The following is a 71047-nucleotide window of genomic DNA, read 5'->3' on the forward strand; positions in this document are numbered from 1 at the left end:
CGCCTCGGCAACGAGCACCACCACCGCAACCGTTGAGCCTATCTCGACGAGAGGGTACGCCGAGGCTACCACCCAGGCGTGGGGGACGCTACGACAGCGGGGAGGATCGGAGTCCCTCGCCCGAACCACCCGGTCCGCAGGATTTCAGCCAGGCCATACGACGGGCGTCGTTCCCGACCCGGTTCAGAACCCCGACTACCATCACAAAGTACTCGAGGGAGACGAGGCCGGAACTGTGACTCGTGGACTACCGGCGGGCCTGCCGGCTGGGTGGAACGGACGATGACAACCTCATCAGCCGCAACCTCCCCCTGTTCCTCTCCGACACCGCTCGAGCCTGGCTGGAGCATCTGCCTCTAGGGCAGATCTCCAACTGGGACGACCTGGTCCAAGCCTTCGCCGTCAACTTTCAGGGCACGTACGTGCGCCCTGGGAACTCCTGGGATCTCCGAAGCTGCCGCTAGCAGCCGAGAGAGTCTCTCCGGGACTACATCGGGCGATTCTCAAAGTAGCGCACCGCGCTACCCAACGTCACCGACTCGGATGTCATCGGCGCGTTCCTCGCCGGCACCACCTGCCGCGACCTGGTGAGCAAGCTGGGTCGCAAGACCCCCACCAGGGCGAGCGAGCTGATGGACATCGCCACCAAGTTCGCCTCTAGCCAGGAGGCGGTTGAGGCCATCTTCCGGAAGGACAAGCAGCCCCAGGGCCGCCAGCTAGAAGATGTCCCCGAGGCGTCCACTCAGCGTGGCGCCAGGAAGAAGGGCAAGAAGAAGTCACAAGCGAAACGCGACACCGCCGACGCGAACCTTGTCGCCGCCGCTGAGTACAAGAACCCTCGGAAACCTCCCGGAGGAGCCAATCCCTTCGACAAGATGCTCAAGGAGTCGTGCCCCTATCATCAGGGGCCCGTCAAGCACACCCTTGAGGAGTGCGTCATGCTTCGACGCCACTTTCACAAGGCCGGGCCACCTGCGGAAGGTGGCAGGGCCCACAACAATGACAAGGAGAATCACAAGGCAGAGGAGTTCCCCGAGGTCCACGACTGCTTCATGATTTACGGTGGGCCAGTGGCGAACGCCTCGGCTCGGCACCGCAAGCAAGAGCGTCGGGAGGTCTGCTCGGTAAGGTGGCGGCGCCAGTCTACCTAGACTGGTCCGACAAGCCCATCACCTTCGACCAGGGCGACCACCCCGACCGCGTGTCGAGCCCGGGGAAGTATCTGCTCGTTGTCGACCCCATCATTGGCAACGTCAGGCTCACCAAGGTCCTCATGGACGGAGGCAGCAGCCTCAACATCATCTATGCCGAGACCCTCGGGCTCCTGCGGATCGATCTGTCCTTGATCCGGGCAGGCGCGGCGCCTTTTCACGGGATCGTCCCCGGAAAACGCGTACAACCCCTCGGACAACTCGATCTTCCCGTCTGCTTCGGGACTCCCTCCAACTTCCGAAGGGAAACCCTCACGTTCGAGGTGGTCGGGTTCCGAGGAACCTACCACACAGTACTAGGGAGGCCATGCTACGCCAAGTTCATGGCCGTCCCCAACTACACCTACCTCAAGCTCAAGATGTCGGGCCCCAACGGGGTCATCACCGTCGGCCCCACGTACCGACACACGTATGAATGCGACGTGGAGTGCGTGGAGTACGCCGAGGCCCTCGCTGAATCCGAGGCCCTCATTGCCGACCTGGAGAGCCTCTCCAAGGAGGCGCCAGACGTGAAGCACCATGCCGACAACTTCGAGCCAGCAGAGACGGTTAAGTCCGTCCCTCTCGACCCTAGCAATGACGCCTCCAAGCATATACAGATCGGCTCCGAGCTCGACCCCAAATAGGAAGCAGTGCTCGTCGACTTTCTCCACGCGAACGCCGAAGTCTTTGCGTGGAGTCCCTCGGACATGCCTGGCATACCGAGGGATGTCGCCGAGCACTCGCTGGATATCCGAGCTGGAGCCCGACCCGTGAAGCAGCCTCTGCGCCGATTCGATGAAGAAAAGCACAGAGCCATAGGTGAGGAGATCCACAAGCTGATGGCCACAGGGTTTATCAAAGAGGTATTCCATCCCGAATGTCTTGCCAACCCTGTGCTTGTGAGAAAGAAAGGAGGGAAATGGCGGATGTGTGTAGACTACACTGGTCTAAACAAAGCATGTCCAAAGGTTCCCTACCCTTTGCCTCGCATCGATCAAATCGTGGATTCCACTGCTGGGTGCGAAACCCTGTCTTTCCTCGATGCCTACTCAGGGTATCACCAAATCAGGATGAAAGAGTTCGACCAGCTCGCGACTTCTTTCATCACACCTTTTGGCATGTACTGCTACGTTGCTATGCCATTTGGTTTGAGGAATGCGGGTGCGACATACCAAAGGTGCATGAACCACGTGTTCGGAGAGCACGTTGGTTGAACGGTCGAGGCTTACGTCGATGACATCGTAGTCAAGACGAGGAAAGCCTCCGACCTCCTCTCCAACCTTGAAACGGCATTCCAGTGTCTCAAGGCGAAAGGCGTAAAACTCAATCCCGAGAAGTGCGTCTTCGGAGTCCCCCGAGGCATGCTCTTAGGGTTCATCGTCTCCGAGCGGGGCATCGAGGCCAACCCGGAGAAAATTGCGGCCATCACCAACATGGGGCCCATCAAGGACCTGAAAGGCGTACAGAGGGTCATGGGATGCCTTGCGGCTCTGAGCCGTTTCATCTCGCGCCTCGGCAAAAGAGGCCTACCTCTGTACCGCCTCTTAAGAAAGATCGAGCACTTCACTTGGACCCCCGAGGCCGAGGAAGCCCTCGGCAACCTGAAGGCGCTCCTTACGAACGCACCCATCCTGGTGCCCTCCGCTGCCGGAGAAGCCCTCTTGATCTACGTCGCCGCTACCACACAGGTGGTCAGTGTCGCGATCGTGGTTGAGAGACGAGAAGAAGGGCATGCATTGCCCGTCCAGAGGCCGGTCTACTTCATCAGTGAGGTACTGTCCGAGACCAAGATCCGCTACCCACAAATTCAGAAGCTGCTGTACGCAGTGATTCTGACGCGGCGGAAGTTGCGACACTACTTCGAGTCGCATCCGGTGACTGTGGTGTCATCCTCCCCCCTGGGGGAGATCATCCAGTGCCGAGAAGCCTCGGGTAGGATTGCAAAGTGGGCGGTGGAAATCATGGGCGAGACGATCTCGTTCGCCCCTCGGAAGGCCATCAAGTCCCAAGTCTTGGCAGACTTTTGTGGCTGAATGGGTCGACACCCAGCTCCCAACGGCTTCGATCCAACCGGAACTCTGGACCATGTTTTTCGACGGGTCGCTGATGAAAATAGGGGCAGGCGCGGGCCTGCTCTTCATCTCGCCCCTCGGGAAGCACCTTCGCTACGTGCTGCGCCTCCATTTCCCGGCATCCAACAACGTGGCTGAGTACGAGGCTCTGATCAACGGGTTGCACATCGCCATCGAGCTAGGGGTCCGACGCCTCGACGCTCGCGGTGACTCGTAGCTTGTCATCGACCAAGTCATGAAGAACTCCCACTGCCGCGACCCGAAGATGGAAGCCTACTGCGACGAGGTTCGGCGCCTGGAAGACAAGTTCTACGGGCTCGAGGTCAACCACGTCGCCCAGCGATACAACGAGACTGCGGACGAGCTGGCTAAGATAGCCTCGGGGCAGACAACGGTTCCCCCGGACGTCTTCTCCCGAGACCTACATCAACCCTCAGTCAAGATCGACGACACACCCGAGCCCGAGAAGGCCTCGGCCTAGCCCGAGGCACCCTCGGCCCCCGAGGGTGAGGCACTGCGCATTGAGGAAGAGCAGAATGGGGTCACGCCTAATCGAAACTGGCAGGCCCCGTACCTGCAATATCTCCACCGAGGAGAGCTACCCCTCGACAGAGCCGAAGCTCGGCGACTGGCGTGGCACGCCAAGTCATTCGTCTTGCTGGGTGACCGGAAGGAGCTCTACCACCGTAGCCCCTCCGGCATCCTCCAGCGATGCATATCCATCGCCGAAGGCTAGGAGCTCTTACAAGAAATACACTCGGGGGCTTGTGGTCATCACGCAGCGCCTCGAGCCCTTGTTGGAAACGCTTTCCGACAAGGTTTCTACTGGCCGACCGCGATGGCCGACACCACTAGAATTGTCCGCACCTGCCAAGGGTGCCAATTCTACGCAAGGCAGACCCACCTGCTCGCTCAGGCTCTGCAAACAATACCCATCACCTGGTCGTTTGCTGTGTGGGGTCTGGACCTCGTCGGTCCCTTGCAGAAGGCACCCGGGGGCTACACGCACCTGCTGGTCGCCATCGACAAATTCTCCAATTCGATCGAGGTCCAACCCCTAAACAGCATCAGGTCCGAACAGGCGGTGGCGTTCTTCACCAACATCATCCACCGCTTCGGGGTCCCGAACTCCATCATCACCAACAACGGCACCCAGTTCACTGGCAGAAAGTTCCTGGACTTCTGCGAGGATCACCACATCCGGGTGGATTGGGCCGTCGTGGCTCACCCCATGACGAATGGGCAGGTAAAACGTGCCAACGGCATGATTCTGCAAGGACTCAAGCCGAGGATCTACAATGACCTCCACAAGTTCGACAGGCGATGGATGAAGGAACTCCCCTCAGTGGTCTGGAGTCTGAGAACAATGTCGAGCCGAGCCACGGGCTTCGCACCGTTCTTTCTAGTCTATGGGGCCAAGGCCATCTTGCCCACAGACTTAGAATACGGTTCCCCGAGGACGAGGGCGTACGACGACCAAAGCAATCGAACAAACCGAGAAGACTCACTGGACCAGCTGGAAGAGGCTCGGAACATGGCCTTACTACACTCGGCGCGGTAACAGCAGTCCCTGCAACGCTACCACGCCCGAGGGGTTCGGTCCCGAGACCTCCAGGTGGGCGACTTGGTGCTTCGGCTGCGTCAAGATGCCTGAGGGCGGCACAAGCTCATGCCTCCCTGGGAAGGGTCGTTCGTCATCGCCAAGGTTTTGAAGCCCGGGACGTACAAGCTGGCCAACAGTCAAGGCGAGGTCTACAGCAACGCTTGGAACATCCGACAGCTACGTCGCTTCTACCCTTAAGATGTTTTCAAGCCGTTCATACACCTCGTTTACATATGAAGTCTAACCATCAAGGAAGGGTTAGCCTTGCCTCGGCAAAGCCCGACCCTCCCTCGGGGGCTAGAAAGGGGGAACCCCCACTGCGTCAAAATTTTCCTCGGAAAAGGTCTTTCTGCCAGAACGTCTTTCGTGCTTTTCGACTACTTCGAAAGTGGGATCCTGAAAACGACGGAGTACACGAAAGCAGCCAAGGCCGATCGAGCCGAGGGACTCCTACGCCTCTAGGATACGGATACCTCACTCATCACCTTCTGCGATAAGTAACTCACACTCGGATAAGCGATTCCGCTGACCGAACAAGTCTTAATGCTCGGAAGCTTTTCTGCCAAAACGATTTTTTGTTCCTTCTCGACTATATCGATAGCAGAATCCTACGGACGAGTAAGAGTACACGTAAGCGGCAAGGCCGACCGAGCCGAGGGACTCCTACGCCTCCGGGATACGGATACCTCACTCATCACCTTCCGTGAAAAGCAACTCTCGTTTGGACAAACAATTCTGTTACCGACAAATAAGTCCAGATACTCGAAACAAGAGGAAAAGAAAAAGCAGCTTTACAACGCGACGACAGTATGTTTGGGCCTCGGCGGCCGCAAAAAACATATGCATACTACAGGCGAACCGATCCTGCAGACTTAGACGTCGATGGAGGGGGAGCAGCAGCACCCTCGGCGTCGACTCCACCTTCGGCGAAGTCCGACCGAGCCTCGGACAGCAACACGGGCGAAGGATCTCCGCTCCGAAGGACGACGTCAGCACCACGCCCGGGCCATCGCCGCCAGGGTCTCTTCCAGGAACCTGGCCCGAGCAGACGGCTCGGCCGGCCGCCCCGAAGCCTCAGCCAGCTGTCCCCCGAGGACACCAGCCCGGCTCGTGGCCTCGGCAACTCGACTCTGGCGCTGGTCCCGCCAGTGAACGGCCTGGCCAGGCTCCGGCCGACGAAGTATTCTTTTCAAGCCAACTCTGCCTCTATCCACGCTGACACCGCTGCCCTCGGCCCCGGCTCACCGCAGAGCGGCTGAGGGTTCCTTTAACTAAGCAAGAGAAGCCTCGGGCGACAAGGCCGACCGAGCCGAGGGACTTCTACGCCTCCGGGATACGGATACCTCACTCGTCACCTTCGCACGAGGCAACTCGCACTTGGTTAAGCGGTTCAGTTAGCCGATAGGCGAGTCCTAGTGCTCGAAATGAGGAAAAAACAAGGCTTCATGCCAAAAATACATACATGTTCAGGCCCCGACAGCCACAATGAACAGACACCGGCATTCAAGGTGCCATTACAAACGGAACTCCGGTTCCGCCCCCGTGGGTATGAACAACCTCCACACCGGAGAGCCTGTGGGGCGACGAAACCCCAGGTGGCTCGCCAGCGACCTCTGCAGCAACGGTCCCAGGACGGACGCTTCCGCCAGAAGGATCTCGTTCGCGTCCCCACTCAAGGGGCGCAAACCAGACATTAAAGCCAAAAAGCCGGAGGTCGGTCCGCGGGTAGCGCTGACGGGCTTGTCGACGGAGAAGCTTTCTCCAGCTGCCACTACGTCAGCACCAACGGCGGCGTCCACCAACACCGCACCAGCGAGCGTCGGCCGCCCCAAAGCGCACCGGCAGGTCCTCACTCCCGTCCTCATCACGAAAGCGAGGACAGAGGACGGAATGTTGCATCCTAGCTGGGCAGCAACAGTCCGCCTTCCCCGGCATGGCTGGGGGACGCCTCCTCCGCAGAGCTAGAGGATGGTTTCCACCCCTAGAAGCTGGAAGAGGCGGGACGCCAGCCCACGCGAAGGCAGGCCCCGGCTCGCCTCGCTCTCCGCCCCAGCAAGGATGATGAAGATCCTTGAAGCTGAGGGCGGGACTGAGGTCGCAGCCCGGCTCGCTTCCCCCACCATCAAACTGGTGGTCACCGTCTTGGGTGACCACCGGCGAGGGGATGCGGCCGGGCTGCCTGATGAAAATCCTTGAAGCCGAGCGATGGCTGAAAGGTACCAACTTCCGCGAAGCTGCGTTCCTCCAACGACGGTAATACGAAATCGACGCGAGGGCTCCCCATCCGGGGGCTCGGAAGGTGGAAGGGCGCGATACAGGAGGGGAGTGCGAAGACATGGTTGCCATCCAAGGGGGTCACCCTCCTTTTAAAGGCAACTCTCCCCACTTGCGTCCTCAGCCGTCGCGGACTGAGTCTTCTTCAACACGCTCCAAGGTCCTCCCCCTATGACACGGGGGCTGGGTCCCACGCGTCATGCAAGCTGGCCCAGGACGAAAGGAGCCAAAACCGTCGCGCGCGCGGGGCGCACAACTGCCCAGCGGTTACAAGCATTCCTCCACTATCGCCCGGACCAGCGGGTGAAAGGGCGGACCGCCATGTAGGCGGCATGCAACCGCACCAAGGGGGCGCACCCTTTCGACTTCGACGCGTCCAGCATGGAGGCCTAGGCCCACACATCATGTAACCGGCGCGCCGGTTACTACGTGCAAGAAACTGCACCGCCACTCGCGCCAGTACCGTGCCTTCTCGACTGCGTAACCGGTGCCGTGACTCGAGGTGACCCTGCGCATGACCCGACAGTGCCAACTGAGCACATCGGTCACGGGTCAGTCAGCCGCGGGAGAAGGCGCGACGATCGATACGGCCAGAAATGGGCCGGCAGTAATGGCGGTGGCAGGCGGGCGGAAGCAGCGGTCAAGTCGCCTGCAGACTCACGTCCCCTCCTGGGACAGCGAGAGAGCCCTCTCCCACGGAGTGAAGACGACGCGCCCGTGTTCTGTTCCTCAAACGACTCGCGCACGCACAACGGCTGCCCCCGCGAACCACTCGTCCCGTCGCATTAACTCTGCGGCAGGACAGGCGGCACCTCTGGCAGGCGAAGCAGGCGACGCTTCACCTCCGCCATAATGACCGCGTCAAAAAAGGTGCGCCACGTCATTCGATTTCGTATCCTTTCCCACTTCCTCTTTCTCTCTCTTGCCACAGGGACTGGGAAAGGGGATACTCTGAAAGGGATCCTTCTCCGCGAAGGAAGCGGGCCCCAAGCCCCCTACTGATCAGAGGTTCGAAGGCTGGCCCCTCGGAAGGGTTCAACAGCCGCCTCAGAGCACTCGGGCTCCGCGCCCACTACTGGTCAGAGGTTCGAAGGCTGACCCCTCGGAAGGGTTCAACAGCCGCCTCAGGCCACTCAGGCTCCGCGCCCACTACTGATCAGGGGTTCGTAGGCTGGCCCCCGAAGGGTTCTGACAGCCGCCTCAGAGCACGCAGAGCGAGGGATGACCCTGGGTACGTTCGATACATAACCAAGGCTCGAGCTACGCTCCCGAGGTACCCTAGGACATTTCCGAGACCCACGGGAACGAATTTGTAACAGAATCCCACCAGAGGGAGGCATCGAGCCCTCGGACCCCGTCAAAAGGGGGACCGGGTCTGGCGAATCACCCGCAGGTACTTTTGGAGCGCGCCTCCGGGCCACTAGCCAACCCCTAACGAATGGGGCACGGGCCTCCACTCAGATCACCCGTTAGCAACTCACTGGAGACACCATGTTTGACGCCCTCCGAGGGCAACATGGCGCTTTCCCCCCTTCCTCCTTGTGGAAAGGCGACACAGGGGCGTATGAAAAAAGCCGAGTCTGTCCTTGACCGTCCTCTCGCTCTGTGCGGAGGCTCGGGGGCTGCTCTCGCAAACCCGGCTCCGGCCAAACCGTTGACAGCGTCAACATACCAGCCCGAGAACTTGGGACTCGACTATGCACCCAGGCTACGGGCAGTTCGCATGAGGGAACAACCAGACCGGCCGAAGCATCACGAAACGCGCTAAGACCACGAAGGAGTCAAACCACTCCTCCGAGGCCTCGGGGGCTACACCCGGCGGGTGCGCTCGCGCGCACCCACCGGAACGAAACGCGACCGAGGAAGGCCGGTCCCCTTGCAAAAAAGTGCGACAAAAGCCTCCAAGCGAGTATCAACACTCCCTTCGAGGCTCGGGGGCTACTGTCGGGGACCATAATTAGGGGTACCCCCAAGACTCCTAATCTCAGCTGGTAACCCCCATCAGCACAAAGCTGCAAAGGCCTGATGGGCCCGATTAAGGTCAAGGCTCAGTCCTCTCAAGGGACACGATCTCGCCTCGCCCAAGCCCAGCCTCGGGCAAAGGCAGCCGACCCCGGAGGATTCACGTCTCGCCCGAGGGCCCCTTCAAGCAACGGACACACCTTCGGCTCGCCCGAGGCCCAGTCTTCGCAGAGAAGCAACCTTGGCCAGATCGCCACGCCAACCGACCGTATCGCAGGAGCATTTAATGCAAGGATCGCCTGACACCTTATCCTGACGCGTGCTCTTCAGTCGACAGAGCCGAAGTGACCGCAGTCACTTCGCCGGTCCACTGACCGACCTGACAAGAAAACAGCGTCGCCTGCGTCGCTCCGACTGCTGTGCCACTCAACAGAGTGAGGTTGACAACAACTATGTCCAGCCTCGGGCGCCATAGGAAGCTCCGCCTCGCCCGACCCCAGGGCTCGGCCCCCGTCTTGGCCTCGGAAGATGGACTTCGCCTCGCCCGACCCCAGGGCTCGGACTCAACCACAACTCAGAAGACGACGGACTCCGCCTCGCCCGACCCCAGGGCTCGGACACAGCCTCGGCCTCGGAAGACGGTCTCCGCCTCGCCCGACCCCAGGGCTCGGGCTCAACCTCGACGCTGGACGACGAACTCCGCCTCGCCCGACCCCAGGGCTCGGACACAGCCCCGGCCTCGGAAGACGGTCTCTGCCTCGCCCGACCCCAGGGCTCGGGCTCAACCTTGACGCTGGACGACGAACTCCGCCTCGCCCGACCCCAGGGCTCGGACATAGCCTCGGCCTCGGAAGACGGTCTCCGCCTCGCCCGACCCGGGGCTCGGACTCGACCTCGACCTCGGAAGACGGACTCGACCTCGACCTCGGAGGAGCCTCCGCCTCGCCCGACCTAGGGCTCGGACCGACCACGTCACAGGGGGACCATCATTACCCTACCCCTAGCTAGCTCAGGCTACGGGGAACAAGACCGGCGTCCCATCTGGCTCGCCCCGGTAAACAAATAATGATGGTGCCCCGCGTGCTCCATGACGACGGCGGCTCTCAGCCCCTTACGGAAGCAAGGAGACGTCAGCAAGGATTTGACAGCCCCGACAGCTGTCCTTCCGCAGGGCTCCAGCTCTCCTCCGACGGCCACGACATCACATGAACAGGGTGCCAAAACCTCTCCGACTGTCACGACGGCATGTACTTAGGGCTCTAGCTCCTCTCTGCTAGACACGTTAGCACATTGCTACACCCCTATTGTATACCTGGACCCTCTCCTTACGCCTATAAAAGGAAGGTCCAGGGCTCTCGTACGAGAAGGTTGGCCGCGCGGGGGAACGGGCCGGCGCATAAGGCTCTCTCCCACGCGGACGCTTGTAACCCCCTACTGCAAGCGCACCCGACCTGGGCGCAGGGCAACACGAAGACTGCGGGTTTCCCCTTTTGCATGTTTCTTCCCCCCTTCGTGCTCCGTCTCGCGCCGACCCATCTGGGCTGGGACACGCAGCAACAATTCACTCGTCGGTCCAGGGACCCCGGGGTCGAAACGCCGACAAAAACGAAACGATTTAGACCTCTTTTAACCATTTTCGAAATTACCTTATTTATTTAGTATTTTATAACAAATTCGTTAATTTTCCAGGAAAATATTAAATCTGAATGGATCTTTATAAATTTATATTAAATTCACTTTAACTTAGAAAAATATGAAACTAATTTTATTGTTTTTCTAAAATCAAGATGTATATAATGGTATAGTTTAGAGTTGTTTGGAACTTTTATAGATCAAACTTATTTATAGTTCCTCTCCCATTACTACTCTTGGTACCGATTATGTTGACTTTCTAACTATATGCATGTGTGCACAGTGTTTGCCATTTATATTTGTAAGATATTTCTTTAATGCTTTATGAGATATGCTTTAATCCTTCAAAAATTTATGAATATTTATATTATTAATAATTTTTATGTAGATGTATGACTCGTGAGAATTTTTAATGTAAATTGTGGGTACATGTTATGATTGTTACCGGTGTATTTTAGTTTTCGACCGTAAGCGGTGTGTTTTCCGTGTCAAATTTTCGTTCTCGATGTTTTTAAATTAGCGATGTCGTTTTCGTTTTAAAAAATAAAAATAAAAGTAGTTTTAGTGCTTAAGGACCGTTTTCACCCCCGGCCTAGATTCACGGCCAAGGCTACGCTGATGTCAGATCGAGATGATCTGAAACGAAAAGGGGTACGTCCCGGCCGAACTGTGACGTGATCAACTAACTTTTCGCGCGGGACGAACGCTTTCCACGGTCAAGCTTTCCAGCGTTAACGATCGATCTGGCTTTTTTCTTGGGCATCAGAAAACAGCCACACAGCGGCCACGGCAAGTCGGAGGAATTGCCTCAAAAGCCTTATAGAATTCCAGAAGCACATGTTTTGAATTCCAGAAGGCACGTAGCTAACTGATGACCCAGAACAACTTTTTGATTATTGGACGGAAGAATCAGTTACGTACCGACCGTGACAGAATGGAGGGAAGCATGCATGCGGCGCGGTGAGTGAGGTGCGTACGTAGCTTTCATCAGTGGAAACGTGATAGTGGCATAGTGCTGACTACCTGATGGAAAACCACGAATCAACAGCTAGCTCAGGAAAGAAAAAAAAAAACAGGTGGAAATGTCAGAAAAACCAGGCTGCTGATGCAAATTACCTGGCTTGCTTAAATAACCAACAAAGGTCTACCTAAAGCCATTCTAGAAGGTCAAAAGGGAAGATATATAGCTGACGCCGTGTTATGTTTATACTAGGCGCGCGCTCGTATGCATGTGGGATCAGGATCACGGGGAGTGTGGAGTCATATATGCTCATGCCATTATATCAAATGTTCAGGGTCATGATCGGAAGGGGGAGGTGAAAAGCGTGATATTCTTGGTTAGGTCAATTGTGGACCTAACATGGGTAGTGGTATTTTTAGTCAGCCTCACAGAGAAACTATTCATTCGTTAGACCACACGGGTGCGTTAAAGTTGTCATAAGTAAACTATGTACTACCATGTGATTCAAACATGGCCTCACTTTTTTTTAAGGCTCTCCTACTATTTGTGGGTATGACGTTTTTTATCTATTCCATCAGGAGACATCAAATCAAGACCCTGAAACTCATTCTAGTCGACACTGACATATAAGATCTCTAGTCTTCATTCATCCACATCCATCATCAGGATGGGCGGGTTGACAGGGAGGGAGATGGTAGGGTTGGGGGTTTATGTCGCAGGAGCCATACCCAGGGAGAGAGAATAAGGCTGGCTCAACGCCTCCCCTTCCCCGTTTGGCCGGTGTACTTCTGCTCCCTAGAACGATCCAACGATTCCCTACCCCCTCACATAGGTGAGAGAAAATTTTCCCTCCTCTATGGAGAGGGGAGCTCTAATATCCCCCTCTCCACTAATCAGTGATAATAATTACGAAATTAATTATTTTTGAGTTCAATTAGCAGATAACAATATTGTATTACTACTATAAATACGGTAATGTTTTTTAAAATTCGAAAACTGATGTATAAAAGTCAAACAACCCAGTTAAAAGGGTAAAGAGGAGTTCAATAGGAGTAATGGTTGGAGAGGAGGAGAAATATGGGAAGAATGGTTAAGGAGGAGGTATTTAAATATAAATAGAAAATGCAAATTGGGGATTTGGGAGAGGGAATATAGTTGGAAATAGCCTAAGTTGGTCACAAGAAAAGAGAGCAAGAGTGAGTCAATGTGTCAGGGTTCTGAGAAATAGAGAGCTTCCGATCCCCTTGATATAATGTAGTAATTTGAGTTGAGGTCCTGTTTAGGTTTTTGTACTCTAACACTAAGTAGTGAGTCTCTAAAATATGTTCTTAGAAGAAACAACCTCGACAACTACAATATATAGATATTGTGTTGCGTCATATATTGTATAAAAGTTATCAAATAGCTAATTATTTTATATGTTATGTCTATACACAGTGCCGGTCCTAGGATGGAACAAAGGGCGGCCATGCCCTAAGGCTATTCGCAACGGTGTCCTCTAAAATTCCCCCTATATGCTAGGCATATATATATATATATTGTAAGTATTTAGAAGACATTTAAATAAGTCATTTTATTTATTATTTAAATCAATTTTTAAACTATTTAAGTTAATATTATAAATTACAGCTCCACACTGACTGGAGTTGGAACCTAGAGCCTTCCCAAACACCCTTTACTTAGGTAGGTAGTTGGGTATTGTGTAGTTTATTAATTAGACAAATTTTAGTTACTAATTTGGTAGTATTTAATTTACATTTAATAATCTATATCTAAATTTGTTTCAAGGTACTAAGTTTCTATATGAAATAGATGGAAAATTTAATAACTTTATGCCTTGAAGGGTAGTGTGGGCAGAGATGATTATGGAAAGGATTCTTTATCGAAATGCAAAGCGAGTCTGTGAGATATAATGATAGATCGTCATTTAGTGAGTTGATTGCTATAACTAGGGAGGATCTCCGTTGTCATGAAAATGACGACGGTATCTCAATCGAGGAGATACTCCATATGAGTTCAAAAAATTCAATTATAATTATAAGGCAGATAATCTCAATTTATTTTGAGGATCAGTGACAAAATTATATGAGATCGATGCTCAGTTATAATGTTTGGACCTAGTTGTGTGTAAGGTGTCCATTGATCTAACCCATCATGGGTATTCCCTAGAAGGTACTTGGTCTTAGTGGTCGTTCAGTCACCAACCAGTGCGTCTCTGGAGAATAGAGTGGAAGAGTGGATGCCTTCCTCAAGATATATATTCCTCTAGGGTCTACGCACATGGAAGCCACATCTCTATGGTTCCACTCATCTTGCTTAATCACACCTTTGTTGGATTATGCAGGCGACAAATAATTATCTTTTGCCACATGGCTTGGATCTTGCACTTGTTTGGCTATGTACTCTTTCCTGATGCCACAAAATATATCATGTTATGGATGTACCTCATGCCTTACTGACTACAATTGGATTTAGAGAGTAGCAACACACTCAGAGCTAGTTTGGGAAACCCACTTCCAAAGGGAAACCTAACCTTTTTCCCGTGGAAGAATCCCTTGTGGACATCAGCCCCAGGGAAGTTTCCCGGTCCATTTGGAAGGCACTCTCCCAAGCCAGCTCTCCCCGAACCACCCAATTACCCGGGGAATCTCTCTCCGGACACCCGAGGTCGGGCGACTTTCCCCGTGGTCGAGGGGGAGGTGACGCGAGTGACATCGACGCGGTGACGCGAGGAAGGCCAACTTCCTCCACCGCCACCATCCACTATGCCACTGTAGTCGTCTCCAGTAGGGATGAAAACGGTCGGGAACGGTCGGGAAAATACCTCTACCGTTTTCATTTTCATATCTACCTTGCGGGACGAAAACGAAAACGGGATATATCGGTAACGAAAACGAACGGGATAAATACGGGAATCGAAAAACGATACGATCCGGTCGGGTTAAAGCCGAAATCAGACGGGAACCGGTATTTTTGTTCGGTAAATCAACACCATGAAACCATATATTCAAAACTTAACGGCAAATAAAAAATTGTAAACACAAGTCTTAATTAAACACAAATAAAACTATAAAAGCCATGTAAATCCGGAGCACACAAAGTTTAATGTAGCACATAAGTCTTGGGCTCTTGGCTAACATAAGAAGTCATATAAGTCTACTAGCACACATGACACAATACAAAGTTTAAAACACATATTCATAATCACTTGCTCATTAGATCACTTAGCACGCATAGACTATTACAACCAAGACTTATTTGCTCACATCTCTCAACAAACATAAGACATATTGCTCATGGAGAGGAGCCACTTGCTATATCTTCATTCCGCGGACAGCAGGTGGTCTGTGGTCAGCAGTGGAGAGCAGAGCCGTGGACAGCAGAGCTGTAGCCGTGGCCAGCAATGGAGACTGGAGAGCAGAGGGAGCAAGCTTTTCTCGGCAAGCTTCTTCTCGGACGGCGGCGTGGTCAGCAGTGTTCAACGCAGCAAGCTTCTTCTCGGGCTGGTCTCGGACGGCGGCGTGTGGAGGCTGGCCGTCTGGGAGGGAGCCGCCGAGCCGTGGCCTCTGGACTCTGGAGGCTGGACCGGCACCGCTGCCCGCTGGAGAGAGCAGTTGAGCAGAGAGTAGGAGAGGACGGCGGCGTTTGCTACGGCTCACGGCTGGGAGACCAGAGAGCAGGAGGACGGCGGCGTTTGCTACTTTGCTACGGCTCACGCGCGGCTGAGAGAGAGCAGGAGAATGGCGCAGGCGCCCAGCTGCCCGCTGGTCGCTGGAGCAGACGAGCAGTGAAGCTGTGGAGGGCGGACGACGGCGTTTGCTACGGCTGGGAGAGAGCAGAGAGAGGAGCGGACGGCGCTAGGTAACCTAGGTTAGGTTTTTGCTTAGATGGGCTGGGCCTCAGAGTGATATCTGGATTGGAGCAGGCCGTATTGAAGTGATCCCGAATTACAAAATACGGTAACAAAACGGGATCATCCCGATTAAAAACGGGATCCCGGTTAAACGGTCGGGAAAACAACTCTAACGTTTCTGTTTACCGTTTTGTATATCCCGTTCTCGTTCCGTTTTCGTTTTTTACATCGGGTTCGAAATCGATCGGGACAAAACTAACCAAATCGGTTATACGATAACGGTCGGTTCGGGATTTTTCCATCCTACTTTCATCCCTAGTCTCCAGTCCACAATGCGGTCGCGCCCACGCCCTCCTAGTCCTCCACCAACGACGTGGGTCTAGGGTTTGAGCACTCCCCATTTCATTGCCATCTCCTCTCCTCTGCATTCTTCCTCTACTCACACATGCGTTTGTTTGGTCTTTCATGTCGTCGTGTTGTTTCTAATCATCTCTCTCTATCGATTTCTTTACTTGCAGAAAGCGTGCATCCAGATCTAGTGTCCCCGTTCTGTTGTCCCCATCCCCGTTCTTCTTTGTTTCTTTATCTCCACGATCTAGTAGGTCATCTATCCTCCAAGATCCGCTCCAGTGTTAGCAGTGAGGTATGCTTCCTCCAAGATTTATATTTTGTTCAAGAGAACAGTCTCGCTGGAGAAGAGTCTTTGCATTTTTATGTAATGTGTAAATAATATTTTTGTTATTCTAGATATATTTTACATAAAAGAAGAGGAATATCCCTTCCCCATTGAACAAGATTTGTTTGACATGCTAATTTATCACGCATGACAATCATAGCCATTGAGTTTTTCTGCTAGTGCACATGAGACATGACACTGCTGCTAATTTATCAGGTTAAGATGGTCAGTAGAAAAAGTGTTTGTGCAACAACGTAACGAGGTAGATGTTAGGGCTGGATAGAAGAAATTTTGAACTGGCTCGGTGGCTCATTTCAGAATTGCTCTGATTTTGAATGGCTTTCATCTTCGGCTTAGTTCATTAGAATTATGATGAACAAGACTATCGATTTTGAAGGAAGTTAGAAAAAATGGGCTCGATATCCAACAAGCTAGGTACCACTATATTTTTAGCGGAACAAAACTGGCTAGAGCGAAACATGTTTTGTTGCATATTCACGGGATCACCACGAACTTATGCAGTAATGGGATTGTACTATATGGTGGTACTACAAAGCGTACTATTATATTCCACAATGTTTTGGTCATGGTTAGTGTTGCTTATACTAAGAAGAGAGCACACTGGACAATGTTCTATTTCTGCCAATGTCCATCCATTTCATAGCTTGAATATAATTGGAAAAGCAAATTCAAATTTGTTTCATGCATGCAGTGCATAATCATTAATAATCTATAAAACTTTAAACAAGAATATGAACCTCTGAACCAGCGTACCGCGCACACACAATAAGTTTTGGAATTCAGATTGTCGTAGTTTTCCTAGAGTACTAAACCAGTAAACTGAAGTACTGAAAGTTTCAGAATTTAGAAATATAGAATGATATTGATTGTATATTTATGTGGACCAAGGGAGTATATTTCTATAGACGGATATATATACCACATTTGTTGTTGTCACTTCTTGTTTTTTAACACAAATTTAATGTTATTAGAGACGACCATTCATCTTTCTTCCTTTTTCCAGTCTAATGTGGTTGTAACTCAATGTTAGTTACTTTGCAGCACCAACGGGCACTAATGAGTAGTCACAGTTTTCCAGTCTACTTATGTCTATGCATCATGAGTAGTATGTCTAGTATGTCACTTATGTCCATGTGCATCTTAGATGTAGAAAGTTGAATAGAGGGTTTATCCCCTTATCTAAAGACATCTTGGATGCTACCTTGCGCTAAAGTTTTTCCAGTCTATCCCGTTTATACTAGTTGTTAATGTTTTTCCTTGTGCTTACTTGTAGAGATCTTGGTGGAAGCAATGAATACTTTGAGAAGAAAAATGTAGCTGCAGTGCCTATGTGATAAGCTTATGGATTGTAGTTTTGTTCTCTCTCAAACACTATTTTTCTTCCCTATATGTGTGGATGGAGATGACTATCTTTTATTATCTGTAAAAAATCGTTTTACTTTTTATTAGCTTGGTTGGACATTTGGTGCCTAAACTTTTTATTAGTTTGGTTGGACATTTGGTGCCTATTGTGACAAGCTTATGCAGTGCCTATGTGACAGTTGTTGTTTTCTGTGAAACACGTTGTATCATGTTCTGGTTTCTGAAACCGTTGAATCTGTATAAACAATCTGTTGTTTGAAACTGTTTGGTTGGACAGTTGGTGGCTATCGTCTGTTTACAACTGTATAAATAATATGCTACATGTTGCATGTCTAAAACTGTCTATATGCTTTATTATCTCCCTAGGGAAACTTCTAAATAGCAACTGGAAAGTTATCCTATGCAGGGATATCCCACACCAGGTGGAGGGGGATTGAATTGTCCAAAAAAAAATTCTGGCACCCGATCACTTACCATGGGTTAATTTTGTGGCTGCTAAACTAGGCCTCAAAGAACTAATGTCCGATCAAGAGTGTTCTGTTATACACCGATCGACGTCGGAGATCATCTGAACGAACCAGAGCCGATCGTCACGGACGTTGCTGGCTTTTCTTCAATCACGGGGCTTCACGGTCACAGGCACAGCCACAGCTGCCGCCAACTTGCGGGAATTGCCTCAAAAGCCTTCAAGAATTCCAGAAGCGCATGTTTGAATTCCGTTCCCAGTCCTCCTCGGCCCGGCCGGGGAGTTGGGTCCCGTGCTCGTTCGTTCGCCGGTCGTCGTCTTCTCCTTCGACTCTTCGCGGCACTCTTCTTGTTCCATTAAGAGATTTTTTTAGGCGTGGCCTTTCTAGAAGCTAGCTAGTAAGAGAACCAGTCTTCGTGACTGGAAGGAGGAAACCATATATTAATGGCAGCAGTAAGGCGAGGCGGATTCAGGTATGCAGCTTTCAGTCGACACGTGAACGTGATAAACTGATACGCATGACTACGTGAGCACCGCGAATCAAGAGCTAGCTATAGGCTATAGCAAACGCAAGCCATTCTATCTAGAAGGTCAAAAAACGAGAATATATATCTAGGACGCTAATTAAATTGTTTCCAGCTGGGGAAAATATATCAAATTAAAGGCAAGGCGTTTGTATCTAGAAGGTCAACTATTGAAAATAGCCAGTGCCGTGCTATAAACTACTCCCAAAGGCGGATCAGTTTATCTTATAGTCAAGTATGTAAATTATGAACTTTACTATATATTGCGGCGATGCTAATTTATTAGGACCAGGTATAATATCGATCTTTTTTATATAAATCTAATCAAATTCAGGATAATTTGACCTTTCTTTGAAGGGAAGTATATAACTACATTAGAAAAAACATATAAATGAAAAATACATAATACTTTATCTAGATTCTCTCATCGTCGTCCCAGGTGACAAGATTCCAATCGAACATTAATGAATCTAATGAAACTTATTTAATGTATTAGTGTTCGTTTTTTTAAAAAAATCTATCAAACTAAGGAGGTGTTTGGTTTCTGGTACTAATTTCTAATCACGAAACACAGTGACTAAAATAGATATAACCTCTCTTTTAGTCTCTGAGTTTAGCAATTTAGAAACTAAAAGAGACTTAAATGGTGTGACTAAAAATTAGTCAAAAAACCAAACACCCCTAAAGATATTGAGTCACCACTGTGTATTTTTTTTCTAAGTCGACGCGTGTGTGTACTGTGTATAGACAGACGTATAGTTGAGTGTATTATGTATAGGAAAGCGCCTTGAATCAGTGATTAATAATAAGTTACTAACAACCACGTTCTAGAATGAAGACGCGTGGCCTAGCTAGGTTGTGTGGATTCTGCTTAGATTTTTTTTTAATGTCGTCGCCGTTCTTTAGTCATTCGTCTACACGCCATATGCCACACACAAGTGAACTTACGCAGCAGCAGCAGCTTAATCAACTGACGACTAGGTAGTGGGGGCGTAGGGGTATAACTTGGATGACTTGTCGTTGCATGACTTTTATTGCTTACAGATCCGACTTAGCTTAAACCATCCTGTCAACGGTCAACGACGGCCGTGGAGGTAATTGGTAAGGTATCCGGCCGGCCGATCACTCGGTGGATCCGTCTCTACGTGTCTCCGCGCTACTCGGCACAACTATATATATATATGACGCAGATACAGGATCCTCCCTTCAGGGTTGTGCGCCAACCAAGCAAGCACACCGCTAAGCCTGCTGCCGCCTCCTCGCGGCCCAGCAGCATCAGCTAACTAACCCGCCCGCGCGCCGTACGTGCGCGCGCCTGCAGCTGCTCACAAGTCACAGCTAGATAGTAGCTACTAGCTAGGCAGCTAGGAAGAGAAGACGATCAGCATGGCGGGGGAGATCGTGGCACCGTCGGGGAGCCGGCGCAGCTGGCTGTCGGCGGCGTCCATCTCGCGGTCGCTGCACGCGGCAGGCGACCCGGACGACCCGTTCCGGCGGTCCCAGGCTAGCCGCGACGACGGGGACGACGAGGAGAACCTGCGGTGGGCGGCGCTGGAGAAGCTGCCGACGTACGACCGCATGCGGCGGGGCATCATCCGCAGGGCGCTGGACGAGGGCGGCGCCAAGGCGGGCGCGGACGAGGTGGACATCGCGAACCTGGACCCGCGCGCCGGGCGGGAGCTCATGGAGCGCGTCTTCAAGGCCGTCGAGGACGACAACGAGCGCCTGATGCGCCGCTTCAGGGACAGACTCGACCTGTGAGTACTCGTTCGTACTCCTGGGACGCTACTAGCTGTGTGCGTGTAATCAACTGACGAATGCATGCGTGCATGGTTGCAGGGTGGGCATCGAGCTTCCGCAGATCGAGGTTCGGTACGAGCACCTGTCGGTGGAGGCGGACGTGTATGTGGGCGCGCGCGCGCTGCCCACGCTGCTCAACTCCGCCATCAACGTCGTCGAGGTACCTTGTAGCCAACCTGCTCCACCTCTCAGTACACGCACAGGCAGCAGCAAGCTAGCTAGCTAGCTGCCGGGGTCTGGCCGGCCTCTGTGGTACGTACGTTAGCTAGCAACAGCACACGTACAACACATGTGTAGGCATGTCTGATTGGCGCTCCTGGCCGGAGCTAGCTGTTAGACGTGTGTCGGCTATAACGAATCATCTGCAGGCAGCAGGCAGCACGCAGCAGGGCACTGGCTCAAAAAATGCACGAAACGAACAACTAGCATGCGTATGCATGCATGCAGTTCCGCAGGACTCGTGTTGCTGCTCTGATCCGCCGATTCGTACGTGCGTGCGTGTCAGCGTGTGCGTGCGTGCGACATGTCGTCCGGCCTGCTCTGCATCCTTCCCATAGGCCATAGCTGATACTAGTACTCCTATATCTCCGTCGTCGCATGTGAAGGAACGGTCACGGGTTAGTCAATCACGTTTTTTCGAGGCTGAATTTTCTTTCGCACATGCATGACGACTAGCTGTCTAGCTTAGCGAGCTAGGCGCCAAACTCTACCCGGCCGGCCGGTTAAACAAAACCCGCCGGCCGATATGATTGAACGTCACCTCGTCGTGACTCTTGATCCGAGCGAGCCTTGACCGAATCACTTAACAGATCGATGCTTGTCCATTCCTTCCCGCTCCTGTGGACAGTGACAAGCGGGAGCGGGAGTACAACTATTCATTTAGGGGGTGTTTGGTTGCCCCTGCTAAAGTTTAGCCCGGGTCACATCAAGCGTTTGACTTTCAAATAGGAGTATGAAATATAGACCCAACCAACTGGACTAGATTCGTCTCGTCTTTTAATCTTCGGCTGACAAATTAGTTTTATAATCCGACTACATTTAATACCCGGAACGGAGGTTCAAACATTCGATGTGATAGGGGCTAAAGTTTAGTTTGGGGTAACCAAACACCCCCTTATTGTCATTCCTCCGTCCCTGTCGTTGCGCGCACGTGTTCTCAAACATAGATAGCCCTCTCTCTTTGACCACGAGGGATGACGGCCATGGGGAAGGGGATGATGTGTGCAGAGTGCCGCATAGCTCGGACTTGGAAAAGCATTACTCTATGTCCAGCAAATTTTCTATCACATTTTCTATTTCAAATTTCTCTCTACAAACAGTTTTACGTCTACTACTTTATACACTCTACTGAAGACAATCTTGCCATTGTCGCACAGTTTACTCACCCTGCAATCTGAACTATAAATAGCGTTCAATTCCACTCCATCTGCACCCTGAAGCCTGGATACTGCACGACCAACTAACTAAACACGCGCTAAGGATCCAAATGCCCCTTCCTACATGTCTTGAGATGTAGAAGTAGAACTTTCAACCACGGACTTTTCTTTTCTCTTTCTTTTTTTAAAAAAAAAAACAGAGGGACACTTCTGGAATGGTGCTGGAGACGAATAAACGTTTTGAGTACGGTGATAGATAGAGACTAGTACTACTACAAGATATGGTAAAACACATTTTAAAAAAAGGATGTTCATGCATAACTTATGCATTGACGTACGCTTATTGCAAAACTGCCAAAGGCAACAAATAGCCTGCCTGCACTGATTGAAAAAAAGGACACGCACAAATGATAGAATCCTTCTTCAAAATCATGAGTTTTTTAGAGTACAATTGATTTGTAGGCATTTATATTACTCCAAAATGTCCATAGTCCCAATCAGGCCCGGCCCAGAATATATGAACATTCCGCATTCCGCTTCCCACTCCTCCGGCGCCGGCGCCACACTCTTCCTCGCGCTGGCCGCGCCTGTGGTCTGTGGAGCCATGCGACGGGATCCTCCACCGTCCACCGGCGGGGCGGCGACTAGCCTCACCGGGGTCCGGGGGCCACGGAGATGCGGCGGTCTCGCCCCGGTACCTCCGGCATTAGTCCACCAAGTCACCGCTCCCGCGCCGTTCCGTTGGGCTGGCCCGCGCTCTTGCCCTCGTTCCCCATCTACTCTCGTCTGGGGCATGGCCGTGCCTGCGGGCTTGCGTCATCACGCTCTCCTCGCCGTGGCTGAAATTCGGGTGTCCATGATGGTTTATCGCAGGGGCTCGTCAGCAAGTTTGTTTCGTCGAACAAGAGGACGATCAATATACTCAATGATGTCAGCGGGATCATCAAGCCATCGAGGTACGTTACAGATCCTCATGTCGATCTCGCTCGCTTATATATGGAGCATTCTAAATTAACTGTTGCTAGTTTAGATTGAGATACATGAATGTCAATAAAAGGGGGGAAAATGGTTCATCTAAAATCGCAACCTCTGCTTTACTTTGTAAACCTTATACCTGCTACATGTATCTGAAGCTACTTCTTAGTCTTATGCTGTTGTTTCTGATAAACAGATATACGTTTTTATTGCTGTTTGTTTCAACTTTTTTTTTTGGCATCGAACTACTATATTTCAGGATGACGCTTCTTCTGGGCCCTCCGTCATCCGGGAAAACCACACTTATGCGAGCTCTAACCGGGAAGCCTGCTAAGAATCTCAAGGTTGCATGTTTATTCATGTGGCATAATATAGCTTCTTATGATTATGCACGCAGGCCATATGCCTCATCACTTGTTTGCTGCTACAGGTGTCTGGGAAAATCACGTACTGTGGCCATGAGTTTTCCGAGTTCTATCCTGAGAGGACTAGTGCATATGTCAGTCAGTATGATCTACACAACGGGGAGATGACTGTAAGAGAGACAATGGACTTCTCCAGAAGATGTCTAGGCATTGGTGCCAGATATGATATGTTGTCAGAATTAGCTAGACGGGAACGAAATGCTGGCATTAAGCCTGACCCCGAGATTGATGCTTTCATGAAGGCAACTGCAGTTGAAGGAAAGGAGACCAATGTCATAACAGATCTTATACTCAAGGTGTGTCCCCGTATCTTCTTAAGTTCACTTTCACGAGCAGATTCTTTTAACCTAGCCTAAAATTCACTCTCATGAGAGTCGAACTCAGGACCTGAGGGGTGCTAACCAACTCAGTTAGAGGTCTTTCGCTTCTAACTACTCTTTTTATGAAGTGCTTTCATAACAACTATTTCATAACTACTCTTTTATGAAGAAATTGTTATGAAAGCACGTTTCCTTAATATATACAACTTTCTTATAACAGGAACTAGGCTTATCACTGTGACAGTTACACATAAATTTAATCTTGATATCACCCATGGTTTGTTCCATGATGATTGAGTTTATAAATGACCACAGGTTCTTGGGCTTGACATTTGTGCTGATATTATTGTTGGTGATGAGATGAAAAGAGGCATTTCTGGTGGCCAAAAGAAACGTGTGACTACTGGTATGCCTGCATCATGCCATTTTATCAATATAAATAAATGATTTGTAATTTCTCCAAGAAACTCTCAAACTATTCACTACATGTATAATCATAGCTATTACAGCCGTTAAATAGAGGATAGAGGGCCGTCCATGAAATGCAGCATAGCTATCAGTTATTTTCTGAAATTGCAGAGCTTATGTTTATTGTTCTTTTCTGTAGTAGCAGACCTAGGTACCCTTTGGGGTCTAGTTACAAACACAGAGCCCCATGGACTCTAATTCGTCACATATTTTAATTGATCGGAAGCTTAATCAGTATGATTAGTTAACTAGGAATTCTAAAATAAACCTATGGATTGGTTTAAGTGATGACTCTGGCACTGCTTTCCTCTGTTATTTATACATTGTTTCTGTCATATCCAGCATAAAGAATCCTGATGTTAACTTCCTTGGACTTCAATAATTGGTTTGGCTGTAGGTGAGATGCTAACTGGACCTGCAAAGGCTTTGTTCATGGATGAAATATCTACTGGGCTTGATAGCAACAGCACATTTCAGATTGTCAAGTACATCAGACAGACGGTTCATGTGATGAATTATACAGTGATGATTTCCCTTCTCCAGCCTCCACCTGAGACCTATAATTTGTTTGACGACATCATTTTACTGTCAGAAGGTTACATAGTCTACCATGGGCCACGGGAAGACATCCTTGAATTCTTTGAGAGTGTTGGTTTCCGGTGCCCTGAACGGAAAGGAGTGGCGGATTTCCTTCAAGAGGTGACTTCCAGGAAAGATCAACAGCAGTACTGGTGCCACAACCACGAAGATTACCATTATGTGTCAGTCCCAGAGTTCGTGCAACATTTCAAGACATTCCATGTTGGCCAGAAACTCCAGAAAGAGTTACAAGTTCCTTATGACAAATCTAAAACACATCCTGCTGCTTTGACTACCCAGAAGTATGGGCTGTCTAGCTGGGAGTCTCTCAAGGCAGTCTTGTCTAGAGAATGGTTGCTGATGAAGCGCAACTCCTTCCTCTATATATTCAAGTTTTTTCAATTGTTTGTCCTGGCAGTCCTCACCATGACAGTGTTTTTCAGAACAAAGATGCCCAGTGGGAAGTTTTCTGATAACGGAAAATTTATGGGTGCTTTGGCTACTTCTTTGATCACAATTATGTTCATTGGAATTACTGAGATGAACATGACCATTAAAAAGCTACAAGTATTCTACAAACAGCGAGACTACTTGTTCTTTCCAGGATGGACCTTTGGAGTTGCAACCATTATCTTAAAAATTCCTTTTTCATTCCTGGACTCATTTATGTGGACAACTGTTACATATTATGTTATGGGTTTCGCGCCTGCTGCAGGAAGGTAACTGTTCTCCTTTTCTGTCCCCACAGTTTTTCACTTTTATATATTTACACAAAAGGTTAACAACAGAAAAAAAACAAAAAAGCTTTTCGCTCCCAAGTAATCTAGTATAGGCTAGAGATGAACCCAACAGAACCACCAAAAGAAAATAAAATGAAAAAGGGTAAAAAAGCAAAAAGAGGTACTAGCGTATTAATAATTGTAATATTAGTAGTCCCCATAGTGAAATTTGTATCAGTTTTTCATGTGACATGTTTCTCTGTGTACTGATTTCAGGTTCTTCAGCCAGTTTCTAGCATACTTTTTAACGCACCAGATGGCTGTGGCCTTGTTTCGGTTGCTAGGTGCAATTTTGAAGACAATGGTTGTAGCCAATACATTTGGCATGTTTGCAATGCTTCTTATCTTCCTGTTCGCAGGGATTCTCCTACCCAGACGTAAGTGTCTTTTCCTCAAAAGGAAGTATGTCATTGTGGAGAATGAACTTAGTCCCCATGGTTGCCTGTTAAGCACATTTGTTTTTTTCCAAATCTTTTCTCATTGAGGTTTCTTATGTTTCCTGAATATTGTACTTTGCATTGTGAAGTACTGTTGTTTCTTACTGACTTACTGTTCCCTCTTGATATTTATGTGTACAGAGGACATTAAACATTGGTGGATTTGGGCCTACTGGTCATCTCCCATGACATACAGTAATAATGCTATATCAGTCAATGAATTCCTTGCCACTAGATGGGCCATGGTAAGTTTCTGCACACACACATAAAAAAATTCTTCTAAATGTCATACTTTCTCTATATTATTAGGTACAAGGAATGCAATTCATGCCCTCCAAGATAGATGTTTGTACAGAGATCCCATGCCAAGTTTTTTCAGTAGTTTGAAGAAAAGAAAACCATAATATCTATCTTTTTCACTTATACTAATTTCTAGGTTCTTGATGTGCTTAATTATTTGTAAGCGGCGAATATCTTGAACTAATATAGCATTTACCTGCAGCCGAACAATGAAGCAAACATTGTTGCACCAACAATAGGGAAGGCTATTCTAAAATATAAAGGCTACTTTGGTGGTCAATGGGGCTACTGGCTTTCCATCGGTGCCATGATAGGATATACTATTCTTTTCAACATTCTCTTTCTTTGTGCTCTTACATTCTTGAGCCGTAAGTTTTTTTCCCTGAAATTGTTATTAGCTTGATGCCTAGGTGAAGCACTTAATGAATTATATTTCCTACAGCTGGTGGCAGTTCAAATACTGTAGTTTCTGTTTCTGATGATGGCGACAAAGAGAAGTCTACAGATCAAGAAATGTTTGATGTTGCCAATGGTAAGAGAAAGTGAATGCATTCTTATTGCTTCTTCCTAGCTTTCTTTTAGTATCGCCCATTTCGATTGTAATTCTATGAGAAAGTTTGGGTGAAAATAAGCATCCACTATTGATGCTCTGTTTTGTATATAATTCCTATGGAAACCCTACATTCAAAGGGGTCCTAAATAGTGAAATAGTTTGATTCCTACAATTCGTACTGGACATGCAAGCATCATGATTCACAAGCCATGCCTTTTTTTGTTTATATCAATATTTGTAATATATTTACCATCTCATATTCTACCCTCATGTCAGGCACAAATGAAGCAGCAAACAGGAGAACCCAGACAGGAATGGTCTTGCCCTTCCAGCCACTTTCACTCTCTTTCAACCACATGAACTACTATGTTGACATGCCTGCTGTAAGTTATTCTTCTAAAATGATGTTCATAACCAGATGGAGAAAAGTTGATGAAACAGAAACACATCAAAGTTAGAACAGAAACTCACTTTATCAATGATAATCTTCTGTTGCCTGGTGCTTCTAAGTCATGTGATAATAGTATAATACTACTATTTTGAACTAAGGCAGTTGCCTATACCTTTACTACTCAAATATGCAATTGCAATTCGTTTGCTAACATATGATGCGGAATTTTGCTTTCTAGGCAATGAAAGATCAAGGTTTCACTGAAAGTCGCCTCCAGCTGCTATCTGATATTAGTGGTGCATTCAGACCAGGCGTTCTGACTGCCCTAGTTGGTGTCAGTGGAGCTGGAAAGACCACTCTAATGGATGTACTAGCAGGAAGAAAGACAAGTGGAACCATTGAGGGAGATATCAAACTTTCTGGTTATCCTAAGAAACAGGAAACTTTTGCTCGTGTCAGTGGCTATTGTGAACAAACTGATATCCATTCACCAAATGTTACTGTGTATGAATCACTCGTTTATTCTGCTTGGTTGCGCCTTTCTTCAGAAGTTGATGACAATACTAGAAAGGTATGTGTTTTTCCTTTTTTTCTTTTCTTTCTGTAATATATGTCATTATGCCTTGGTGCTGCTAGAAAAAATAATTGTTCTAATTGTTGTGTTTCAAAAAAAAAACTGGCAACACACTAATCAGTCGAAGTTGTGTACAGAGCTCATTGGAAAAATAATTAGCTGGCACTAAAATAGTTTGGCAAATCGAATACATCCTTTCAAGATGGTTCGAAGTCATGCAAGACTGAGTCTAGAATGGATTTATCATCTGGTTTTTTTTGCGCTGATACCATTAACTGACAGCACACTCATCATCAACCCATAGTTGTACTTTTGTGTTGAAAAAGTTGTGTACAGAGCTCAGTGAAAGAACAAATTAACCGGCACTAAAAATAGTTTGACATGTAAGTAGCCAACACTACATCTTGAATACATCGTTTCAAGTTGGTTTGAAGTCATGCAAACCTGAGTCTAGAATGGATTTGTCAATTTGTCTTTCTTGCACTGATATACCTATAGAAATAGTTTTTATGGCACATCATGAGTCCCATATTGTCATTTTTTTATTTGTACGCCAATATGCATATTATTTATTACTATACTGCTGTGCTTGTATTACTCTTTTTTTTGAAATTTGTTAAAGGCCCGCTCTGCAACCATGATGTTAATGAAAAGGTTGAGATCTTTGATACGTTTGGAGTTGATGAAGGCATTAGTTTTTTCTGATAAAATTAATTTCAATGTAGATGTTTGTGGAAGAAGTGATGTCACTAGTTGAGCTTGATGTATTACGTGATGCTCTGGTTGGTCTCCCTGGTGTTAGTGGGTTATCGACTGAACAAAGGAAGAGGCTGACGATTGCTGTAGAACTTGTAGCAAACCCTTCAATTATATTCATGGATGAACCAACTTCTGGCCTTGATGCTAGAGCTGCAGCAATTGTCATGCGCACAGTGAGAAATACAGTTAACACTGGGCGAACCGTGGTTTGTACGATCCATCAGCCCAGCATTGATATCTTTGAGGCTTTCGATGAGGTCCTTACTTTGATCATATTTTTATTAAGCTTTAAGCCTAATACCATAATTTTATTTTCGAATTCTGCAAAAATATACTGAAAATTGATACTTTTTTCAGCTTCTGTTGCTGAAGAGAGGAGGTCGTGTCATATATGCTGGCCAGCTTGGTGTTCAGTCTCGCGTACTAGTTGAATATTTCGAGGTGAACTATCTTGTGTGCTTTGTTTCTCTCTATGCAATCAAATTCAAACATTCCGTATTACTAAATCAGTTACAAATCAACATAGTATTTTAGGTAAATGGGATTCTACTAGGTATGTTCAGAAAATAAGAGAAATATGTTTTATATGAAAAAATGTGATTAGTCGATGAAACTTTGCTTTTGGTTAGATGTTCCACTATTGTATACAATTATACTACGAATACAATACGACTTGCAGTCAACATTATGTGCAAAATTAACTTCAAATTCTGAAAAGTATTTTGACATTTGAGGCAAATTATTTTGCATATCAATTCAGCTATACTAGTAGAGTCACTCATAATTGTGTATTTCTTCATCTTGCATTTTGTTCTTGAACAACGCAACAAAGCTGTGTGTCATTTTATTAAGATAGGAAAAACATATAGCAGAAAGGCCAACCCACAACCAAACACTCTGCAGTCTGCACACACAGGTTTTAAAAAAAAAAGGGTGTATCTAGTGCCGTAGGCTTCCCGCACTGTGGGGGGTTTGGGGAAGGGTATCTTTAAGCGTCAAGCCTTACCCGCATAATATGTAGAGGCTGGGGCTCGAATCCGGAACCTTCCAGTTACAGGCGGTAGGCTCTACTGCTGCACACACTCAGATTTAAAGAAGCACCACAAAAAACAAAACATGCAGCTCTCTTGCATATTCAAGAAAAAACTGTGTATCGTCGTGTATGGATGTGACCTGATCTTGATGTGAGATAACAAAAATGGGCAGACCCAACGCATGATACTCCCACATAAGGACATGTTCGTTTTAATTTCAATCCATGTGGATTGGACGGGATTGAGTGAATTTAAATCCCTAGCAAGTCAAAGTTTTTCTTATTATTTTTTTCTAATCCCATACACTTCATATGGAATGAGAATAACCGAACAAGTTCTAAATGAAGTCTGGGGAAGCGATAAAGCTAGGCAAACCCTTTGCCCATAAATGCGGAGCCTCCCCCCCTGCAAATGAGATGACACAACAAAGGATAGTTTTAATGTATATACCAATCTCCTGCAGGCAATTCCAGGTGTTCCAAAAATCACAGAAGGATACAATCCCGCAACATGGATGCTGGAAGTTAGCTCTCCTCTAGCTGAGGCTCGCTTGGATGTTGATTTTGCTGAAATTTATGCAAATTCTGCCCTGTACCGGTAAATATATTCCTTAATTAGTTATTACTGCAGGGTTTTTGTTTGGTAAATTTATTTCTTCTTTGACAATCGTTAAACTTATTTGTTCTCCAACAAACAAGACCACAATTTTCTTCTTACATTTCATAATGAATATATGTCCAGGCACAATCAAGAACTTATCAAGGAGTTGAGCATTCCACCACCAGGCTACCAGGATCTCTCGTTTCCTACTAAATATGCCCAGAATTTCCTAAATCAATGTATGGCCAATACATGGAAGCAATTTCGATCTTATTGGAAGAATCCACCCTACAATGCCATGCGCTATCTTATGACAATCCTCTACGGTCTCGTGTTCGGTTCAGTCTTTTGGCGCATGGGAAAGAACGTGTATGACCCTACTCTGTATTATGACATTCGCACATATCATTCATTATGCTAATTGCGATTAATTCATTGGATAGTGTTCCATCGATTACCTTCCATGCTAAGGATTCTTTGTGTACCTGCTTTTGTTGTGCAGGAAATCAGAGCAGGAACTGCAAAACCTACTTGGAGCCACCTATGCTGCTGTTTTCTTCCTTGGATCTGCAAACTTGCTCTCATCTGTACCTGTTTTTTCTATCGAAAGGACAGTCTTCTACCGTGAAAAGGCTGCTGGGATGTTCTCTCCGCTGTCCTATTCGTTTGCGGTGGTAATTTCTAGATACCTTATCGTGTGTTAGTAGTTATTTTGTCACAGTTGTTTTTGAACCCTTGCAGACACAAAATCTCTACTAACGCTTCTCTGTTGAAACCTATTGGTGTGTGCAGACAGTTGTGGAGCTTGTCTACAGCATAGCTCAGGGCATCCTTTATACCATCCCTCTGTATTCAATGATTGGTTATGAGTGGAAGGCAGACAAGTTCTTCTACTTCATGTTCTTCCTAACCTGCTCCTTCCTCTACTTTTCACTTTTTGGTGCGATGCTGGTTACCTGCACTCCTTCCGCAATGCTTGCGAGTATTGTTGTCTCATTCAGTCTAACCGGCTGGAACATCTTCGCCGGATTCCTCGTACCCCGACCGGTAGGGATCTCTGAGAGCCCTCAGCGTTACGTACTTTTACACCACTCTCGGCTGCCAATTCAATTTTCGGAAACTGTTTCGCTCTTGCAGGCGTTGCCTATCTGGTGGCGATGGTTCTACTGGTGCAACCCAGTGTCCTGGACCATCTACGGCGTCACGGCGTCGCAGTTCGGCGATGTAGGCCGCAACGTGACGGCTACTGGCAACGCCGGCACAGTCGTGGTGAAGGAATTTCTGGAACAAAACCTGGGCATGAAGCACGACTTCCTCGGCTACGTCGTGCTGGCGCATTTCGGCTACATCCTTCTGTTCGTCTTCCTCTTCGCGTACGGCACCAAGGCTTTGAACTTCCAGAAACGGTAGAAGGTGATCGATCAGCTGAAGATATATAACACCTGTTCTGGCTCCTTGCTCTTTTGATTAAAAACGTGTAAAGTTTTGTGCTACGTAGCGGATACATGTAATTATTCAGTGCAACTCAATGCAGAGTTAACAGTTACGCAGATGCTGCTTTAGGTTTTATTTTTCCAACAACAGCTACGAATCTAGGTCTCCTAGCAGCAATATCTGGCAGAAGTAGAATTTGGTTGCAGGTTCAACTTCTGCCAAGTTGGCTTCTTCATTTTGAAGTAACTCATTCCAAAGTTATTGTAGCTACCATCTGAAGCATCTGCCATTTTTTTTTGGCGAAGTTAGAATCTTGGTTTGGTGCGATATGTGGCAACTTGTGCGTGACCGTGACCGTGCAAGGAGACCGTTTCAGAGCAGCAGCTCTGACCCCTCCCATTTTGTCAGACTCGGATCCACCCTGATGCAACACTCTGAACTAAAACATTCTTCACCGAACAAAAGCATATACAGATCAGGCTACTCACATCCACCTATCCCATCTTGTCGGACTCACATCCACCCTGATGTACTGTTGAATAGGAATAGGCAGCAAATATCCATGTACCCTGCTTTTGATTCTTGCCTGAAAATGAATCGATGACGCAACGGAGAAACGTGACCAGCATTTAAACCTGATTAGGATTGGCAGCTGGCATGAGCCCATCTTCCTTCCTGGCTTTCCATCGGTTTGGCCCGCTTTTTTTTAACGTAATGGAGCTCTGACTTTCTATTAAGAAGATTAAAATTGATCTAGTTTTAAGAAAAACCGAGACTAAAATCTACACATTATATGATGTGCCATGTTGAGAGACATATTTATGAGTATTAAAGATGATAAGGTATTAATGCATTTTTAAGATATGAGAATCGCGGAAGATTAAATTACCTCTTGCTAGTGGTTTTGACGAAATACTTCAGTTATAATTTGCTTAATACTACTTTATTGCTCTATTTTATGTCTTTAATATATGATTTTTTTTTTGTTTCCATCTTTAGAATTGGAGCTATCTTTACTACTTTATATGTTAGCAGTGTAGGCGTGCACACTGCCTTGTTCTGCCATCGCGCGCTCGCCTCCCTCCCCGCGCCCGCAGTCCCCGCATCCGCGCCCGCAGTCCCGCCGCGCCCGCAGTCCCCGCTGCCGAGCAGTCCTGCCGCGCCCCCTCCCCCTGCAAACCCCACCACGACGCAGCAACAGATCCACCATCGACGTGCGCGCCGCGCGCCCCGACGCGGAACGCTGGATCCCACGCAGCAGGAGGTGGCCAACCAGTCGCCATCGCCCCCGGCCCCCACCCCGCCTGCTGCAGCAAGCGGCGTCCGCTACCGCACGCCCTCGTCCCCGGACCTCCTCCTCCCTGCCGACGCCGCCAAGATGCGCCGCTACTCCGCGCTGCCCAACGGCGGCCGCCAGGAGACGCTGGCCGACCGCGCGCACCGCTACCGGGGCATCGTGCTCGTCATCCTCGCCCCGCTCGCGCTCGTCTCTCTCGTCCTCCTCCTCATGCCACGCTCACCCGCTGGCACCATGGGCAGCGCCCGGGATAGACAGGTACGCCGTCATCTTTGACGCCGGTAGCTCCGGCAGCCGCGTCCACGTCTTCCACTTCAACGCCAACCTGAATCTCGTCCGCATTGGCAGCGAGATCGAGCTCTTCGTCCAGGTACGCACTCCCCCGCCCGGTGACCCGTTGCCGGACCTGGAGTCACGCTGCCTAGACTCGCCGCTGGGTGGATTCGTCGAGGTGGAGGTCGGATTGTGACCACGCCATCCAGTTAGGACGTCGTCGTCTCCAGATCCAGGGGATGGGGTTGCTCGGCATGGCGGCCAAGGGCCCCTCGCCCACGCGTCGCCTCCTGCCGCAGCCGCACTTGGCCGTCTCCTCGCTGGTGGCCTCCGTGGCTCTGATCCACCCTTCCTCAACACCCAAAGATGGTTGACGTCACCTTCGCCGTCTCCTCGCCAGTGGCCTCCACCAGCCCCGCAGTCCAAGACAAAGCCGCGACATGAGTCAACCCAAGTCCGGTCGCACCTACACCGATGACCGTACCCAACGTGAGTCAAGCCAAGTCCATTCCCCTCCCTTGCTTCCTCAACTTGTTGTCTTGTGGTCTGAAGTTTGTCTCGGAGAAGGTGATGCCATCATCATCAGTTGTGATTATGAATTATATTCTACCGATAGGTATTCAATCTCTCTATTCGGCAACACCTTAAAAAGATTTACTTCAAAATATTGACAAGTGGATTGCAGGCTTAGATAATTTTTGGAACACAACATTGCTCCAAAAAAGTTTTACTGAAGAAAAGGTATCAGTCTGCAGTTTGGTAAGTGAGTCTGAATCTGCAGCACCAAGGACTTCAAGAATTAGTCTGAACCTGCACTTACAGTTCCATGGGTCTTCTCAATTCTTAATAATATTATATTTTTAATGAATAATTGAATATATATTGAGTCTGTGCCATAGATTCAGTCGCCTTAACACCCTTTGCTGTTTCCCACTTAAGTTAGTTAATGAGATGAATGGATGGAAATTACGTAGTGAATGTATGATAAGTCCAGGCTACATGTTAAAAGACACACTTGGCTACTTGACCTCTGTATTTCCATGAAGAAATCTTACTGACGGGTGCTTTCATCTGCTATTTGGATCCGTTGCTGATGGATCTTACAAAGAAGTTGAGCTTTAAGAGGAACGTGGTGTCATTGTCATCTGAGCTCAAGGGTGTGAGGAGCAAGCTTGCTTCCTAGGAGCAGCTGTTTGTAAGGGAATCTCAAACTGGAAAGGTTAGTATGTAACTGGTACCTTCGAGGTTGTTAGTGGGGTTTGTGCTGACAAAGAAAAAAAATTTAGCAGCTTGCGGAGACAAAAACAAGGAGCATGGAAGAGGAAGTAATCAAGCTGCATAAATGCTTACAGGACAAGGATGAACAACTGCATTCATTCACAAGTAGCACAGAACAGGTAAAGAGCTTTCACAGCAAAATACACCACTTCTTGCAATTTATTGGAGTTATGGCATTACTTTAATTTCCTTATGGTAAAATTTGGATACTATGTATAGAGCCCCCAAAAGGTTGACTATAATACAACAACAATAATTTGGAGTCAATATTTTTTCTTGCAGAATTGTTGCCTTTGGTTATAAAAAAACTTTTGGTTAGGAAATAAATTTTAGCTTGACTTACATTGTTTTCTTGGTTCGCTTCTTTACTAATCAACTTGATCGAATGTTCATGACTACTAAATTCCTACCGTGTGTGTCAGGAAATAAATTTTAGCTTGACTTACATTGTCACGCAAGCCAAATGCAGTTCCTTAATAATATGTTTTCTAATTATATACAGTACCATCATGAGTTGGATGATCTTAGAACACATCTGTCATTTACTCAAGCTACAGGAGAAGCAGGTGTGGGTCTGTGATAGATTTCTTCATCTCCGAGAAATGGAATTTCACTCATTCAATTTATTTCCAGGAACCCAACTGAACCTTCAACTTGCTTGTTCTGGGAGATCTGTGAGCAAGCGAGTGCTCCTCACAATGGGTATTCGACATGAGCCCCATCCCTGCCACAGACTTGGGAAAGGCACAGTGATTTTTATGGTGACATGAATACATTCCTCTTCAAATTATATCTTTAAGCATCCATTTTTCGCCCTACTGGTGCAAACAAGAATTTGCAATGGGTATGTTTTGCCCTGTATGACATATCTCCTTATTTTTATTTTCTTCCTTGTTTGTGTTACTACTAATCATCTCTAGAATATAAAGGGTAGTTTACATCATTAGATTGCTTATGTTTATCGATGACTGGATATTAAATGTATTACCCATCCAACATACATCCAGTTTCCTTAAATGTATATCGCCAACACTCTTAATTCATGTAAGCATATATTCTAGAGAATATAGATAGGAAAAACGTATGCAAAAAATATTCCAGTTGCTGCATGCTTTACTTTTTGTGGACCTGGAAGGCATGTCTTTGTATAAAGTTGAAGTACCTTGAAGTGCTGCTAACTGGAAGGCTTCAGAGACCTTATTTTCTTCACAGCATCCAAGACAGGGTCAGTACACTCTTAAGTCTTAGGATAACTGCAGTTGGTGAAGGAATCAAACCAAGACCAACGTGGCCATAGAAAGAGACCTCCCAACCAAAGTGAGGTTTGGTCTTATACATTCCAACGCCAATGACAAGTATGAATACGAGATTTTCCATACTGAGCTGGACAAAATGGTCACTTGTTCTTTATTGTGTTCTTGGAGAATGGCGACAGTAGTGGTGGAACGCCTGACAATCATGGTCAACAATATTGGTCGATTCTCTTTTGGCATACTGTTCTGGTGGATCATACAGTATGTTCAAGGAAGAAACAGGCATGCTGATTTCATTGACTGATGGGTGGTGCTAGCTGGTGACCATTTATGATCAGTGCCAAGCGTGCCTTGCTGGACTTGACTATTATTTTATGTCTGCTTATTGGTTTTTTTTGGGAGGGGGGTTGGGGTGTCTTTCATGCTTGTTATTATTTACTTGTGCTTCAGTCATAAGATCTGGATTTGTAGTCATTCCTTCTACCTGTAAAGATGCCAATATTTTTGTTTAGCCATGTGTTTTGCAAGCTGCTCATAACATGGAATGGTTTTACATTCTAGAATTTCTATTGCTTGCAGGTAGGTTACTGGCTGCACTTGTTTTTGAATACTTGGAGTGACCACAACTAAGTCACACAATGAAACTTTACTTTCCAGAGTGTAACCTGGTAACCGGTGACCATTCATAATATTTCGTTTTTACATTTTGGATATCAATATCCATTAATATGTTTCCCTATTTTGTTTGTAAATCAGCCGGACTTCTGATAGAATGAACTGAAAGACTTCTCTAACAAAAGTGGAGCTGAGGGGAGCAAGAGTGCTGAAAGTGGTCCAATGTTTTTAGATGTTCTCGAATGTTATCTGAAATATGAGGTTTATCTCTTGCTTGATCAACAATAGAAGCAAAAAATCATCCTTTTGTTTATTTATGTTTCCCAATATAAAGGAAAAGGGGAAATATTTTGGTGCAGTGTGCCCAATTCTTTTGTCTCTAGAAAACTATGTAGTCGCCTATAGCAGGCGCTATAGTCAGTTTTAGCTATTTTAGACACCACTACTATTTGTACACACATTTCTATTATCCTATTTTAGCCTGCTATATTCATGTATGAGCCTTATGGGAACTCTGCAACTACTATGGATCCTCTTATACATTGTGTTCGACATGCAGACAAGGTAGTATATTGAGTTGGACCAATAATCCTTCATATTTATTGATGTGAATTATGTTGTACTGGTGTCCTGTCCTTTTGTTTGTGCTTTATAATTTGTAATTCCTAGCTGCTGATATGGTCTGATGGATGGGAGGTGGCTGAAATCGTTCGGGTAAGTGTCAATTTGTTGTTTTCTATTTTTATGAATGGTTTTCTATTTCAGCTGATGAACCTTTTATAGTTCTTTTATTATATACTGCCATTGATTGTTAATAGGGTGCATGTCTTCTATTTCTAGGTATGGTGCATAAAAAAGTAGGAACCACAATGAGATTGTGATGCTGCACATGACACATCAAGGTGCGCAAGATATGTACCATAGAAATTATCGTAAAGTGCACACAGTTGTATGTATAGATGTTTAGAAGTGGCCGAAGTTAGGCTTGCTCAACCGGGGCAATGATTTACTTAGCCTGCTGAAATGTACTATAGGTAGCATTCAAGTTTGTGACCATCATGCAAGTACATGTGGTTTGTTGAAATTGTGTGGTCATCGGAGATGTAGCAAAATGTTCCTTATCGAGAGCTCGTGTACTATATTTGTTTTATGAACTTAATTTTGTTGATGTAGGACTATTACAAAGTTCTAGAGACAACTTAATTTTTATTACAACATAATATGTGGTCATACATATGTTATTGTTGCAATATTTTTTCCGTTGCAACGCACGGGTATTTACCTAGTAGTTGATGAAGACTTAAACTATTACCCGGTGGTCCATACGTTCTCTCTTTATACTCTGTTTTATTTTATTTGGCATACTTTTGTTATATTAAAATCGGTCCAGTGCATTATTAAAAAACTGAATCCGCAACTGGTGGTGTGCGCTTGCGAGACCGCGAATAAACAAAACAAATCCACTGGTAACATCACTGGAGCATCAATCGATATAGTGCAATGACGGCATATAAACATTCGATAAGTTATCAGCACACAACGATTACATGAAAACGAGCAATACATATATTATTATTGACCTTAATATATTATAAATTATTTGTCAACAATCGATATAAAACTAAACTTGCAATCCAAAGCACCCTCTCTCCCTCGACTACACATCGGCGGCGGCAGTGCCTTCTCCTCCTCTCCCTCGGCTATTGCTCCGCTGCCTGCAGAGGCGCGTGACAGTGGATAGTCGCGGCTAGAGATGTCAATGGGTAATTCCCCATCGGGTTATAGCATCCCAGACTCATCCCCATCATGTTTGATACATCCCCATACTCATACCCATCATGGGTACAAAACTCATCCCATACCCATCCCCATTCGGGTTTCGGGTCCCCAATGGGTCCCCATCCCCAATTAAGGAATAACTAGGTACTAACATCTAGCACAAACTATCCAGATTTCATACATCACCACTTAGGCAAGCACACATCCATGAACCATTATCCATTCATCCATCCATCAGAAAAGAAATCAGTACTTGGGACCAATATAAGAAATGGAGTCTACCGGGTTTGATGGCCGACTCGGCCTCAACTCATTCATACAAACAGGACAAGTGTACACGTATAAAATACCCATGGGTAATCGGGTTCGGATTATTGCTTCCCAAACCCATACCCGTTTACCCAATGGGTAGAGATTTTGTCCCATATCCATACCCATGGGGACAATTTTTGTCCCATACCCGTACCCTAATATGAGAATTCCCCACGGGTTATCGGGTATCGGGTCCCCATTGACATCTCTAGTCGCGGCAGTGCCTCTATGGTCGCCTTTATGGTGGTACAAAAGAAACTAGGTGAGGAAAGCGGAGACCGAGCATGAGATGGAAACTTGACGGTTAATATATGGTGCCAACAACGAAGAGGTGGAGGAAGCGTTTGTGGTAGTTGTATGGTTGATTGTGCATTTAAACGGTAAGACTTATCTTATTTAGTTGTTAGGCGACATCTAGGGAAGAAAAATAGATTTACACGCATGAAACTCATGCTTTAAATGAGTAGAGATTATATGGAGACGAAAAATAGATCTACACTCATGAAACTCGTGCTTTAAATGAGTAGACATTGTGATCTCGATGGTGTTGTGTTCTGTATACATAATGTTGAAGCAAGTTGCTATAGCTTTCCTAGCTAGCTACCTTTTCATGCCGCTGTTGTGTGCACGAGCTTTATAAGAAGTGATGTGCTTCAAGGGAGGGCAAAGGGATTCCGCTTGTCTGGTAGTGGTAGCTGCTTCTAATTTGTTTGCTCGATCGATCTCTGATATGTAGCTCTTTCGGTAGTGGACTAGTGGTAGGGCTAGCTAAGCTGTCAAGGAAATTAGTTATTAGGGCAGGTACAACTCTATTAATTAAAGGGTCTCTAAGTATTAAATATAAAAATAAAATCTTCGAGAAGAGTCTGACTTTTTACGATTTTCTATACATATTGTCTCTTACTTGCATAATGTTCTAGTGATTTATGATTGTATAATATAGTTTTTTAACCGTCTTTTGTATTTATAAAACCGAGCAAAGGCCTTTAGGTTGTACACGCCCTTACTTAGCGACACTTCTCTAATTAAAGCGAAGGTGCATTATCTATGCCACTGCATTCAAGACTAGCTGTTAATTAACAAATCTTCTGCCCGTTGGCTGCTGCTGGTTAAAGGTATGTTTGGAAGCATCACAATTTTTAATAAGAAACTAATTATATCGCCAATTTTTTGAAATTGGTTTATAAAAAATACTGGATGTGTGTGTTTAAAACCAGTCTGTTGAAAACCAATTTCTAGCTTTTTTCCACACACAAAGACGAATCTACCGTTACTTTATTTTAAAAGCAATTGATTCAATTATTCCTTTTATCTTTCTTTGCTACCAATTTTAAATATAGATTACTAACAATTTTAAATATAGATTGGACTCATATTTTTGTAATTTAACTTTTACAATAATAATTAAACATTAAAATAGGAAAGACTAGGTATCGAGGGGATCACATGCATAAACGACCTAGAAGCAGTGTCAATCACCGTAATTTCCAACGAACCAAATAAGGACAATACATAATTTTTTGTCAGTCAAACACTAGTTTCAACTAGTGAAGGACAGCTTTCTGGTTCCTTAGAAACTGAGAATCCGGTTTCTAAAAGTTGAAGTGAATATAAATTGGTCTGTTTTTGGAAGCATCATAGTTTTTCTATAAATTAATTTCTTAAAAACTAAAGGGTGTTTGGTTTCTAGAGTGTAATTTTTAGTCACTTCATTTTATTCTATTTTAGTCCATAATTAGCAAATACGGAAACTAGAACTCAATTTTAGTTTTCTTATTTGACAAGTTAGTAACTAAAATGAAATAAAATGAACGGACTAAAAGTTATTCCCTACAAATCAAACATCACCTAAGTGCTCCTAAAACAGGCTCTTAGTTAGTGTGATGCTGATTTGTTTGTTGAGGTTATATATAAGGCAGACACACACTACTGTGACGTGAGTCTACGCTGAACCCATTCAGAGCAACTTCAATAGTTCTCTAAATAACTCTCTAAATCTTAAATTTAAGAAGTGAACAGAAAAATGCTTCTCCAATGGTTCTCTAAATAGACTTGCTAAATTTACTTAGTTGCTATTCAACTCTATTTACTCTCCACATTTAGCAACTCGGTAGGAACTCCCTAAATACAGTTGACGTCAATTTCTTCACACTAGCGTGATTATTTTTACCTTTCCCATACAGTGAGATAGCCAGGTATAACACACTCTTTTTTTTCATTTTCTAGCATAATGAGGTAGCTAGGTCAAACACGTATGACGCAAGTTTCCCCTTCACCGTCGAACCTAACTTTCTCATAGGTTGCGTCACCGGACCACCACTCATCCATAATTCATATCGACCGACCTTTTTTCTTCCGTCCTCATATCCTCTGCTCTCAACCTTATTATCAGGCAGATCTCATAGGGATAGGGCCGCTAAAGCTAGATTCAAAATCGAACTACTTCCTAAATATGAGCAACTATTGGAGACTAAGTTATTTTTTACTTCCAATAGCTATTTAGCAACTTGCTAAACATGATTTTAGCAAGCTATTTTTTAGAGAACTACTGGAGTTGCTCTCAAGCAGCTAGACCTTGTTGGTTTCTCGCCGGTTACTAGCCTTGTTTAAGGTTCCCATTTTGACTATATAATCAACTAGCATGATGCATGCAGGGATGGAGTCCAGTTTAATTAATAAGGTATATACATGCCACGTCTACTAGCTCTAGCATATACTATTCCCCTTGTGCGATGCAGCCTACATACGTAGACCGATGAATTGTCTGGGTATATAGGGCAAGGTATAGAACGAGTCAGCACACCGCACACGTACGCAGACCGATGAATTGTCTGGGTATATAAGCCGACAAAAACTATATAAACACTAAAAAAAAGTTTGTAACTGTAGCTGTAGGAAGTAAAAAAACTGTAGTAAATATATGTTTTCGGTGTAGTGTGAGGAGGTGTTTGGTTAGAGGGACTAAAGATTAGTCTCTAGTTTTTAGTCCCATTTAGGGGGTGTTTGGTTTCTAGGGACTAATGTTTAGTCCCTTCATTTTATTACTTTTTAGTCTATAAATTGCTAAATATAGAAACTAAAATAAAGTTTTAGTTTCTATATTTAACAATTTTGGAACTAAAATGGAATAATATGTAGGGACTAAACATTAGTCCCTACAAACCAAACACCCCCTTAGTCCCTTTTTTTGTCAAACACTAGGACTAAAATATGGACTAAAATAATTTAGTCTTTAGTCCTTCACATAGGTGCTAAAAGAGACTAAAAGCCCACATGAATGTATTCCAAGGACATTTGAGTCTTTGAACAATGTATTTAATGACTTTAGAATCTATTTAGTCCCTAGAACCAAACAAGTATGGACTAAAGTTTAGTCCTAGGACTAAAGTTTAGTCCTAAGACTAATTGAAACCAAACATGGCCTGAGTCATGCACGCAGTAAAGAGGTTTCTCCGTCTATACTTAGTAGTCTGAATCAATCGAGAAGGGCCTTGGCGTCTGTGATGGACGTACTCACTCCAAAATAAACTCGATCGGGTAATCAATCAATCTATCAATCATAACGGCCGCCAACATTCGTATACATACGTACGGTCGCATATATATAAAAGATCTGATTATTCAGTTGCACCGACTAGACCAACTGCAAGGTACACAGTCACTGCATGCATGCGCACAGCAGAGCTCGATGGATCGTAAAGCATCTTAAAAGAAAAGCCTTTGCTTTATTTTACTCTAGCTGTGATTAGCTAGCGGCTGTCTAATTAACATAGATCCGAATCCAACTACCAGATTAGTCCACCGTTAACCCATCGTTTTCTCGCTCCAACACAGAGGATCACGAGATGCCTGTGACTCGGCTCTTACCGATGCGAGCCATCACCACAGCCCTTTTCAGGCGTGCATGCATGGGGGGATGTGGGGCAAGGCATCGGCATCCATCAGACCATGCATCATGCACGCACGACACATGAATGGCTGCAATGGAGCTCTGCATGCAAAAGCTAGCGCCGTGTAGTAGCGTGGCGTGCGTGGACGCATGCAGATGAAGTGCAGCGAGCTGAGAGAAGACTATAGGTGTACATTTGGGCCGGGCCTAATGGGCGGGCACGAAGCACGAAAAAAAGTCCGGTCCAAACACGACATGGCACAAAATTATTTAGGGCCGGGCCGGCCCGGCCCGTTGCATCGGGTCGTGCTTGGGCCGACGCCGAGGCCCACGGGCGGGCACGAGCCCGACCCGTTTAAGCAAACCCGAATTGGCCCGTTTACTGGCACGAAAAGACCCGAAATTCATAGCAGCGCCAGCGCCCAGCGCACTCCTGTGTGTCCACGGGCCTAAAGCGCGGCCCATTAACCTGAAACCCTACGTACGTCCGGACGTCCCTACTCAGCCGCTGTTTTTCTCCTGTGGTCGTGTCCCGATCCGCCGATCGCCCGATCCCGACTGGCGACTCGCCGAGACGCCGACTCCCATCCGGGCATCCGGGATCCGGCCGCCGTGTCAGCTTCCAAGCTGTCACCGGAGACGCCGACCGGAGCCGCGGTTTCCCCTACGCCGACACAGGAGTGCGCGGCCTCCCCTGCGCGAGCGCGAGCGCCGAGGCGCCGACCGGAGTCGCGGTTTCCCCTGCGCCGCTGCGCGAGCGCGACCGCCGAGGCGCCTTTGCGCCCTGCGTCCGCCGACCGGAGCCGCGGCCGCCTCTGCGCCCTGCGTCCCTGCGGCCGAGCGCGACCGGAGCCGCGGCCGCCTCTGCGCCCTGCCCCCACGAGCTCCAGCACTCCGGCAAGGCAGCAACCGTGGCGCCACCTCCACGGCCACCCGGCCCACCGACCGCCGCGGGGACGGCCGAAGCAGCCCCCCTGCTCCTCCCCGACCTCCAGGACAAGGAGTTTCCCTTCCTCCCCGACCACCTTTTGCGTCCGTGTGTCCCTGCTCCTGCTGCTGCTACCGACTGCCAACTTGAGTCGGCCACCATTTCTATGGATGGGAACTCGAATCGAATCGACAATAACAGCAGCCAATCATTTGTCGTTGCCGATCCTCTGACTTTGAGTTCCACTGGTCGCGAGATTGCTTTGGATGCAGATACAGGTACAGGTACAGCTGCGACGCCGTCGACAGCGACAGCGAGTACCGCAAGCACGGATACTATATGCCACAAGCGCGGTCGCAAGAGCACTTCCGATGTATGGAATGACTTCGAGCAATTGTTCAAGGACATAAATGGTAAGAAGGTTAGGTATGCCGCCAAATGCCTTTAATGCAAGTCTCAACTTACTGCTTCTTCAACTGCTGGTACTGGTCATTTGAAACGACATCGTAGTACTTGTGCATCTAAAGCTCAACGTGCTGCTAAGACTCAAACTTTAATTCAATTTAATGCTGATGGTTCTGTTCGTTCATGGGACTATAATCCTGATATTGCTCGTACCGAGTTGTGTCGATTGATATGTACTTTAGATCTTCCTCTAGGTATTGGTTCCACTGCTGCATTTGAACGTTACATAAAACATGCTCATAATCCTAGGTTTACTGCTGTTTGTAGACAAACAACCACTAGAGATTTTGTAAAGTTTTATAATCAAAGTCGTACTTCACTAATAGATGTATTGAAGTCTAGTGTTTCATGTGTTGCTCTTACTTCTGATATTTGGTCTGGAAATGCTAAGGAAGATTATATTAGTGTGGTTGCTCATTATGTTAATGTTGATTGGGTTTTGGAAAAGAGGGTAATTGGTATGAGATTGATTGATGTTTCACATAATGGAGCTAATATTGCAGATCGTGTTAAAACTGTTATTGTTGATTTTGGATTGACTGACAAGGTATTTTCCATCACTTTGGACAATGCATCAGCTAATACAAATGCCATGAACATACTTAGTCCTCAATTTTCTGGATATGTTGGGTCTCTTTTCTTGCATCAAAGATGTGCATGCCATATTATTAACCTTATTGTTAAATCTGGACTCAAACGTTTAAAACCTTATGTTGAGGATTTTAGAACTGCTGTGTCTTTTTTGAATTCTTCCAATCAACGCATTGCTTCATATAAAAGTTACTGTATTGCAATGGGTGTTAGGCCTCGAAAGTTTGGTTTGGATATGGACGTGAGATGGAATTGGACTTATCTAATGTTGAAACACCTAATCCCATACAAGAGCACGTTATCTGTTTTTATCCAAACACACTACCTAATGCAGTGCAGCGAGCTGAGAGAAGAGTAGAAGACGAGAGCGTGTTACGCTGCTGCGCGGATCGAGACGGACGGTTGCCCCGGCCGCCGAGGGACCGAGAATACAAATCGGTGGAAATGTGTTTCGGAGGAATTAATCATTTGCCGCGGATTCGCGACAGAGTTGACCCGCGGTAGCGCGGGCCTCAGGATGTGGCATTGTCTATATATACGCTGTTTTTAAGTGGATTTTAAAAATAAGAGTTGGATAGAAAGATAACATTAGATCATTCGCGTGCATATGACTAAAAGAGCAACGTGTGTGTGTGGTGCACCTTTTGACTTTTGTGGAGGTCTGTAACAAATTTTCGCAGTCGTCTTCCTATTCAAAAAAAAATGATTGTTTGCTATCTGAATTAGTCAATCACCTTCCAATAGTATCTTAGCGCAACATGTACCAATTTACTAATTAATATCTCAGATGTTTTGAGCATGAGATGCGTTGCTAGTGATAGCTACTTGTACTACGAGGAACCACCACGAACATGTCAAATTGGGAGCGCATACATACATACTAAGGGTCTGTTTGGTTGGGCTGTGGCTGTAGAAAAAGTTGCTGTGGGCTGTGAGCTGTGGAAAAAACTGCTGTAGGCTGTAAGCTGATAAAAAGCTAAAAACCATTTGGTGGAAACAACTAAAAGTCGTTAAAAATTCTTCGATATATGTTTTCACAGTTGCATCCGAAAAGCCACTAAAAGCAGGTCCAGATGTGTTTTCAAATTTGCACTACGAGAAAGTCAGCTTTTAGAAAAAGCTACTTCCTGTATCCAGCTCTTTGGTTGGCTTTTAACTTTTAGGGAGATAAAAGCCAAAGCCAAAAGTCAAACCAAACACACCGTAAGCACTACCGCGAAAAAGCGCGCCGAGACGGCTTCAGGACCGTCCACCGGGGACGACGACCGTCACCATCAGCAACGACTCACGAAGCAGCCAAGCAGCAGCCCAGAGTGCCCAGCACGCCCCGGCGGCGGCCGAGTGAAGAGGTCCATCCATCCGTGCGCGCGGTCGCACTCGCACGCACCCTCGGTCCCGCCTCCGCCGCTGGCATCGCGTGCACACGGCATTCACATGCGCCCCGCGACCGTAGCCCCATGGACTGTGACTGCTCGCGTCGTTGCTGATCCAGAATAGTGTACCGGCAGATGAGATCGGCGGCACGTTCGCGTGGATCCCCGCGCGCCCGTACAAGATTCACCTGCCAAGCGGCTGTCCGGGCGTGGCAGTCGGCAGCTGGATGCAGTGGCCGGCTGCTTTAATTATAACCGATCGATACCGGCAGCCATCCAGATCTTTGCGGTGGCCTCGGCCTCGGATCGACGTGATGCGACTGTTCTTCCAGGAACGTGCTATTGCTCATGTACTCCTGTCTCACTCACTCGAGAATGGGTTTGGTCACGATACCCATTCTCTAGTAGGTGGAACTGTGGAAGCAACGGCGCGAGACATTTTTTCCAGTCCAGACCGGGACATCCAACACGGTCCACGCCACCATCAGAGAGCCAAAGCGCGAACGCAAACACCCGCCGGTGGCAGCCACGCGCGGGACAACCGTGCCAGTGCCACTACCACCACTAACCAGCCCGGCCATCCCACTACCCCCACACGCGTGCTACTGCTACCCCATACCCGGTAGTAGACCACCACCCCCAAGGTTCAAGGTTGACTGAAGTTTTTTCATCCTTGTTTTTTAAATACTTTTATTATATTTTAGGATCCCTAGTATCATTAAATTCGTTTATATCCTTATTTTTTAAATACTTTTTTTACCCTTATTTTGCACTATAGACCGCATCGTTCACAAAGTGAAGTTTGAAAATAAGATATAAGATGGGAGATAGAATGAGCTAGTAAGCTGCTGAAGCCGACCTTATGGTGCCGAGATGATAAGCGAATCAGCCTGTTCGCTGTGGCTTTAATCCACTAGCTTCTGTTTTTTCTACAGTATTTTATCTATAGATTGCAGCTGCAGCAGTCCAAACGGCTTTAATCCAGACGCACCAATCCATCTAAAAAAATAAAAAAACTAGTTATAATGAGCATTTTTTACCTTATATGTGCCTCCATTACCTTATGCACACAGAAAGTAATTGCACCCCATCAATTTCACTCTAGATTCCCCAAGATACTCATATATATATTATCATAGAGAAGTGACTTTTTCAACATGCCACTAGAAAATATGATAGAAAGGATTTTGATTTTAGACGTGAGTTTGATTATATAATCAGACATAAGCAAACAGTGCAATAGAAATGTTAAAGTGTCTCGTGGACATTTTTGTTAAGTTCCACAAAGAGAAGTTTATAGAAACGAGGTATACTTACCTGATACATCCATATACAAATGATTCTAACAAATGGACTTAATTCTAACAAAAATCTGTTTTTAAAAAAACTAAAATAAAAAGCGACCTAGTGTGACATCCACTGCGGCAGCACGGCACAAAGGCCGGTCCGCTCGTCCTCCTATCCACAACTATAGCATCTATCCGTACCTTTTCCGCGCGCGCGCATCGCGATTCGCGAGTCGAGCCGAGCCGAGCCGCTGGCTTCCTTCTCCCGACTCCACTCCCACGGCGGCCGGTCTAGGTAGCCGCGCCTGCCTACGGCCACGCCCAGCTCGAGAAAGGCGTGCGCATGCCGTCTATGGCGCCTCCGCTATAAGGAGGAGAAGCAAGCGCAAGGCCAGCAAAAAGCGTCGCGGGGCCACGATCACGACCCTATTTTGGCCCGCCCGCCTCCGCTTATACGCCGCGCCGGGGAGGCCGCTACTCCGGCTCACCTTCGGACCTTCCCCTCTCTCTCTGTCTCTCTCCAGCCCGTTCCGCCGCTTCTACCACCTTCCTCGCAGCCAAGGCCCTCTGCACGGCGCCTGTGGTGCATGGGCGGCGGCCGCGCCGTGACGACGACGACGACCGCGCCGCCATGACCACCACCACCACGGCGGCGGCGGCGGCCGTGAACGTGGCCGCGGTCGCGCAGCTCTGCGCCGGGCCACGGCGGCGCAAGCCGGCGGCAGGGGCTCGGGTCGACCTGCGCTGGGCGCGCCTGCTCCGCCTCGCCGTCGTCACCAGGGTGCTCGGCGTCGTGCGCGACCAGCTGCTCGCCTGCTCCTCCTGCGGCGGCGGGGGCGGTGGCGCCGCCCGCCGCCGGTACCTCCGCCTTGGCCCGCCCGCCGGAGCCAACGCCGGTCCCGTGCTGTCACCGGTCGACAGGGACGACGACTGCGCCGCCGACGCCGAAGCCGCGGCCCCTCGCGACGCGGCCGACGACGTTGACAACGTCGTCAGCCTCAAGGTCAGCCTGCTCGGCGACTGCCAGATTGGCAAGACCAGCTTCATGGTAATCATCACTCGATTGACCTCTCGCCGCTCTCGTTCTCTTCTCATCCATAATTAATCTCCATATAATTAATCGCCATGATTCTACCTACTGTTACTGTGTTAGTAATAACTTAATCCGGATATATATGCTCTTTACTGTACCCTTGACGCGTCTTCCTTCGTCGTCGTCTTGTCGTTGATGCTGCTGACTTGTCTTAATGCCTTGCTGTGTAATCTTGACGATGGATTTGGTTTGGTTCGGTTCAACTCAACAGAACCACTAGACTTTATTGCCTACATACAACTACTATATATTTCGTTCTTCCTTCCTGTCATCGCACAATTCCTTGGCGACCGTGCAAATCTGAGCAAGAGAAACCGTCAATGCATCGTCAGTTCGTCACTGTAAGTTTAATCTTCTCGTTGGATGTTCGTTCATCTGCAGGTTAAGTATGTGGGAGATGACGGGGAGGACCAGAACGGCTTGCAGATGACGGGCCTGAATCTCATGGACAAGATGATGGCCGTCAGGGGAGCTAAGATTGCCTACAGCATCTGGGATGTGGCAGGTAACCTTCAGGAACCATAAAACCAGCAATTCTGTTCCCTAGTTGCTCTGGCTCAGATGCCAGATCCCCAGCCTTTTTTGACGATTCCATCTCCATTCGCCTGTGAAATGGATGCAGGAGACCACCAGTCCGTCGACCACATCCCAATCGCGTGCAAGGACGCCGTGGCGATCCTGTACATGTTCGATCTCACGAGCCGCTGCACGCTTAATAAGTTAGTGTTTAGATCGGTTCCAAACAACTGAAATCCAGAATCTCATAACAAATTCTTATTTCGTGCTCATTACTGGTTTTCGTTTGGTTGATGCAGCATCGTAGATTGGTACGAGAGGGCGAGGAAATGGAATAAGGTTGGTGTGCATTTCGTGTTCATTGCATTTTTTTGTAGCCTCTGATGTCATAGTTGAACATTTCGTGCTCACTGAACATATGGAAAAACTATTAGAAATTGCTGCAAACAGTCAGTAGCAGATGGGCTGCCGCTCACTCTCCTGCAAATAACTGTTTGGAACAATTTGATAACTCAGATTTGCTCGAACCGCTTTTAGCGGTACTGAATATGAATAGTACTAGAGTGCATTGTGCTTCGAGCTTGACATTGTTACTGAGAAGTCCTTTAATTTTACCCCCTTCTGGCAGACGGCTATTCCAATCCTAATCGGGACAAAGTTCGATGACTTTGCCCAGCTTCCTCTTGAAATGCAATGGACCATTGTTAACCAGGTGAGCAGTGCATTTTAAATACTGGTTTATTCTGATCGAAATTTTATTCTCGGTAGCTTTGTTTCTTGGATGATGTGGGGTCTTCAGCGTCTCCTCCGATGTAGTTTATCTGGCGCTGGCATAGAATGATAGAAAGATGAGAAATTGCCTTGGTTGTGACGAGGGGAGCAGTGGTTGCACATGCCTGTTTCATCTGAAACTGTGCAGTTGAACAAAGGCCTGAGATATATGAAACTACCATAACACGTTACTAGGCAACTGCTCTTGAGTCTTTCTAGGTGAAACATTTTAGGCTTCTTTCCATGGCCCACAGCCACGAACCCTAGATTTCTAGTGTGATTAGAGCATCTCCAAGAGCTCTCCATAAAACTACTCCTCAAAATCAGTTTTAAGGGACATCTAAATAATAAGTGGGGGTAGATTTTAATTCTTTCTCCAACAGATCCCTTAAAACGGCAGTTTGTTTCTGGGGAGCCCAAAAAACCCCTCATTCGTAGCTACAAATGAGGGAGTTTTAAGGGCTATGAAAAAGTTGGGAGCGTTTTAGGGGAACTGTTGGAGACATGTTTTTGTGTTTTTCCCAAAAAAATAGATTTAGGGGAGACTTCTGGGGAGCTTTTGGAGATGCTCTACATCCACAAACTCGGTGTAGGTTGGGTGCTATTGTGACAGGGACCGACAAGCGACAGCATTGTAGAACCCAAAGCAGAACTTGAATTGAGTACAGTAGACAAGTAAAGACTGCTCTGAGCAAAGAGTACTCACCTGCACATTGAAGCAAGTGGGCCTTGGTGTTGATCGGAGCAATAGTGAAGGAGAGTAGTAGTTGTAGGCCCAAACAACGTCTTATGTAGATAGGCGAAAACTGAAGTGGTCAAGTGTGTTATGTTAGAAAAAAAACTTGGCAATTGAGCATGCATGGTCAGGTCTCCATTTTCTTTGTCCATTTGCCAAGTGCGCACTCGGGATTGGAGTGTACGTCAATGTTGTTTGTGGGCCTTGGTCTACAGGAAGTGTACCAGACATGCTAAAAAGAATCGACAGCTACGTTGCATCTGTCTGATAAGAGTAAGGAAGGTTGTACTAAAGTTAATAGTTAGTTGACTAAGAAGTTGCTAGTGAAATTAGCGAGCTAATAAATAACTAGTTAAGAGCATCTCTAACAAAAAAATCCTATATTTGAGTCCTAAAAATCAAAATAGGACATGATTTAAAATGTTTAGGACCATAAAAACATTTACAGCTCTAACAATTAAGTCTTAGATCATGTTATTAGAAAATAGATCATGTTATTTAGAAAATAAAAGATTAGATTAGTGTATTAAATGAGGATAGGGCTCTAGCATATGGAGTCCTATATTTAGGACCTGAGATACCGGGTTCTATAATTGTTTGATGAATTTTTTTGAAATATGACCTCTGTCGGAGCATGTTTTTGGTGTCAGGGTCTTATATTTCAAAATAGGACCTCATTTAAACTCCCATTGGAGATGCTCTAACTATTAGCAAATTTGCTAAAAGTACCTAATAGCTGAACTATTGCTAGATTGTTTTGATATCTCCAGTTAATTTTAGCAGCTAGTTATTAGCTCTAGAGAATTCAAACGGCCCTCTTAGGACTTGTTTAGGGTTTTAGTGTTTAGGGTTTAGGACCTGAGATACCGGGTTCTATAATTGTTTGATGAATTTTTGTGAAATATGACCTTTGTTGGAGCAGGTTTTTGGTGTTGGGGTCTTATATTTCAAAATAGGACCTCATTTAAGACTCCCATTGGAGATGCTCTAACTATTAGCAAATTTGCTAAAAGTACCTAATAGCTGAACTATTATTAGATCGTTTTGATATCTCCAGTTAATTTTAGCAGCTAGCTATTAGCTCTAGAGAATTCAAACCGCCCTCTTAGGACTTGTTTTGATACCATTAGCTAAAACAAAGTGACTAAAATAGTCACTTTAGGAACTAAATATTCAAACATAAAGAGCTAACCGTAATTAAATGGTAAAAAGTATCATTTTAGTCATTTTAGCCCTTTCTGTTTAGATCTTTAACTTCTAAAGTGACTAAGCTCTAGTCACTTTACTTTAGATGATGGGACCAAACAGGCCCTTATTTGGCAACCGCCTGAAAAAAACCTGACCCGACCAATACTATGGACAGGCATAAGCCATAGTTTTTTACCCGCAACAATCCATGGCTAGGTACGCTCTAGGATTTTTAATCCAAAACCTGACGCCAAAGTAAAAAAAATCGATCCAATCCAAAAAAACTCGATCAGACGGGTTCGATAGGGTGGCACGAGTCAACCCCACACTAGGCACAAATCAGACGTGGGCCATTGCCGAACGACCCGGAAAGACCAGTTTAGCCTTTGCATTTAGGTTAAAATGTTTTTTTTGGAACGGTAGGCTAGAGTTGTTGCTTGCACTACAGCACTGCTGCTGCACAGCGGAGTGTTGTGAAGTTCCATTCCTATCGGAAACAATCTGTGCGCGTTGATTGCTAAAAGTGATCTGTGTTCCTAACAGGCCAGAGCATACGCAAGAGCGATGAAGGCGACCCTCTTCTTCTCGAGCGCGACGCACAACATCAACGTGAACAAGATCTTCAAGTTCATCACGGCCAAGCTCTTCGACCTGCCGTGGACGGTGGAGCGCAACCTCACCATCGGCGAGCCCATCATAGACTTCTGACGACCTCCTCCGCTAGCTAAGTAATTAGACAGCACACACGACGATCCTTGTTGGTATCACGGGTTGACAGGGTCGTCGCCTCCTCTTGCCCTGTGCGAGTCGCCGGAGGCATGAAGTTGAAGTGACCGAGCATGCCCGTCGTCCTCTTCCTCCTGATTGCCGACAGCAGCAGGCAGGATGTCCTCTGTACATAGGTGACGTTTCCGCATGAGGGAGCATCGTCAAAATGGCAAGACCGCGAGGTGTGACTGTAGTAGTGTAACACCCGTCTGTAACATTCGCCAGACTGTATAGGAATCCATGTTAATTAGAGCTAGTTTGGCAGCCACATTTTTAAAAGGGATTTCCATTTTCCTTTCCCTTGGAAAAATGTTTGTCAAACTAATCCTTAATATACCCTCCGTTTCCGTTGACAAAAAAAAGACATGGGCTCGCGCCTGTCTGCCGTGCAGGGCTTCAGCCGTTCCACTTCGCTTCAGCTCGCCCGCCGTAGCTGCATACGTCTCCAGGTGTGCAAAGTTCAAGGTTCGTGTAGTTGGTCTCTTTGCTGTTGAAGGCAGTGGACTGCAATTCCACTTTGCCATCTTAATTTGGAGTTTTGGACGCACCACAATAAGCAAAACTGCTCCATCAGCAACAATAGACCTAAAAGAACAGCAACAATAAATGAAAAGTAGCTGTGAATTAGTTCAGTGTCGAGTCAGTTTAGGGGTATTTTAATGCACTAGAACTAATAGTTAGTTTGGCTAAAAACTGTTAGTGAAATTAGCTAGCTAAAAAATAGCTACCTAACTATTAATTAATTTACTAAAAATAATTAATAGATGGACTATTAGCTAGGATGTTTGTATGTCTCAACTAATTTAAACCACTAACTATTAGCTCTAGTGTATTCAAACACCCTCTTAGGCTACTTCATCATAAGTTACTTCCTTAATAGCATACCATTATATTTGTTGATTATATGCCCAAATGTCAACCACCTTTATTAATCATATATATCCAAAAATCAATTATATTTATTAATTATATGTCCAAGAGTCCATCGTTATTTGTAAGGATGTTAATGAAGCTTTAATGTAAAAGCTTATTAGCATGGATATATATATATATATATATATATATATATATATATATATATATATATATATATATATATATATATATATATATATATATATATATATATATATATATATATGAAAGGTCTCGAGTGCTTTTTGCCACTGCCGCCTTAGAGTCCCTCTCTAAGGTTATGGACGCCCAAGCCACTGTCGTTCTTCCTCTCGTTGCGACCATGGTGCTAGCACACCAGCATCACAACATTTTATCCCCGCACTTGTAGATACTATGGAGACATTGCTATTATTATGGTGTTGATCGTCAATAAACATGAGAAGCATATTTGAACATGTCATTGTTGTTATGGTGTTGATCAACAATAAACATGATGCGCATACGCGATGAGGTATGACTACTTCCAATATTTGACACACTCTTCTATGTTACGTGTGTGTCTAATAGTAATGATCCATGATTCTATGCTTGCATATTATCTTGACTAAATATGGTATACATGCTAGTGCGTAGCGTACCCATTTTCCTTTCGTGATATGCTTAGTAGAATGGATCTACTTTTGCTTGTGTTGTAATACATTGAAGGGAAATGAGCTTTAAGCCATTTCTGCATTGATTTTTGGTGTTTGATAACCATCACAATATTATGTACTAACTAGTTTGCTAAGTGTATGCTTGCAAGTTCATAACAATAAATTTGGAAGGTTCAGTATGATCAATAGCTCCAGAATAGGCTAAAAGGTTATATTTTGGAAAAGATGAAGTATAAGTAGTTCAAGTGGTTGGATAAGTTCTAAATGTCACTAGGAACATATTTGAGCACCTAAGAGAAGGCGGAAAGATCATATATTGAAAAAGGTGTTTGGAGCTAAGTTTGAGCTAGAATAAGAAAATGAGTTGAGTTGATCGAAAGGACAAGGAACTATGGCTTAGACTAGTTAGATGGACTCCATATATGTTTGTCTAAGTCATAAAAGTATAGAAAAAGCTAGCCAAACTCAGACAAAGAAGAAAAGCCTCAAAAGAACTTAATTCTGCTACTCTACGGCGCATCGAACCAAGTCTTGTGTGCACCAGACCAATTACGTAGAGAGCACATTTTTGAGCTCAGAGGCTTAGCGCACCAGATCTTCAGGACTCAATGGTTGGATTTCAGAGTTTAACGATCTGATGACGTGGTGCCACCGTGGTGGCACACGTGGTAGAGTCCGGTGGCTCCTAAACTGGTCTGGTGCTACCTGACACTGTATTCAGAACAGTCACTGAATAGGTAGTCTAAAAGCGGTCCAGTGTGCATCGGACCAGCACTATACAAAGGTCAGATGCACCCGAATTTAGTGCAGATTTTGGGACGTTGTCCTAGTTGCTATTTGAGTGGGTTGGGTTCTATAAATACACCCCAATAAACCCATTAAATATCCAAGAGTTGCGAAAAAACTCCAACACTTAAGAGCAACATTTTCAAGTGTCCCAAGTGCTAGAAATCAAGTAGAGCGTGTAGCCTTGCTTTGTGAGATAGTGAGCTAGTGCACTTGAGTAAACTAAGTTGAGCTACATCGTTGTAGCATCCCAAAAATTCAAATTCTGAAATTTTCTCAAACTCGCCCTAAATTCAAAATGAATTTCAAATTTCATTTCAAAATGTTTGTTTGCGAGTTGATATCAACAAATAAAGTATAGTGGTCTATATTCTCTCTAAAATCCTCCTCAAAATACCCTACAAATATTTCCTCAGTGATCCCCCTCAAATTGTTTACAGAAATACTGCCCAGATATTTCCCTAGTGATCCTCTTCAAGTTCTTTCCAGAAATACTGCCCAAATATTCCACCGATATATCTCCAGATATTTTCCTCCTGAGAAATACCTTCAGAATCATTTTTCAAGTCCCTATAAATATTTTCTTTATAACTTTCCTCATGCTCATACGTATACGTATGCCTCCAGTGTCATACGGTGAGCTCTACAAGCAAATCTCACTTATACAAGACAAATACATGCTAATCTGTCACACCCGGATTTTAGGGGTCCAAAACCCGGGCGCGAACATAATCACCAGGTGTGCTGGGACCAAGTCTCACACATATGATGAATCATGGCACAGGATCGAATGTCACATCTTTACTATTTAATAGGAATTCTATACAAAATAAATAAGTAATTACATTATAAGGAGACAACGGTCCAGCAACCCAAAGTTGACTGGGAGACGACGACCTAGACCTCTCACGAACTCATCACAGCATCCTCCATGCGCCTCATCCTGTGGTACCTGTTCTTGACCTGTGTGGGGGGGTGTGAGACAGCAAGAGTGAGCTCACATACGTTCATCGCTCAGCAAGTTGTGGGGAATAATGTGCATGAACTCGCCAAAGGTGGGAGCTCACGTGAAGTGTAAGGCTTACCAAAGAGGATGGTTAGAGCTGAGCATTGCTTTTAAAGTTGGTCAAAATTTTATTAGCAGTTACTAAGTATAAGTAAATACCAACCCAATTAAGTAGTAGAACAAAGTAACAACATCACCTGCAATGCAATGTATATGACAAATTGAATTTATGTTCCATAAATTAATCATCAGAGAGTCCTGAGCCGCTCATGACCGTGAGCTCGACTAGTATACCAGTTTTACACTCTGCAGAGGTGGTACCCTTTACCCACAAGTCATGTTACCCATCTGCCAAGAGATCGCGACTTCCCATACACCTCTACCGAGGAGGCGAGGCAGGGTAACACTACGAGGCCTTTACAAAGTTCCACTAGCTTCAGAAAACCCGCTACAGTTTATGGGAAGCTCCAATGCAGGAATCCCTTGCAGGACCGCCATCGCAGCAAAATCCTCCCGAGGGCCTCCCTACACTGACCACTCCCCTACTGCCCTTGCCCCTTTCGGGTAAGGTAGTCCTCCACTAGCTTTCCTAATTAGTCAGCCAAGGGCGTCCATAAACCCTTGTGGTGACACGTGTTTCTCAAGTTAAGCTCTATGTTCCAATTAATATTTAATGATCTTGTCATGAACATAAATAAAATAACAACATAATTGGAACATAGATATAATGAAATATTAACCCAAAACCATATAAAGCAGTAGCAGAACTACCCAAGTGATTCAGGGGTAAACAAGGTATTCAGGATAAACAAACTAGGGTGACCTATTGGGTCCCATCAAAATTAAACCTATGCATGGTAAATGATTATAAAGAACATTATTGGGTACAAAGTGGACAAGGGCACAACTTGCCTGGGACTTGAGATTCCAGGTACCAGGATGATCTTCAGATGACATGTGTCCTCACTGCTAAACGTAGCAATACAGACATACATGGTATAGGCAAAATTAACATTACACTAAACATATAGGGAAAATACATATTAATAATCTACATATTGAAATAAGATCACAGGAACAGAGATTATTAATTTTGAAGTTATAGATTTTAAGTTATGGATTTCCAAAGATTTTATGTGTTTAAAATAGATTAAATGAGGGATAAATTTTCTTACTGTTGTCATGATAAAACAGAGACTCTAAGTGTTAGAGAATAAAATTACAAAATTTTAGGAACTGGAATGGAGTAATTTGGAGTTCATATGCATTTTCTATGAATTATTGAAGTTCTAGCAATTATTTTCCTATTAAAAATATATTTTCTATTTCACAATCTCTGGACTGAGCCTCAAATTCATAAAAGTACAGGGGTCTCGGGGTAATAATCCGCAGACACAGAGAACAGGCCCCCGCGGATGGCGGGTTGATTCTCTGGAATCCCAGGGGCTCTTTAATAAAACTGACCCGCGAAGGGGTATGGACTAACGTGGGCCGTTCGATTAGAATTCTAGGGCGCAGATTAGTTCTAACTTAACTGAAGCGGTACACGATACTAGCCGCCGGATCCGAGATCCACGGCCACGGTTTAATGAGACCCGATCTAATCTGATGCGCACAATACGGGATCAACGGCTCGGATCAACGCAGCGAAGGGGTACGCGACTTCTAATCCCAACCGTGCATTCACGATCTAACGGACACAATTCTAAACTAGCGCGATCCAATCTCCTCTGCCCAGCTCCAATCCAACGGCGCACGTATGTTCTTCCACCTCCTTCCCCCCCCAGCTGAGCAATCGTGATTTACCCGGACGCCGCCATCCAGCGCAGTGGCCGCGCGCGGCCAGCGCGGTTGCCCCGCCAGTGAGGAACGTCGGTCACGCCACGACGCGCAGTATCGAGCGTCCGACATTTCAAGTGCGCAGTCAACAACAGAGGGGAAAAACACTCACCGGCATCGAGATGAAGTACAGCGCCCGTTCTCGACGATGCCGAGCCGGTGATCCACCCACGCGCCCCGACGTCGACTCGTCCTTGCGGACCGCTAGTTCCCCGCCTTCCAGGTGATAGCGCGGCAGGGACCAGCGGGGAGGAGGAGGTCGGGTTCACCGCCTCGTGCGCCGCGCGAGCGCGTGAGGGCCGAGGATGGGAGCGGCGCCAAAGTGTTCAGCCAGATGATAGGCGATGGCGCAGAGTGGGTTTCTATTTTATACTCCAACATGGATGAAGTCCGAGCGTGGATTGAGGAACCGACTCCACCAAACCAGGGGGTTTGTTATACGCGCGAAGCTCGGGAGGTAGGTGATGACAACATGGTCCCACGCGGCGGTGTCCTAAGTGATTTTTTTTGGCATGAGCAAAGCCGACTGGCGTGCGGGCCCCACAATGCCAGCCACAGCCCAGGAGCGCGGGCATGGGATGGGCTGCGATGGTGAGGTAAGGAAAATGGGCCGGCCATGCGGGTGAGTAGGAAGGAAGGAGGGGGGGTGGCTGGATGGGCCGAGCAGGCCGATTTCTGTACCAGCGCAGTCTTCACATTTCTTTTCTTTTTCCTTTCCATTCCATTTTCCTTTTATTTAAGCCCCAAGTTAAATTCAAATTTAAATTCAAATTTGGTGGCTCTTCATTCACAAACTATATTTGTATAATAAAAGTGATAAGTTTGAGGATATTTATTTAAATATATTATTTATATTTTTATATCCCTTCTCTTTTTCTTATTTTCAAAGACCCCATTTCTCATTTAGGTTTGAATTCAACTTCTAATAATTATTATCTTATTGTTTTGATTTAATGCACAAACATATAACTCCAACATGATGCATTTTTTTATCTTGGAATCATTTGTTTTGATTAATCCCTCTTAATTACATGTATGCTCTTTTCATGATGCAAATAAGGCACATACAATAGGGAATTCACTCTTTATTCCTTGTAAACAATTTTGAGTGTTACAAATCCTACCCCCTTAAAAATAATCTCGTCCTCGAGATTTGTAAGGAAAAAAAAGATTATACCAAGTTTGGTTTGTAATTGAGATTGTAGTTTTTATTTGATTCAAAAATTAAAAGTCTCTCTCTTTCTCCTTTTAAAATACTATTTAGCAAGTACTTAGAAATGCATGGGTATCTTCTATGTTTAGACACACAGGTAAGAAGAGAGATGGTCAGAGTGAGGTTAGCTGATGGTAAGAAGAACTTGGTAAGGGAAGACTATGTCCAAGGTGGTAAATTTGAATCATCTCGAGATCTGATTTGACTCCTATTCTTCCATGTCGAGGTTGATCTCCTCCTTCTTGCTCTTTGGTGTCTCCATCCGGGTTTGGGACAGGAGGTTAAGATAGATCTATTATGTAGGTCAAGTTGTTGGGTATGGCCGAGTTGATCTAGGATCTCAAACTTGTTTATAGGAGCAGGGTCTAATGTATTTCACCAGGATTAACTAACTTCTTAGGTCACTCTCTTTAAATTGGATCATAGTAGATTAGATGGGATCTAGATTAGATCGGTACAACTAGGTTAGACTAGATAATGTCTAATTACTTTGGATTAGATCATGGTTGTTACACTAGTGTGGGGGTAAATATGCTTATTAGGGCAAGATGCATTCATAGGGATAAGGTAGAATCTTTTGAGGTTAGTTAGATCTATTAGGATAAGATAAAATCTTTTCAAGATAAGATTAATCTACTAAGGTAATAGAGTATCTTTTAAGATAAGATGGATCTATGAGTGTAGAATATGAATCTTTTAAGCTAAGATGGATATTGTTAGGCTAGATACTTTTAATGAGGGATAATCTAGTTTGTCTAGTTAGTTTATAAATACTATCATTTACGCCTATATATATATGCAGATGTACTTGTGGACATTACTCCACAACCCATCACACTCAATCAAAGATCCAAATCAGACAAGTATCATAAGAACAAACATTCAAGTGCATAGATATCTATAAAAATAGTTTTGTTTTTGTTCCTAAGATTAGGTCTCCTATCCCTAAAGGTCACTTTAGGCACATGATTTCAAGTGTGAAACCCACTTTTGTCTTTAGAAGTGAAAAGGTAAGAATAATCAGAGTAAAGCGGAAATAGATGAGAAAAGATTAAGAAAAGTTTAGAAAGAATCAGAGTAGCAGAGGTAAGTAAGTAAGGGTTATCCAGTTCTATCTAGGTTTCGTCCTACAGTCAACATTCCTCTGATACCACTTCTGTCACACCCGGATTTTAGGGGTCCAAAACCCGGGCGCGAACATAATCACCAGGTGTGCTGGGACCAAGTCTCACACATATGATGAATCATGGCACAGGATCGAATGTCACATCTTTACTATTTAACAGGAGTTCTATACAAAATAAATAAGTAATTACATTATAAGGAGACAACGGTCCAGCAACCCAAAGTTGACTGGGAGACGACGACCTAGACCTCTCACGAACTCATCACAGCATCCTCCATGCGCCTCATCCTGTGGTACCTGTTCTTGACCTGTGTGGGGGGGGGTGTGAGACAGCAAGAGTGAGCTCACATACGTTCATCGCTTAGCAAGTTGTGGGGAATAATGTGCATGAACTCGCCAAAGGTGGGAGCTCACGTGAAGTGTAAGGCTTACCAAAGAGGATGGTTAGAGCTGAGCATTGCTTTTAAAGTTGGTCAAAATTTTATTAGCAGTTACTAAGTATAAGTAAATACCAACCCAATTAAGTAGTAGAACAAAGTAACAACATCACCTGCAATGCAATGCATATGACAAATTGAATTTATGTTCCATAAATTAATCATCAGAGAGTCCTGAGCCGCTCATGACCGTGAGCTCGACTAGTATACCAGTTTTACACTCTGCAGAGGTGGTACCCTTTACCCACAAGTCATGTTACCCATCTGCCAAGAGATCGCGACTTCCCATACACCTCTACCGAGGAGGCGAGGCAGGGTAACACTACGAGGCCTTTACAAAGTTCCACTAGCTTCAGAAAACCCGCTACAGTTTATGGGAAGCTCCAATGCAGGAATCCCTTGCAGGACCGCCATCGCAGCAAAATCCTCCCGAGGGCCTCCCTACACTGACCACTCCCCTACTGCCCTTGCCCCTTTCGGGTAAGGTAGTCCTCCACTAGCTTTCCTAATTAGTCAGCCAAGGGCGTCCATAAACCCTTGTTGTGGCACGTGTTTCTCAAGTTAAGCTCTATGTTCCAATTAACATTTAATGATCTTGTCATGAACATAAATAAAATAACAACATAATTGGAACATAGATATAATGAAATATTAACCCAAAACCATATAAAGCAGTAGCAGAACTACCCAAGTGATTCAGGGGTAAACAAGGTATTCAGGATAAACAAACTAGGGTGACCTATTGGGTCCCATCAAAATTAAACCTATGCATGGTAAATGATTATAAAGAACATTATTGGGTACAAAGTGGACAAGGGCACAACTTGCCTGGGACTTGAGATTCCAGGTACCAGGATGATCTTCAGATGACATGTGTCCTCACTGCTAAACGTAGCAATACAGACATACATGGTATAGGCAAAATTAACATTACACCAAACATATAGGGAAAATACATATTAATAATCTACATATTGAAATAAGATCACAGGAACAGAGATTATTAATTTTGAAGTTATAGATTTTAAGTTATGGATTTCCAAAGATTTTATGTGTTTAAAATAGATTAAATGAGGGATAAATTTTCTTACTGTTGTCATGATAAAACAGAGACTCTAAGTGTTAGAGAATAAAATTACAAAATTTTAGGAACTGGAATGGAGTAATTTGGAGTTCATATGCATTTTCTATGAATTATTGAAGTTCTAGCAATTATTTTCCTATTAAAAATATATTTTCTATTTCACAATCTCTGGACTGAGCCTCAAATTCATAAAAGTACAGGGGTCTCGGGGTAATAATCCGCAGACACAGAGAACAGGCCCCCGCGGATGGCGGGTTGATTCTCTGGAATCCTAGGGGCTCTTTAATAAAACTGACCCGCGAAGGGGTATGGACTAACGTGGGCCGTTCGATTAGAATTCTAGGGCGCAGATTAGTTCTAACTTAACTGAAGCGGTACACGATACTAGCCGCCGGATCCGAGATCCACGGCCACGGTTTAATGAGACCCGATCTAATCTGATGCGCACAATACGGGATCAACGGCTCGGATCAACGCAGCGAAGGGGTACGCGACTTCTAATCCCAACCGTGCATTCACGATCTAACGGACACAATTCTAAACTAGCGCGATCCAATCTCCTCTGCCCAGCTCCAATCCAACGGCGCACGTATGTTCTTCCACCTCCTTCCCCCCCAGCTGAGCAATCGTGATTTACCCGGACGCCGCCATCCAGCGCAGTGGCCGCGCGCGGCCAGCGCGGTTGCCCCGCCAGTGAGGAACGTCGGTCACGCCACGACGCGCAGTATCGAGCGTCCGACATTTCAAGTGCGCAGTCAACAACAGAGGGGAAAAACACTCACCGGCATCGAGATGAAGTACAGCGCCCGTTCTCGACGATGCCGAGCCGGTGATCCACCCACGCGCCCCGACGTCGACTCGTCCTTGCGGACCGCTAGTTCCCCGCCTTCCAGGTGATAGCGCGGCAGGGACCAGCGGGGAGGAGGAGGTCGGGTTCACCGCCTCGTGCGCCGCGCGAGCGCGTGAGGGCCGAGGATGGGAGCGGCGCCAAAGTGTTCAGCCAGATGATAGGCGATGGCGCAGAGTGGGTTTCTATTTTATACTCCAACATGGATGAAGTCCGAGCGTGGATTGAGGAACCGACTCCACCAAACCAGGGGGTTTGTTATACGCGCGAAGCTCGGGAGGTAGGTGATGACAACATGGTCCCACGCGGCGGTGTCCTAAGTGATTTTTTTTTGGCATGAGCAAAGCCGACTGGCGTGCGGGCCCCACAATGCCAGCCACAGCCCAGGAGCGCGGGCATGGGATGGGCTGCGATGGTGAGGTAAGGAAAATGGGCCGGCCATGCGGGTGAGTAGGAAGGAAGGAGGGGGGGTGGCTGGATGGGCCAAGCAGGCCGATTTCTGTACCAGCGCAGTCTTCACATTTCTTTTCTTTTTCCTTTCCATTCCATTTTCCTTTTATTTAAGCCCCAAGTTAAATTCAAATTTAAATTCAAATTTGGTGGCTCTTCATTCACAAACTATATTTGTATAATAAAAGTGATAAGTTTGAGGATATTTATTTAAATATATTATTTATATTTTTATATCCCTTCTCTTTTTCTTATTTTCAAAGACCCCATTTCTCATTTAGGTTTGAATTCAACTTCTAATAATTATTATCTTATTGTTTTGATTTAATGCACAAACATATAACTCCAACATGATGCATTTTTTTATCTTGGAATCATTTGTTTTGATTAATCCCTCTTAATTACATGTATGCTCTTTTCATGATGCAAATAAGGCACATACAATAGGGAATTCACTCTTTATTCCTTGTAAACAATTTTGAGTGTTACATAATCTCCCACTAATCCTCTCATCCTCCCACTAATCCTCTCATCCCTCCCCCTAATCCCCTCACCATGGCTATAAATAGAGGGGCAAGGGCCTCCTCTCATCCCACCCCAAGCCATTTCATGGCAACTCTCTCCCCCCCCCCACACACACCCACTCCATGTTCCACACAAGCACACACTAGCACAAGGATCGTTCGATCATTCTTCGATCGTTCGTCCCCCTGTTCTTAGTTTGTTCGTTCGTTCGTCCGATCGTTCGATCGTTCGTCCGATCGTTCATGGTTCGTTCGTCCGTTCGTTCGATCGTTCGATCGTTCGTCCGTTCGTTCGTCCAAATAATCTTTTTCCTACCGTTATGCTGCCGAAATTCCGATCGTTCGTTCGTTCGATCATTCGATCGTTCATCGTTCGTTCATAGTTCATATTCATCGTTCATCGTTCGTTCATAGTTCCTATTCATCGTTCATCGTTCGTTCATAGTCCCTATTCATCGTTCTTCCAGATAATCTTTGTCCTGCCGTTATGTTGCCGAAATTCCGATCGTTCGTTCGTTCGATCATTCGATCGTTCATCGTTCGTTCATAGTCCCTATTCAATCGTTCGTCCGTTCGTTCATAGTTCCTATTCATCGTTCATCGTTCGTGCATACGAACTATTCACTATCACTATTCACCATTACTATTCACCATTACTATTCATCGTTGCTATTCACTGACACTATTCACCATCGTTACTATTCAGTATTACTATTCATCATCGTTACTATTCATTATCGTTACTACTCATCGATGATATCTAGTAACTTTTTCGTCGTCACTATTCATCGTTACTATTCATCGATTAGCCGATCACCCTAAATTTCAACTACTCATACATCATGCTGTCCAGTCCACCTAAGACCAGCCAGACCCATGTTCCAATCATACGAACTCCAGTGACTGTGGTTTTCCTTCCAGTGGGAACTTTCCATCTGGTCACCCATCCCAGGTTTCCCCAAGTTGAGCACGCTTGACTTTGAGATTCCTTCGAACCAGGCTTCCAAACTCAGATTCCAATAATTCTTGTTTCTAAATTCTTATCAAACTATTCCCTATCCAACCATGTCATCTCTTAAGCATGGTTCATATTCCAGAAGACTCCCAAAATACTCTTGTCCCATATTCTGCCTATAACTCTCTTGTTCATACTAAGTCAGACGATTCATTCGTCACTATTCTCACCAACAATGAACTTCACTGTGCTACACCACATACACCCAGCTATAAATACACCCAGCTACCCTCTCCCTCTCCACACACACTCAACACCCTCAGCCAAGGCAAACACTCCACCCACTCAGTTACTCTGCTCTGCCGGCTACACGCATAGTGTCGCTTCGCCTCCAGTCCACCCTCTGAGAGCACCTAGAGGGGGGGGGGTGAATAGGTGATCCTGTAAAAACTTAACTTATAGCCACAAAAACTTATTAAGGGTTAGCACAATAATTGCCAAGTGGCTAAAGAGGAGATCTTGCACAATATGACAATCACAAAGAATTTAACACAGGGAAGACACGGTGATTTATCCCGTGGTTCGGCCAAGTACAAAACTTGCCTACTCCACGTTGTGGCGTCCCAACGGACGAGGGTTGCAATCAACCCCTCTCAAGCGGTCCAAAGACCCACTTGAATACCACGGTGTTTTTGCCTTGCTTATCTTTATCCCACTCGCGAGGAATCTCCACAAATTGGAGTCTCTCGCCCTTACACTTATGATTCACAAAGAAGCACAGAGTAAGGGAGGGAAGCAACACACACAAATCCACAGCGAAATGCGCACACACACGGCCAAGAATCGAGCTCAAAGACTATCTCACAGTTTCTCACAAGAACAGAGCTCGAATCACTTAGAATCACAAACGGATGCGCAAAGACTGAGTGTGGATGATCAAGTATGCTCAAAGGTTGCTTGGTGTTTTTCCTCCATGCGCCTAGGGGTCCCTTTTATAGCCCCAAGGCAGCTAGGAGCCGTTGAGAGCAAATCTGGAAGGCTGATCTTGCCTTCTGTCGTCGGGCGCACCGGACAGTCCGGTGCACACCGGACACTGTCCGGTGCCCGATTTATTTCCTTAAACAGCGCAGCCGACCGTTGCCGACCGTTGAAGATCTGGCGCACCGGACAGTCCGGTGCACACCGGACAGTCCGGTGCCTCCTTCCGCCCGTTGGCCAGACCACGTGTCGCACGCAGAATCCGCGGCCGACCGTTGGCCCTAGCCGACCGTTGGCTCACCGGACAGTCCGGTGCACACCGGACAGTCCGGTGAATTTTAGCCGTACGCCGTCGGCGAATTCCCGAGAGTGGCCACTTCAGCCTGGCGCACCGGACACTGTCCGGTGCACCACCGGACAGTCCGGTGCCCCAGACCGAAACAGCCTCTTGGCTGTACACAGCCAAGTCTTCTCTTCTTCTTTCTGTTTCTACCACTTAGACAAATATATTAGTACACAAAACCAATGTACTAAGACTTAGAAACATACTTTTGCTCTAGATTTGCACTTTATTCATCCATTGGATAAATTCACATTTAAGCACTTGAGTTGGCACTTAATCACCAAAATACTTAGAAATGGCCCAAGGGCACATTTCCCTTTCAATCTCCCCCTTTTTGGTGATTTATGCCAACACAACATAAAGCAACTAGAACAAGTGCAAAATCACTTCAAATAGAACTCAAATTGATTTTGATTCAATTTTGGCATATATGGATCATCCTTTGCCACCACTTGGTTTGTTTTTGCAAATCAAACTCAAATCTCTATCTTTAAGTCAAACACACATGTTGAAGCATAAAGAGAGTCATTCCAAAAGAGATTGATCAAAGATTTCAAAAACTCCCCCTATTTCCCATAATCAACACTTCTCCCCACAAGAAGCCAACTTTTGACAAGAGACACAATGAAAGAGTTTTGACAAAAGCTCTATTCTTCTATTTTCAAAATCTCTCAAGTGATAGCTGATCCATTTATTGCTTTGGCCTTTATTTTCTCCCCCTTTGGCATCAAGCACCAAAACGGGATCAATCTTGGCCCTTGTAACCCCATTGCCTCACCAAAATCTTCATTTAAGAGTACAAAGGCAATAAGATCATAGAGATGAACTTGGAATAAGTTACCCTCTCATCGGAGTGCAGTGGAAGTCTTGCATGGTCCAAGTTCACCTTTCCCTTTCAATCCACCTTCGAGACTAAATCAAGCAAACTCAAGCAAATGGTTAGTCTCAAAGGATCAAGTTGTAACACATCTCCCCCTAAACATGTGCATCACTTTGCAACGGGCTTGTGAGGTCCAGGGAGTGTTTGTACAACTTGATCACCACAATAAGCAACAAAATGCAGAATGAACCTGATTAAAGGTATAAACACATGTATGCTATAATTCAATCCAAGTTCCGCGAATCTAAGACATTTAGCTCACTACGCAGCCTGCAAAAGGTCTTCTCATCTAGAGGCTTGGTAAAGATATCGGCTAGCTGGTTCTCGGTGCTAACATGAAACACTTCGATATCTCCCTTTTGCTGGTGGTCTCTCAAAAAGTGATGCCGGATGTCTATGTGCTTTGTGCGGCTGTGTTCAACAGGATTTTCCGCCATGCGGATAGCACTCTCATTATCACATAGGAGTGGGATTTTGCTCAGATTGTAGCCAAAGTCCCGGAGGGTTTGCCTCATCCAAAGTAGTTGCGCGCAACACTGTCCTGCGGCAACATACTCGGCCTCAGCGGTGGATAGGGCAACGGAGGTTTGTTTCTTAGAATTCCATGACACCAGGGACCTTCCTAAGAATTGTCACGTCCCCGATGTACTCTTCCTATCGACCTTACATCTAGCATAGTCGGAGTCTGAGTATCCAACTAAGTCAAAGGTAGACCCCTTTGGATACCAGAGCCCGAAGCAAGGCGTAGCGACCAAATATCTAAGAATTCGCTTCACCGCCACTAAGTGACACTCCTTAGGATCGGATTGAAATCTAGCACACATGCATACGCTAAGCATGATATCCGGTCTACTAGCACATAGATAAAGTAAAGACCCTATCATTGACCGGTATGCTTTTTGATCAACGGACTTACCTCCTTTGTTGAGGTCTGTGTGTCCGTCGGTTCCCATCGGCGTCTTTGCGGGCTTGGCGTCCTTCATCCCAAACCTCTTTAGCAAGTCTTGCGTGTACTTCGTTTGGGAAATGAAGGTGCCATCCTTGAGTTGCTTCACTTGGAACCCAAGGAAGTAGTTCAACTCGCCCATCATCGACATCTCGAATTTCTGCGTCATCACCCTGCTAAACTCTTCACAAGACTTTTGGTTAGTAGAACCAAATATTATGTCATCGACATAAATTTGGCACACAAACAAATCACCATTACAAGTCTTAGTAAAAAGAGTTGGATCGGCTTTCCCAACCTTGAAAGCATTAGCAATTAGAAAGTCTCTAAGGCATTCATACCATGCTCTTGGGGCTTGCTTAAGTCCATAGAGCGCCTTAGAGAGCTTACACACGTGGTCGGGATACCGTTCATCCTCGAAGCCAGAGGGTTGCTCCACGTACACCTCCTCCTTGATCGGCCCGTTGAGGAAAGCGCTCTTCACATCCATTTGGAACAACCTGAAAGAATGGTGAGCGGCATATGCTAGCAAGATACGAATAGACTCTAGCCTAGCCACAGGAGCAAAGGTCTCCTCAAAGTCCAAACCTGCGACTTGGGCATAACCTTTTGCCACAAGTCGAGCCTTGTTCCTCGTCACCACCCCGTGCTCGTCCTGTTTGTTGCGGAATACCCACTTGGTTCCCACAACATTTTGCTTCGGACGAGGCACCAGTGTCCAAACTTCATTGCGCTTGAAGTTGTTGAGCTCCTCCTGCATGGCCAACACCCAGTCCGGATCTAGCAAGGCCTCCTCTACCCTGAAAGGCTCAATAGAAGAGACAAAGGAGTAATGCTCACAAAAATTAACTAATCGAGATCGAGTAGTTACTCCCTTGCTAATATCACCCAGAATTTGGTCAACGGGATGATCCCTTTGAATCATTGCTCGAACTTGGGTTGGAGGTGCCGGTTGCGCTTCTTCCTCCATTACTTGATCACCTTGTGCTCCCCCTTGTTCAAGCGCCTCCACTTGAGGTACCTGTACGTCATCTTCGGTTGGGGGATGCACCCTAGTTGACGAAGAAGGTTGTTCATCTTTTTCCTGTGGCCGCACTTCTCCAATCGCCATGGTTCGTATAGCGGCCGCCGGAACATCTTCTTCATCTACATCATCACAATCAACAACTTGCTCTCTTGGAGAGCCATTAGTCTCATCAAATACGACGTCGCTAGAGACTTCAACCAAACCCGATGATTTGTTGAAGACTCTATACGCCTTTGTATTTGAGTCATAACCTAACAAAAACCCTTCTACAGCTTTGGGAGCAAACTTAGAATTTCTACCTTTCTTCACTAGAATGTAGCACTTGCTCCCAAATACACGAAAGTAAGATACATTGGGTTTGTTACCGGTTAGTAGCTCATACGAAGTCTTCTTGAGGAGGCGATGAAGATAGACCCTGTTGATGGCGTGGCAAGCCGTGTTCACGGCTTCCGACCAGAAACACTCGGGGGTCTTGAATTCTCCAAGCATTGTCCTCGCCATATCGATTAGCGTCCTGTTCTTCCTCTCTACCACACCATTTTGCTGTGGTGTGTAGGGAGCGGAGAACTCGTGCTTGATCCCTTCCTCCTCAAGAAATTCCTCCACTTGAAGGTTCTTGAATTCAGACCCGTTGTCGCTCCTTATCTTCTTCACCTTGAGCTCAAACTCATTTTAAGCTCTCCTGAGGAAGCGCTTGAGGGTCCCTTGGGTTTCAGACTTATCCTGCAAAAAGAACACCCAAGTGAAGCGGGAAAAGTCATCAACAATAACTAAACCATACTTACTCCCTCCTATGCTCAGATAGGCGACGGGTCCGAAGAGGTCCATATGCAGCAGCTCCAGGGGTCTTGAAGTGGTCATCACATTTTTGCTGTGATGCGCTCCTCCCACTTGTTTACCTGCTTGACAAGCTGCACAAGGTCTATCTTTTTCGAAATGCACGTTAGTCAAACCTATCATGTGTTCTCCCTTTAGAAGCTTGTGAAGGTTCTTCATCCCCACATGTGCTAAGCGGCGATGCCACAGCCAGCCCATGCTAGTCTTAGCTATTAAGCATGCATCTAGACCGGCCTCTTTTTTTGCAAAATCAACTAAATAAAGTTTGCCGTCTAATACACCCTTAAAAGCTAATGAACCATCGCTTCTTCTAAAGACAGACACATCTACATTTGTAAATAGACAGTTATATCCCATATGACAAAATTGACTAACAGATAGCAAATTATATCCAAGACTCTCTACTAAATATACATTAGAGATAGAATGCTCATTAGAAATTGCAATTTTACCTAACCCTTTTACCTTGCCTTGATTCCTATCACCGAATATAATTGAATCTTGGGAATCCTTATTCTTGACGTAGGAAGTGAACATCTTCTTCTCCCCCGTCATATGGTTTGTGCATCCGCTATCAATAATCCAGCTTGAACCCCCGGATGCATAAACCTGCAAGGCAAATTTAGGCTTGGGACTTAGGTACCCAACTCATGTTGGGTCCTACAAGGTTAGCACAAATATTCTTAGGGACCCAAATGCAAGTTTTATCTCCCTTGCATCTTGCCCCTAACTTCCTAGCAACAATTTTCTTATCCTTTCTACAAATAGCAAAGGAAGCATTTAGAGCACAGTAAATTTCGGAAGGTTCATTCACTACTTTCCTAGGAGCATTATGAACTACATTTCTCCTAGGCATTTGGTGAACAACATTTCTTCTAAACACATTTCTACCATGCATAACATGAGAACTAGAAGCAGTCATAGCATAAGAGTCATAAGCATGTGAATCAAAAACATCATTACTTCTAAAGGCATTTCTAGAGTATCTCCTATCATAGTACATGAAAGCATGATTCTTCTTAACACTATTAGCCATAGGAGCCTTCCCTTTCTCCTTGGTGGAGATAGGAGTCTTATGGCTTGTTAAGTTCTTGGCTTCCCTCTTGAAGCCAAGCCCATCCTTAATTGAGGGGTGTCTACCAATAGTGTAGGCATCCCTTGCAAATTTTAGTTTTTCAAATTCACTCTTGCTAGTCTTAAGTTGGGCATTAAGACTAGCTAATTCATCATTCAATTTTGAAATGGAAACTAAGTGTTCACTACAAGCATTAATATCAACATCCTTACACCTAGTGCAAATTTCAACATGTTCAACACAAGAGTTGGATTTTTGTGCTTTTACTAGTTTAGCAAAGTCATCATTAATGCTCTTTAATTTAGAAATTGAATCATGGCATGTAGACAATTCACAAGCAAGCATTTCATTTCTCTTAATTTCTAATGCAAGGGATTTTTGAGCCTCTACAAACTTATCATGTTCTTCGTACAAGAGATCCTCTTGCTTTTCTAGTAGCCTATTCTTATCATTTAAAGCATCAATCAATTCATTAATTTTGTCAATCTTAGATCTATCTAATCCTTTAAATAAGCATGAATAGTCTATTTCATCATCACTAGACTCATCCTCACTAGAAGAAGCATAAGTAGAGTTTCAAGTACTTACTTTCTTCTCCTTAGCCATGAGGCACGTGTGATGCTCGTTGGGGAAGAGGGATGACTTGTTGAAGGCGGTGGCGGCGAGTCCTTCGTTGTCGGAGTCGGACGAGGAGCAATCCGAATCCCACTCCTTTCCAATATGAGCCTCGCCCTTTGCCTTCTTGTAATTCTTCTTCTTTTCCCATTTCCCACTCTTCTTTTCCTGGTCACTATCATTATCGGGACAATTAGCGATAAAGTGACCAATCTTACCACACTTGAAGCATGAGCGCTTCCCTTTCGTCTTGGTCTTGTTGGGATGCTCATTGCGACCCCTTAACGCCATCTTGAAGCGCTTAATGATGAGAGCCATTTCTTCATCATTAAGCCCGGTCGCCTCAATTTGCGCCACCTTGCTTGGTAGTGCCTCCTTGCTTCTCGATGCCTTGAGAGCAATGGGTTGAGGCTCATGGATTGGACCGTTCAACGCGTCATCGACGTACCTCGCCTCCTTGATCATCATCCGCCCGCTTACAAATTTTCCAAGAATTTCTTCGGGCGACATTTTGGTGTACCTGGGATTCTCACGAATATTATTCACCAAATGAGGATCAAGAACGGTAAAGGACCTTAGCATTAGGCGGACGACGTCATGATCCGTCCATCGCGTGCTTCCATAGCTCCTTATTTTGTTGACAAGGGTCTTGAGCCGGTTGTATGTTTGGGTTGGCTCCTCTCCCCTTATCATAGCGAATCTCCCAAGTTCGCCT

The 71047-nt window shown here is 45.9% G+C and overlaps 3 protein-coding genes and 1 non-coding gene across 10 annotated transcripts; all 4 read left to right on the plus strand.

Annotated features, from left to right (window-relative positions):
* Positions 1 to 14691: 14691 nt before the first annotated feature.
* Positions 14692 to 17881, plus strand: LOC100383699 (uncharacterized). 4 transcript variants are annotated; one of them, XM_023300556.2, is made up of 3 exons: positions 14692 to 15558; positions 16069 to 16193; positions 17521 to 17881. In XM_023300556.2, exons 1-2 carry the CDS (start codon positions 15101 to 15103, stop codon positions 16184 to 16186), a joined length of 576 nt encoding a protein of 191 aa, XP_023156324.1. In that variant the 5' UTR covers positions 14692 to 15100; the 3' UTR covers positions 16187 to 16193; positions 17521 to 17881. The 4 variants fall into 4 exon arrangements, 2 of the variants coding, with proteins under 2 accessions (XP_023156324.1, NP_001169807.1); XR_002748806.2 differs by lacking the exon at positions 14692 to 15558 and adding an exon at positions 15587 to 15923; XR_002748805.2 differs by lacking the exon at positions 14692 to 15558 and adding an exon at positions 15588 to 15934.
* Positions 17882 to 19800: 1919 nt separating this feature from the next.
* Positions 19801 to 31732, plus strand: LOC103633239 (ABC transporter G family member 43). The gene is made up of 20 exons (XM_008654935.2): positions 19801 to 20356; positions 20439 to 20559; positions 22649 to 22731; positions 23010 to 23094; positions 23181 to 23471; positions 23811 to 23901; positions 24361 to 25261; positions 25538 to 25698; positions 25900 to 26003; positions 26261 to 26426; positions 26501 to 26590; positions 26888 to 26994; positions 27241 to 27573; positions 28302 to 28592; positions 28693 to 28776; positions 29833 to 29966; positions 30111 to 30338; positions 30472 to 30643; positions 30762 to 31016; positions 31107 to 31732. Exons 1-20 carry the CDS (start codon positions 19986 to 19988, stop codon positions 31377 to 31379), a joined length of 4341 nt encoding a protein of 1446 aa, XP_008653157.1. The 5' UTR covers positions 19801 to 19985; the 3' UTR covers positions 31380 to 31732.
* Positions 31733 to 32412: 680 nt separating this feature from the next.
* LOC103634317 (uncharacterized) lies at positions 32413 to 37304 on the plus strand. 4 transcript variants are annotated; one of them, XR_004851571.1, is made up of 9 exons: positions 32413 to 32958; positions 33049 to 33732; positions 34082 to 34192; positions 34263 to 34370; positions 34754 to 34817; positions 34885 to 35095; positions 36084 to 36172; positions 36261 to 36833; positions 36960 to 37304. It is a non-coding gene; the product is annotated as an uncharacterized protein (transcript). The 4 variants fall into 4 exon arrangements; XR_004851572.1 differs by having other exon boundaries at positions 33049 to 33462; positions 33659 to 34192; XR_004851569.1 differs by having other exon boundaries at positions 33049 to 34192.
* Positions 37305 to 46938: 9634 nt separating this feature from the next.
* LOC103633240 (septum-promoting GTP-binding protein 1) lies at positions 46939 to 52176 on the plus strand. The gene is made up of 6 exons (XM_008654936.4): positions 46939 to 47790; positions 48217 to 48340; positions 48458 to 48554; positions 48651 to 48690; positions 48980 to 49063; positions 51590 to 52176. The coding sequence occupies exons 1-6, from the start codon at positions 47374 to 47376 to the stop codon at positions 51752 to 51754; spliced, it is 927 nt and encodes a 308-aa protein (XP_008653158.1). The 5' UTR covers positions 46939 to 47373; the 3' UTR covers positions 51755 to 52176.
* The last annotated feature ends 18871 nt before the right edge of the window (positions 52177 to 71047 follow it).

This window comes from Zea mays, chromosome 7, assembly GCF_902167145.1.
Source record: "Zea mays cultivar B73 chromosome 7, Zm-B73-REFERENCE-NAM-5.0, whole genome shotgun sequence".
Classification (NCBI taxonomy): domain Eukaryota; kingdom Viridiplantae; phylum Streptophyta; class Magnoliopsida; order Poales; family Poaceae; genus Zea; species Zea mays.

What these genes read in the sequence shown, in the direction of transcription:
- LOC100383699 (XM_023300556.2), top strand. Translation starts at nt 15,101, where the DNA reads ATGGAGACTGGAGAGCAGAGGGAGCAAGCTTTTCTCGGCAAGCTTCTT. An exon ending in AGAGGAGCGGACGGCGCTAG is followed by an intron (nt 15,559 to 16,068) that starts GTAACCTAGGTT and finishes CTTTACTTGCAG; the next exon opens with AAAGCGTGCATCCAGATCTA.
- LOC103633239 (XM_008654935.2), top strand. Translation starts at nt 19,986, where the DNA reads ATGGCGGGGGAGATCGTGGCACCGTCGGGGAGCCGGCGCAGCTGGCTG. An exon ending in ACTATGTTGACATGCCTGCT is followed by an intron (nt 26,995 to 27,240) that starts GTAAGTTATTCT and finishes TTTGCTTTCTAG; the next exon opens with GCAATGAAAGATCAAGGTTT. An exon ending in GATTCCTCGTACCCCGACCG is followed by an intron (nt 31,017 to 31,106) that starts GTAGGGATCTCT and finishes TCGCTCTTGCAG; the next exon opens with GCGTTGCCTATCTGGTGGCG.
- LOC103633240 (XM_008654936.4), top strand. Translation starts at nt 47,374, where the DNA reads ATGACCACCACCACCACGGCGGCGGCGGCGGCCGTGAACGTGGCCGCG. An exon ending in CAGCATCTGGGATGTGGCAG is followed by an intron (nt 48,341 to 48,457) that starts GTAACCTTCAGG and finishes AAATGGATGCAG; the next exon opens with GAGACCACCAGTCCGTCGAC. An exon ending in GGGCGAGGAAATGGAATAAG is followed by an intron (nt 48,691 to 48,979) that starts GTTGGTGTGCAT and finishes CCCTTCTGGCAG; the next exon opens with ACGGCTATTCCAATCCTAAT.